Genomic DNA, 72,089 nt, shown 5'->3' with positions numbered 1-72,089 from the left:
CCGGTGTTGGACTGATTATACACACCAGAGCAATTTAATGTTCTATGAAGAAATGAGTTGACCTCACCGGATGGTCCAGTGATAGAAGCAAAATAACACCGGATCCTTTAACATAACATTGGATTTTTCAGAGGAGAAGAAGTTCAAGGCACCAGATGGTTCAGTGTTGAGGAGTTTAACACGCCGGATCATTATTTTGACTAGGTGTCTCAATGCAGGGAGATATGAACTCATTGGATAATCTGGTGTAGTGATTTGAAGATCATCAATGCAATTCAAGCAACGACTATTGATAGCTGGTAGAGCTAGCTTTTGCAAAAGGTAACACACCAGATTATCCGGTGTGTACAAGGTTGTGTACACTGGACCATCCAATGTTCATACAAAGTTTGGATGGTTGTGGCTAGATTTGGACATCTAGTCTATATAAACCCCCTTACTCGGTTTCATTTGTCTCTTTTGCAATCGAAAGGAGTTCATACACTGTGTGTGTGTCATCAAGAAGCAAGGGAAGGCACTTGAGCTGATTTCCAAGTTCTTTAATGCAAGATTAAGGACGTCATTAGTGCTTCAAGAGTAGCGAGTTTGCATTTAGTTGTTGTCTAGGCTTGATAGTGTTCAAGTGAAGCAATTAGCTTGTTACTTTTGGTGGTTGGTAACACCTAGCCGGTCTTGGTGATTGGAGGTGTTTTTGGTGAGCTCTTGGAGTTCTTGTGGGAGTCCCTAGAAGAGCTTGTACTTGGTTTGAAGCCCGCCAATCCAGAGATGGAGAAGTGACAGTCGCTAGTGAGCACTTGAGTCTTAGTGACTCAAGATGGAATGATATCCTTGTGTGGATGCTCCAACAAGAATTAGAGGAGAGTGCCAACTCTTTGATACGTCGGGAAAAATCGGTGTCCTCCTTCCCAACTCACTTACTTTTCCGCAATTTACTTCAAGCATTTACTTTTATACAAGTTTTAATTCTGTATTTACTTTTGAGTTCTTTGCTCGCATGTTTGTTTGATTTATTCTAGTTCTCACTCGAGTAGTTGTTTTTCCTTCATCTAGGTTAAGGTTGCTATTTGTTCTAGAAATCGATAGAAGTTAAATTTTGAAGTTGGTTGTTATTACCAACATTGTGAATTTACCTGTCACCACACAAGGGAGTGTCCAAGTCCTTCTAAACCTCTCCCTATTTTGCCTTCCAAATATAAGTCCACTTTCAACAATAGCCAATTTCTATTGCATAAACTTAAAAGGGGAAAAGTAATGGCTAAATTCATTGAAACTCAAGCTAAGGGCAAGCTCCCTAAGCAACTATGTATGCCAAAAGCTCTTGTGACTGACGTCAAAGGTACCAAGCTTGTTTGGATACTGTCGGTGTATCAGGAACTAGGGATCCCTGAATTCCGAGGCCAGACCAGCCATCCGCCACATGGCACCATCCCGCGAGGTCTCTCCTGTAGGATGAGGAAAGATCAAGTCACGGGAGAAGGTGCTCGGGGCCATGGTCGGTGGCCCCCGAGTACCCCAGTACCCCGATGATCCACGGAATCCAAGTACCGGGAAGAAAGTGCTCGGGGAGGTGTCCGGTCACCCCCGAGCACCCTAGTCCCCCAACGATCAGAAGAGCTAAGTTCCGGGAGAGAGTGCTTGGGGCTGCGAGCGGCGGCCCCCGAGCACTTGGTTCCCCGAGGATCCGTACAAGAGTGCTCAGGAGAGAGTGCTCGGGGCTGCACGTGGCAGCCCCTGAGCACTCGGTTCCCCGAGGGTCCATGCAAGAGTGCTCGGGAGAGAGTGCTCGGGGAGGTGAACAGTACCCCCGAGCACCCAGCACCCCGAAGACAAGGATAGGCATTCTCGGGAGAGAGTGCTCGGGGATATGAACAGTACCCCCGAGGACTCGGTACCCCGACGACCCAGAAAGGCCCCCGAGGGGCCTGCCGATGAGGTGTCAACTAGCTAGAGGTCCGATGCTGCATTTAATGAGCGTGCGTGGCCTGATACCTCCAACTGCTCCCGCCGCGCTCAGCGTCAGTTCCTGCCATGTTTTGGCAGAGAGGCATGGGGTCATTAATTGTACGGGTCCCGTCCCGTGCAATCCGGCTTGTCTCGGATAACCTCGTGAGGATCAAGGCGTTCCGTCTGCCGCACTGCTGTGGCAGGGGAACAAGACAGGGCGGGCACACCGGGTTGCTCTGCGGCTGCCCGGAGGGCCCTCTCCACGGCGCCCGTTGCCAGGGCATTTATGGTGACGGGTGACCGGGTGTGCGACACATTTTCCACCCCCGGTCACTTCGCCCAGAAGAAATGATGATGCCCTTTCCATTTATGGCGTCTCGGAACTCGAGCCCCCTCCTTTCCGTTCAGGGCATGCCGTGGCCGGCGGGTACTTAAAATAGCCGGCCACACAGAAGCAGGGTACCGCGATGAACCGGACCGACGACGAGAGACCGAGAGTAGACACGAAGAACACAGCGCAAGAAAAACACTGTGGGCAAGGTTGATCACAGTTCCAGCCGAAGAACAAGGAGCCTTAAGCTCTTAGTTGGGCCAACATTCTTGTAACCAGCAACATCCTTGAGGGACTTCCTCAGGACAGTTATAGCATCCATACATGAGTATGGTATTACGCCCCCGTGCTGCCCGAACCTGTCTAAATTCCGGTGCCTTTACTTCTTCTTGCACTAGGTCGACACCCCCCACCGGTCGTTACATTCATTCCCATTTATTTCTCCGACGAATTTATTCAGGATCATCCCCCGGCCGAATCTCTAAAAAGGGGTCTCTCGGGATCCCTGCGATAGGAGTTAATCCTCCGACAGATACCTAAACAAAAAGCTTGATCTCATGTGTGTAGGTGGACTACAAAGCCGATGACAAGCATTGGGTGCTTGATAGTGGATGTACACAACATGCAATGTAAATATGTTCACCTCACTAGAAGATGAAGTTGGCGGGTATGATAATGTTACTTTTGGTGATAATTGAAAAGCAAATGTGGTAGGTTTGGGCAAGGTGACCATTTTCAATGATCTTTCTATCTCCAATGTAATTTTAGTTGAGTCTCTTAATTTCAATTTACTTTCAGTAGCTCAACTATGTGACTTAGGATTCACATTTCTATTTAGCGATGTTCATGTTGGCATTACTAGTAAGACGCATAATGATTTAATCTTTAAAGGTTTTAGACATGGACATATATATCTTGTGAATTTTTCGTCTAAAGAAGCTAGCTTGACAGCATGCCTTTTCACCAAGACGTCCTTGGGTTGGCTTTTGCATCATAGACTTGCACACATTGGAATGAGCCAACTTAAGAAGGTATTCAAGAACGGATTGGTGGTTGGTTTGAAGTACATGATCTTCGAGAAGGATAAGTTGTGTAGCGCTTGTCAAGGGGAAAAGCAAGTTACAAACTCACATCCATACAAGGTAATGATGTGTATATCAAGACCCTTGGAGCTACTACATATGGACCTCTTCGGACCAACCACCTACAAAAGTCTTGGTGGTAATCTCTATTGCCTTGTCATTGTTGATGATTATACAAGATACATTTGGACTTTCTTTCTAGATGACAAGAGTAAGACCGTTGGGATTTTTAAGAAGTTCGCGAAGAGGGCTCAAAATGAGTTTGAATCCACATTAGTGAAGATCCGAAGCGACAACGAGACGGAGTTCAAAAATACTCAAGTTGAAGAGTATTGTGCAGAAAGAGACATCAAGTATGAGTTCTCATCAACCTACACTTCTTAACAAAATGACATTGTGGAAAGGAAGAACAAGACATTGATCACACTTGCAAAAGCTATGTTGGATGAGTATGGTACTCTAGAGAAATTTTGGAAAGAAGCAATCGACACGGCGTGCCATGCATCAAATAGAGTGTACCTCCATCGACTATTGAAAAAGATGCCATACGAGCTTCACATTGGGACGAACCCAATATATCCTACTTCCGGGTGTTTGGTTGTAAGTGTTTTATCTTTAAGAAGAAAGAATGCCTAGGGAAGGTTGAGCTGTTGTGATATTGGATTTCTTGTTGGTTATGCATCTAACTCCAAAGCATATAGAGTATTCAACAGTGCCACTGGTTTTGTTGAAGAAACATATGATGTAGAGTTCGATGAATCTAATAGCTTCCAAGGGGAAGGTATTGCTTGTGATGATGTAAGTGATGAACTCTTGAGAGAAGTGATGAAGAGGATGGCAATTACGGACATCAAGCCTGAGGAGGATGACGAAGACTTACCTTCTACTTCCACTCCACACACCTCCATGGCACCACAAGTTGATCAAGATGAAGCGAAGGATGAAAAACCTCTTCCATCACATGATGTATACATCTCTCAAGATGGAGCTCAAGCTCAAGCTCAATATGTTGGACTACCGAAAGACACACCATAAGAAGTGCAAGTGAAGCAAACACATATCTCAAAGGATCACCCAATTGACTTGATCATTGGGAGTACATCACGGGAAGTAAGAACCCGTCTCGTCAATATGCTTCATTTTGTGAACATTACTCGTTTGTTTCTTGTGTAGAACTCACTCATGTAGATGAGACTCTTAAGGGTCCAGATTGGTTGATATCAATGCAAGAAGAACTCAATAATTTCACCCGTAATGAAGTTTGGATTCTTGAAGAGAGGCATCAAGACAAGAACGTCATTAAAACCAAGTGGGTCTTCCACAACAAACAAGACAAAAATGGTGTGATGGTTCACAACAAGGCAATATTAGTCGCGCAAGGTTCCACACAAGTTGAAGGCTTAGATTTTGGCGAAACATTCGCTCCTGTAGCAAGGCTTGAAGTCATACATATCCTTCTTGCATTCGTTTTGGATCATAATATTAAGCTTTATCATATGGATGTGAAGAGTGCTTTTTTAAATGGCTTTATAAATGAATTAGTATATGCTGAACCCCCCCCCCCCCCCATTTTGAAGACACTAGATATCCTAATCATGTCTATAGGTTGCACAAGGTGCTCTACGGACTCAAACAAGCTGCTACATTTGATATGAACGCCTACGTGACTTCCTCGTTAACCAAGGATTCAAGATCGAGATGGTGGACACCACATTGTTCACAAAGATCATCGATAATTAAACTTTTCTTTTGTCAAATTTATGTTGATGATATAATCTTTGGTTCAACTAACAAAGAATATTGCAAGAAATTCAGGGACTTGATGTCAAGGGAGTTTGAGAAGTAGATGATTGGCGATCTCAACTACTGCATTGGATTTCAGATCAAGTAATTGAAGGAATGAACATTCATCCATCAAGAGAGTACACGAATGATATTCTCAAGAAATTCAAGATGGATAATTGCAAGCCAATCAAGACTTCAATGTCTACCAATGGACATCTCGACATGTATGAATCGGGTAAATCGGTTAACAAAAGCTTTACTGTTCTATTATTGGGTCACTTCTTTACCTTACTGCATCTAGGCCCGATATTATATTTAATGTATGTATGTGTGCTTGCTTTCAAGCTAATCCTAAACAATCTCATATTAGCGCCGTAAGAAGAATCTTAAGATATCTTAAACATACACCTAGCATAGCCTTGTGGTATCCCAAAGGTGCTAGTCTCTTACTCTTAGGTTCCTCAGATTCGGACTTTGCCGGATGTTGTGTGGATCGTAAGAGTACTTCAGGTGGGTGCCACTTGCTAGAGCGGTCCCTAGTTTCATGGTCATCTAAGAAGCAAAATGTTGTAGCTTGGTCCACTGCGGAAGCCAAATATATAACCGCCGGAGCATGTTGTGCTCAAATCTTATATATGAAGCAAACCTTGTTAGACTTTGGTGTTAATCTAGAGAAGGTTCTACTCCTTTTGTGACAATGAGAGTGCCGTAAAAATTTCTAATAATCTGGTTCAACACTCTCACACAAAGCACATAGATATCCGTCATCACTTCCTTAGAGACCATGTAGCCAAAAATGATGTCTCTCTTAGTAGTGTAAGGTCAGAAGATCAATTGATGGATGTCTTCACAAAACCTCTAGATGAAGCCATATTTTGTAGGTTGCGAAGTGAGCTAAATGTGATAGATGCTTCAAATGTCATGTGATGCCTTGTCATATAGATGCACCTCATGATAGGCATTTGTCTAACCTTCTCAAGATAGCGGTGAACATGAGTTTTGCTTGGGTGTGGCCCCTTTGTTTCATTCAAGGCATATAGTTGGGTTCACCATGAAGAAGCTTGAGAAGGGAAGTAATATGACAAGATAGTTTATTTTAATACTATGCACTCATATGCCATATAACTTGCACTCATGTTTAAATTTATGTACTTGTTATGCATTGCATGTGCATTGGCGGTAGAGATCATAAAGGAGGATATCACTCTTTGAGATTGTTATTTGCCTTCCATGTAAACATACACATCTATGAGTGTGATTATAAAGATGTCAGTGCTTAATGCATATTGAGTCATGTCCTAGCGAATTTAAAGCAGTCTTTTAATTCATAGACAATATGACTGAAACATTTCCTTGGAGTTTTCTCCTCCTTTCTTTGCTTCTTATTGCCTATTTCAAAATTATTATAATATAGCCATTTGGTAAATATTTGAAAAGAGTATTTGAGAGGGTGGGACTTCACTCAAACTGGTCTAAACATGTGTTTTTGTTGAGTGGTTATTTGAAGTTTGGACTCAGTAAGAGATCTTAGTTCAGCAGTGTCTCTTTCTTATCACTGAATGTCCCAGTGTTTAGTGCTTTGCTCTTAGCGGAATATTTGGCGTTTAGTGTTTGTATTGTGTAAAGTCCAACTAGAAAATAGTCCGGCGTCTGCTCAAATCTTCACCGAACTATCCGGTGTTCAAACAGAGGTACTCAAGGCAGTTTTGTTGAGATTTAGTTCGGCATCAGAATAGTGCCAACACCAGACCTTCTAGTGTTCAGAGAAAATCAAGTCAAATCAAAGTTATTCAAAAAAGATCCGACGTGTACAACTTGGCCAACACCATGATTTCCAGCATTTAGAACATGGATTTCAAGTCAAAATCAGTCCGACGTTTTGTGCTAGATTCACCGGAAACTTCCATCATTTAGAAGTGGTTTTTGGCTTGGCTCGGCTTACAGGCTCTTCAGAAGAAATCGTTCGGCGATTAGTTCAGCATTCACTCGGTACAGCACTAGAACATTCGACGTTCGCAAAAAATGTAGGACCCACATGTCATATAAGGCTTCGTCCCGGCGTTGTTTTCTATTCCTTCTCTGTCTTGATCGCGTGTCGCCTCCCGTCGCCTCCGCCACCACCTAGCTCCCGCCGGCCTACCACGTCACCTCGCCAGCTCCTCCTCCTCAGCTCGCCGTAGGCCAATTGCCGCCTCAACACCTAGAACAGCTGTCGTCGTGCCCTAGCTGCCACCATCGTCAATTCTCGCCATCGCCGGTATCCCCAAGCTCATCGCCGCCTCTCTCAGCTTCATCTCATCGTGGTGAGCACGATTCTTTGGCCAAAACTTCAAATTTCTCATGGCCTAGATTGATTTCTTCAAATTAGCTCTAAATTTCTTGAAATTAAACCAAAATTCAAGCAATATAATCATCATTTGATGTAATTAGAGCCTAATTATCCACCATGATCTTGTACTAGGGCATATTGATCTGAATTTGAAAAAATATTGCTAAAAATTCTATCTTTTTAGGTCAAAATCTTGCAAATTTGGCCCAATTTCATAGGCCTTTTTGTTCAATTTGTTCAAATTGAATTTAAATCCTTTACAATTGATCATTGACTTTTGTCACAATCTTTAATCCGTAGCATGTTCATCAAAATTCTCCACTGATTCTTGCTTAGGTTTCAAATTCGGGTCAATTTGGTTGAAAATTCTAAAATCCTAATCGTTCACTCATCTCTTTTCGTTTGTATCATCTTCTAGATGGGTCGTGAATGCCATGACAAGGACAAGGCAGTTGCCAAGCCTAAGAAAAAGAAGTCCAAAGCTCAGAAAGAGTGGGATTGTGCCTTCACAATGGTAGATGCAATAGATGCTCAGCACGGATTCCAGATCAGAGACGATAGTTCTACGCCTCGTCGGTCCACTCACACTCGTTCTGCCGTGCTTGTTCTATTGCATGGACAGGTTTGACACCTTTCGACCTGTTTGGTATCCAGAAGAGGGCTCGCCAGGAGCCTAAGATTGAGGTGGAAGATGAGCCTCAGACAAAGAAGACTCAGCAAGAGATAGAGCAGCAACCTCCAGCTCAGACAGAGATTCGGTTGCATGACTTGAGTTCCTTGAAGTCACCCAAGATCAAGAAGTTGAGGTTTGTGCCAGCGGATATGTGGTTTACCCTAGATAGAGAATAGAGGATTAGTCCTAGGTTATGGACCGTTCTTCAGGAGAGCTTCCATGCTTCTTACATGAAGAAGAAGGTCAGCCTAAGTAAGCAGAAGACATTGAGTTGGTACTACTTGCAGCAGGTAGCAGGGGGAGTGGATGTGAAGGCTCACTTTGATACCTTCCCTGGACTCTCGACCCTTCTGATAGACGTTGATAGATATGTTGAGGACTATGTCAGAGTTTTCTATGCGACAGTGTGGATAGAGCATAAGTGGAACTTCATCTAGTTCATATTTGAGGGAGAGCAGATGAGGCTCTACAAGAGTAACATTCTTGAGGCCTTGGGGGTTCAGACGAGTGAGAGGTGCTTGCACGTGGTTGTTCATCCACGCTCCCACCCCCCTCGTCATGGTCTTGTTGGAGGCGTATTCCCTACAGACGATGAGATTAGGCACTCTTTAGGTAGCCCTTCGTCCAAGGTTCACCTCGCTTGCTGGATATGCTCACACCTGAGACAAAAGCGATACACATGGCCACGAGATGCAGTTTGCTACCCAAGATTGGATATGTAGAGTCGATCACCAGCTTACAGCAGTGGCTCCTCCTCTCTATAGTCATTCACTAGTGGTTTGATATTATGGATCTAATTCTGTGTGAGATTGAGGACATGATCACCGACGGGATGACAATGGTCAGGCAACAGCCATATGCGAACTTCATTTCTCATATGCTTGCACATTCCATCAGATTCCCTCAGTACCTGCATGTTTACGAGCAGTCCCCTCATTCCTTCTAGCAGTACATCCCCTCAGCACCATCATACTAATGCAGAGGTCAGTGTGCAATGTTTCATGCTCAACAGCAGGTGCCAGCTGAGGATAGAGAGAGAGAGTTTCTGCTGAGGACTAGACCTTGGTTGATGCAGAGGTTGAGTTACCTCAGGTGTTCTATGACCTTGGGAGTAACAGTGACTCTGATGAGGATGACGAGTACCTTCCTCTGGTCGCTCGAGCACACGACGCCGAGGCCAGAGGGTCTTCTCAGGTTGCGCCTCATACTTTAGTTTGTACCTCTACACCACTTGAGACAGCACCCTCTGTGAACCCTGTTGCACCGCTTTCAAAGTTGATAGCTATTCTTCACCAAATGCAGCAGCAGGCTTTCCAGACTGAGATGCAGAGACATCATGATGAGGCTCATGCGAAGCTTCATGCAAATCTCGTGCGCCAGCAGGAGCAGCATATGGCACTTATGCAATCCTTTCAGCAGCAACAACATGCCATGCTTTCAGTGCTTCAGTCGGACAGGGAGAATAACGATCACTTGTTTGCGCTCCTGTTCCAGGTTACTAGGCTTTAGCTCCCAACTACTCCTCGAGCCCCTGCTCCAGTCTTGAGTCCTCTCCCAGGCAGCGTCAGCGGTCTTTTGAGTACTCCGGCATCAGACTTTCCTCTGTCACCAATTTTCTCTACCAGAGTCTTCTCACAACATGCCAGAACTTCTCTAAGGTCAGTGCTTACTCCGTTATCTACAGCTTTAACTACTGGACCTCTCAGCTTTGAGGACTCACCAGAGCCGACCATCCTTGTTCAGCAACAGCCAATTGTGCCTCCCATTGTCTCGCAGCCTGCTATAGATGAGATAGATCCTACACTCCAAACAGTGCAGAGCCAGATCGCTCAGGATATGGCAGCTCAGGGAGTGGCTACTTCCAGCATAGACCCTCGTCCCGACATAGTGTCATCGGAGGATCCTGATCTTTCAGCTTCTGGTCAGCCTTCAGTAGGATCACCCTCTCCTACCGTCGATGCCGCTGCCACACAGATCATCTCTTTGTCATCCCACTTCGAGTCTGGCTTTGGTTCTGAGTTTGTGGTGCTTCCTTTGGCGGCGACAGATCCCTCGTCTCCTCTAGCTCCAAATGTTTAGGTGTCATCTCTTTTTGGTGTTTCGATGCCAAATGGGGAGAGAGTCTAGTGTTAGGGGGAGTTTTGGAGTGAGTTAGCTAGTTTTAAGTATCTAGAGAGCTTGCTAGTTTCAAGGGGAGTCTAGTTTAGCTTTTGGGTCGCTAGGTTCAGCTTGTTGAATCTTATGGATTTTGATGTAATGATAGGCATTTGGTTCTTAATCGATGTATTTAGCTTGTCATTACATTGTGCTTCCTTTCGTACTTAGTTTTATTCTTATTCTACTAGTATGATAGGTTATTTTTAGTGCTAGACTTTCTCTTGCTTAATTGTTATATGTTCTCTTTTGCCCAGTTTGATAGGGTGTACTTCAATTCCTATTTTTAAATTCCTATTTGTGTTGTCATCTATCGCCAAAAGGAGGAGATTGTAGCATCTAGACGCCCTAGATAAGTGGTAAGTGTTTTTGTGATTAATAATAACAATATCATTGTGACTAACATGTATGCTTTGAAGGGCATAAAAATTTAGTTCACAATGATATGTGGGTTTATTAGTCCCTATTGTGATTCAATGGATGATCAATGGACATGTGCTTCAAGATTACAGATCTTCTAGTTCTAAGTGTCACAAAGGAGATCAAAGATACTTAGAGTAGTTTTGGTCTTCTTTTCTTAGTCTTTTGGTAATACTATAAAGAGATGCTAAGAGTTGTAGCTTGACCTAGTTAAGTCTAGATAATATGAGATGCACACTTGTGAAATTCTAGCACTAGGTAGTTCAAAGAAGCCCATGGTGAAGTTGCCGAGAAGTTAGAGCTCAAGTTTGCTTAAATTGGACGAGCTCAGGAAAAATTGTGTACACCAAATAGTCCGATGATCTAGGACATAGAATATGCCAGAGTATTTCTTGGATCGAGGCTAAAATGATCTTCAATACACAGGATGGTCCAAGGATGAACCATTCTTAACACCGGAGTATTTTAAAGTGGTGATGTTGCACTTTTTCATGAAGTCTGCGCTGGATGTTCTGGCGTGTGGAAGTGAGAACGTCAGAGCATTTTTTGCAGAACAGTTTTCAGAGAGGTGTTGGGCAGCTATACACGTTGGATGTTCCGGTGTATACTCTGGAGTATTTCTTGCAGAGAAGAAATTTCAAATATGGATTTTGAGGTTCTACACACCGGATGTTCTGGTGTGTGTCGGAAAAAACATCGGAGCTTTTAATAGATTTAACAGCTACTAACAACTGGCATTTTTGGAGTGGTTGAAATGGCTACTCGCCAGATGTTCTAGCGTTGCAGTTCAGCGCATGCCCGATCTTTCGACATTCACAAAAAAATAGGACAGTTGGGCAACAGCTAGATTTAGACCTCTAGCCTATAAATACCTCTCCACTTGGTTTCATTTGTCTCTCTTGCTACTCAGAGTTCATACGTTGTGTGTGTCATTAGGAAGCAAGAGAGAGCACTTGAGTTAATTTTCAATTCCCTAAGTTCCTAATTGAAGATTAAGGACTTCATTAGTACTTCAAGAGTAGCAAGTGTGCATCTAACCGTCGTCTAGGCTTGTTTGGGATCAAGTCCTTAGCTTGTTACTCTTGTTGGTTGCAACAACTAGTTCTTGATGATTTGAGGTGTTCGGTGAGCTTTTGGAGTTCTTGTGGGAATCCTGAGAAGAGCTTGTACTTTGTTTGATGTCCACCAATCCGGAGATATAGAAGTGGAAATCGCCAGTGAGCACTTGAGTCTTTGTGATTCAAGGGAAGCGACATCCTTATGTGGATGCTCCAACTAGGACTAGTGAAGAGTGAAAACTCTTCGATATATCGGGAAAAAAAATTGATATCCTCTTTTCTTACTCGTTTACTTTCCTGCAATTTACTTCAAACATTTACTTTCATGCAAGATTCATTTCCACAATTGTTTGAGTATTTTTGCTTGCATGTTAGTTTGTTTTTGTTCTAGCTTGTTCTAGCTTATTCGTATAGCCGCACTTCTTTCATCTAGGTTAAGATTGTTTCTTGTTCTAAAATTCGATAGAAGTAAGCTTTAAATTTATAGCTCAATAACCTCCTTCTTGGACCATTATATCCTTTCATTACTCTGAATCGTGCAGAGAAGGGACCCAGGAATGTGCTAGGCAATGTGCGAGAACCACGGAATGGGAAGAGTGTGCCGGAGAAAAGATTGTGGAGACATCGTCGTTGAAACAAGCGATCCCAGAGGTGGTTCAAACCCTTGTTTGCCGATCACCAGGAGCATCGCCAGACATAGGAGAGGGAACAACTAACTAGTGTTATACGCCGGATCTGGAGCTATGATATGATGGTGTGTGAATGCATTGCGTGAACGTGGCTGGTCGCCTAGTTTTACCGTTGAAATTGGGAATCAGTACAGTGCACCGGTACACGACCCGGATCTGTAGAGCATACAAGGGTGTTCCGACTTTCAAGCCAGAGGATAGATTCTTTTTTCCACAAGGAAATTTGAGTGAGTTTTTTTTTTACAGAAAAACTTTATATATATATGATATAGAAGAGTATGAAAAACAAACAAGGAAAATAGAAGAAAGGTTAAACAAAATTTTGTAGCCATGTTTGAGCTGCCAATGAGACCGTTGAGTTCGCTCTATGGACAACCAAGCAGATTCTTTTCCGAAAGTTCTTTCCCACTCTTCTATAATCGGCTGAATACAATTGAAAACCATGTAGTTTCGAGTGATCCAGATAGTCCATGCTCCCAAAATGACTATCTCCGTATAGCACTCCGCGTTCAGCTTGGTTTTCATGTCACAGTCTCACAGTGTGCATTCTTTCCTCTCATTTCGTTCATTTTGTTCCCTTCCCAATTCTCTTCCCCGTTCCCATTCCTTTTATTTCTTCTCATCTCCAACAGCTTCCCTTCGAGGGGAATCGCGAAGGAAACGGAGAGAGAATCCCGTCCTGAAGGGAATGACTCTGGGAATCCCGTCGTAAGGGAACCGTGAAGGGAAACCGTTGGGAGCGTTGAAGGGAACGAGAATCTCTTCACGACGGGAATCTGGGCCGTGAAGGGAAGCTATTGGGTTTGGTCTTACTCATACTCCACTATCTCTATGAGGGCATATTTTATCCGAACATTGTTGTGCAAAGGAGAATTCAAATAAGACGTTTTATAGCGTTTCTAAGTTCCTTGAAGACAGCGAGCACAGTAATATGGAGGCAGGTGGTAGTTCTTACGGTTAAGTAGGTTCCTGTGTTGAGCCGATCTTGCAAGAGCAATCAGAAGAGGATTTTATGTCTTCTTTTGCAATCAGAAGAGGATTTTATGTCTTCTTTTTACAGGCACTTATCCACAGCAATTGTTAGGTGATTGGCACTTTGACCTTGAAAGCTTGTACATTTTAATTGATGCATATTCTACATTTTAATTTGGATGAGTTTTAATAAGAGTTTGATTCATAGTTTATTTTTATTGCTATCCTCTTGCCTAATAGGCAAAGATTGACCTCTGTAGAAAAACTGATTCATTCGGATCGATATGAGGACCCAACTCCGTTGCATTGCTAGTTTCTAGAGAAACTGGACTTATGTAAGTTACAGATTGGAGGCAAAGTATTTCGCCAGATTTTTTTCTCTCTACCGAAGAGCCCAGCTTGCTTCAAAGCCAAGCGAAATACCAAAGATGGCGCTTAGTGTTGAAATTGATTTCGGCAAACAGCTAACGTATCCTAACTAATGAGACCAAGAGATAGGGAGAGTTCCGTCCCCATACGCGCCACGATCAGAGGCGCAACCAACATATGGTTGCGGTCCTGAGTCGAGCAGCGCTATATAAATAAAGGGGGTCAGTCACCTAGCGGTGCTAACGAATCCCGCGAGGTTCTAAATGCGTAACAAATCTTTCCCGATCCTAATGTGGTGCTGAATCGACTTGAAGACAGCCGTCGTCATCACCATCGCCTCCAGCTGCACCGACTCATCTACGACTACATCGTCGACACGCCGGCCAAGTCTGCATCGATATCTTCTTCAGGCCGGCATTGCATCAACTTACTGTACATCGACAACACCTATCCGATCAACTCTCGATGGTATCACCGAACACAGGTTAGACTTCATGCTTCCGTAATTACGTGTGTCTATTGTTAGGGCTAATGATTATGAGTTAAGACTCGTATTAGCTATAACAATGGTATTAGAGCCAAAATAAGTCCGAAACAGACCCAATTATGCTTAACTAAGGCTTCATTATGTTCGGTTGACACCTATTAGTGGTCAATTAGTCTTAATTTTGATCGGATTGAGCATATTGATGATCAATTATATGTTTAAGTTCATATTAGGCTCGGTTTTAATGCTCATGAGCATGTTTGACCTATCTTAGCCCTAATTAGTGACGGATTAGAACACATGTTCATGAATTAGGGTTCTTTGCCTCGGATTAATGCATGTTCATGCGTGTTTTGTGTGTTTGAGGGCTCGGAATGGGCAAATCTGGCATGAGTTTTAGCTCTATTAGGCCTCGGGTAGCATTAAGGAGGGGAATTGGGGAAACCTAAAAAACCCTAATGCAAATTTTAAAGAAAATCCCCAATCCCCAATCTGAACCCTAAATCCCAAATCAAAGCCCTAACCAAGAAGAGAGAGGGGTCTTATGTGTTTGCAAGCTTATGCCATCGTCAGATTGGCCTCCTTCTCCAGCGGATTCGCCTCCTCCTTCTCAAGTGCGTGCATATCTTCCTCGAAAGCTTGCGTCTCCGTCTTGTGTGTGTGCTCGCCGGAGCTCCGCCGCCTGAAACTCCGCGCGTGCACCATCAACACGGGCAACACCACAGAACCAACCGACAGAGGTGCACGCGACCTCGGTCGCACGCGCGCTCCAGCAGGTAGGCCCGTAGTGCCGCCCTCTTCTCTCTCTCTCTCTCTCTCTCTCTCTCTCTCTCTCTCTCTCTCTCTCTCTCTCTCTCTCGCCGGTGACGAGCCCCACCGGTACTGTTGGACCCGTGGTCACCTTTCTTCTCCCAGCCGTGTGGATTTCTCGGAGGAGACGGAGAGGAGTGAAGGATAGGGTTTGGGTTTTTGGGGAGGCCAACGGTTTTGTTTTGGGAGAAATCGCTGGTGGGCCGTTCGATCGCGATGGATGGTGCCAATGCTCTGGGGCGAGATGGGTCGCTCGCAAAAAATGGGCCAGGCGCGGTGGCTGGGTTGCGCCCTCGGTCGGGCCGACGCGTGTGTAAGGTAATGGGCCGCACACTTGTTTTTAGGTCGCAAGGCCAAGTTTTGGGCTTCTTCTTTTTCCCAGATTTTCCAATGATTTATTAACGTCTTAACTTTTATGTACTAGAATTTCTATTGAAAATAGCCCAAAATAATGATGTTTTATGCACCAAAATTATGAATTAATTCTCTAGTTGAATTGGAACCAACGGGAAGATTTTTTCGGAGAATTTTAGGATCAATTCATGTAGGTTCAAAATTACTTTTTGACCAAAGTTGACTATTATGCGCTATTTTATGTGTTTAATCAAATTCTTTTCTGTTTTCTGCCCAACGGTGATACAGATTAGAGTTTTAATTCTTTAGAATGATTTTAATCAGACCAATGTAGGGTTATTTTTTGCAAATTCTTTTCTTATGATGAATTTCTAATCTGGCCCAATTTTTCCTCTCCAGCTCTTAATACTTCCTCTGTTACCGTCACAATTGACGGCATAGAGCAACTTACGGGGAATAACTTTCCCGCTTGTAAACCTAAGGTGACCGTTGTCCTTGGAGTTTTGGACCTTGACTATGCACTCAGGGTTGACGCTCCCACTGCTCCCGTCATTGGCGTGGAGAATTATGATGAACTAAAGGAAACTTATGATGCACTTTGTGAGAAGTGGGAGCGGTCCAACCGTATGTCACTAATGATTATGAAGAACTCGATCTCAGAAGCTATAAGGGGAGCAATCCTAACCTTAGAAAAGGCTAAGACGTACTTGGCATCCATGGAGGAGCAATTCAAAGGCACCTCCAAGGTTTATACCAGTACATTGATTCAGAAGTTCTTCAACACTAAGTACAACTTTGGGTCTGACGGTATAAGAGAACACATTATGATGATGACAGACATGGCTGCCAAACTCAAGGGCATGGAAATGGAAATCTCTGATGGTTTTCTTGTCCATTTCATTATGACCTCTTTCCCTCTTGAATTTTCTCCATTTAAGATTAACTATAATACTCAGAAGGAGAAATGGACCATGAGCGACTTGATCGCGATGTGTATCCAAGAGGAAGAGAGACTGAGGGATGAAAAGAAAGATTTTGTTAATCAAGTTAGTAACCCCAGAAACAAAGGAAAATTCCAAGGAGATTACAACTCTAAGAAGAAGTTGCATTTCATCGCTAAGCATGACAAGACAGCGCAGAGGGCGCTTAAGGCACCTGCTTCTTCTGCTCTTGTCTCTCAAGAACCTAAGGATGACGGATGCCACTTCTGCCACAAGATGGACCACACTAGAAAGACTGTATTGGTTTCCTAAAGTGGCTCGCAAAGAAGGATAATGATTTAATAACATTCATTGATGAATCTCTTTATGTTGATTTTATCCTTAATTCATGGTGGATTGACTCAGGTGCCACTGTGCACGTTACCAACTCCTTACAGGGATTCCTTACCTCGAGAACTTTAGGAAAAGGGGAGCAAAGTCTTAGAGTGGTCAATGGGAAGGAAGCTAAAGTTGAAGCTGTCAGATCCCTTCCATTAGTTCTTGATAGTGGCTTCACTCTTAGACTGAATAATGTAGTTTATGTTCCTTACATGAGAAGGAATCTCATTTCAGTTTTGATGTTAGATGATGATAATGAAACAACTAATGTATCCTAACTAACGAGACCAAGAGATGTGGGGGTCCCGTCCCCATACGCGCCACAATCGGAGTCGAGAAACGCTATATAAATAAGGAGGTCAGGTGCCTAGCGATGCTAACCAATCCTTTGAGGTTCTAAACGTCCTAACAAATCCTTCCCGATCCTAACGCGGTGCTGAATCGACTTGAAGACCGCCGCCATCATCACCATCGTGCCGGCCAAGTCTGCATCGACATCTTCTTCAGGTCGACACTGCATCAACTTACTGTACATCGACAACACCTATCCGATCAACTCTTGATGGCGTCACCGAACGCAGGATAGACTTCATACTTCCGCAATTACGTGTGTTTGTTGTTAGGGCTAATGATTATGAGTTAAGACCTGTATTAGCTATAACACTTAGATGACATGTAGTGCACCATTAGTGTAAATTATGAGTAATCTTAACGTGGTATTTTCCTATACAAATCTTTTTGTTTGTCTGTCATCTTTTTTAGGTTTGTTTGATCACAAATACGAGGACTGAATATACAGGTGGTGGCAACGACTGTATGGATGACCAAATTGTAGATTAGGATTCTGTGCTAGGGACTATACGCTGCAACAAAGATGTTCCACAGGGAATTGATGGTACAATCACGACTCATAAGACATTATTCCAGGATCTTTTCCTTAATAGATGTGTATAGGAACGAGATTGTGTGCACCAAAGGATGATGTTCTTGTTCAATGGCCTACATAAGAGATCAACGAACAAGAAGAGATCAGGGTATTCCACCTAAGTGACAAGTATATTTAATTCCTAGGATTAATCTTTACCTTATTTACTTATTAACATGTAGATCATCTACCGATCTGCATGATCAACTAGCTACATGGTTACGACATATCCTCTACCCTACCTTTTAATCATTGTTATCCTTATTAATTTCAGCATTATTTACTTGTCACATTTAGCTCATGCACAAAGGTTTTGACTTCCGCTTATTTCTATTTAAGTCTCTTCTCAAGAATACTCGAATTGCTTCATTACTTAACTTAGTAATAAGACTTTTGGAGCTTCATCAACTTTTGATTACTCAATAATTTTGAGCCTACAGTCCAAGATCCATTCTCATGTCAACTACCATTTATTCATATCAATTGTTTTGAGGTTCACAGCACAGTGAAATGTAGTTTTAGTTTCCCACCCAATTCTAGGTTGAGCCTCTAAAATGCAGAGGAGCCCATTAAGGTGAATAATTAACCAATTGCTTTATCTCATTAGCTCAATTTTGGGATGTTACAACCGCTCCCTTCTTGTGTCCGACAATGGATCCATCTCCCTCAGCGCTCCCCTGGCCGAACCTCCTTGCCGGTGCGGCGGCCGCCACCCCGCTGCCTCGTCGCTGCCCACTCATGCCACTTCTTGAACCTCTCCTCAATCCCCCCTTTAATTCCCATCACTTCCTCCCCCGCCACCCCTTTTGTCTCCCTCCTATCTAGCTTGCAGGATCCATGGTGGAACCCCCGTCCGAGCTCCTTCCGCTCCTCGGCCTCATCATCATGCTACTCTTCCTCATTGGCTTCACAGCGGCCAGCCCATACATTGGCTTTTTTGGCCACCCCATTAGGCTCCTTGCCTCGCTCTTCTCTGTGCCGACCTCCCTCCTCTACCTCCTTCTGATAGCCCATAAACCTCCCCTCTTCTCCTCCTCGTCAAGCTCCACCCAGCATCCCTGCTCCTCCTCCTTCCCCTCCTCCCCTCCTCCTTCCTCGCCCATCCTGGACCTTGGCTCATTGTTCTTGATGTCCTCCTCCTATCCCCTTTCTGGTCCCTCGTCATCGTCGCTGTCATGGCAGAATCAGCCGCGGGGATTGCCCCGCTCTAGTGGAGTTGATGGCTGCACTTTGGCACGATCCTCGCCATGCCCTTGGCGCTCCAGGTCTTTGTTGATACATATGATGCTGGCATTGGTTGGGCTGGCATGGTGCCCGTGATGGTGATGTATGAGATGGTGGCCAACGTGGTGTTGTACATGCACTTCCGTGCACTGCACGGTAAGCTCGTCGGGGAGATCTACAACTAGTTGGCAGATATGTATGTCTTTGTGCCATTTGAAGACAACAAAGATTGACATGTCATCTTGGTGCTCATGGTGTGGCCACGATTGGTTATCGTGGCAGCAAGCAGCGATGAGTCCATCCAAAGAACAACTTCGAGTTTTTTATCCTGTTATGTATGTGTATGGGTATGAGTATGGCCTTTTGTACAACAAGCTTATGTGATTCACCTTGAATGCAAGATTACTATTCCGTTGCAAAGCACAGGTATTTAACTAGTTGATCCTATTAATTTCTAAGTTATTGTATTGCATTTGCAAAATTATTATGTTTTTAGCACATTCTGCACACCACCAACATATTTAACCTCTTGAAGAACCAGTAGGGTTTTGTTGCCAAATGCCACACAAGTGTTGGCTGGGATCAAGGGCCGAGAGCTTGAAATGTTTGAGTTTTAGTAGCTGAAAGTTGAAATTTCTATCTAAACCTTCAAATTCTGACTAGAAAATTCAAAACCCTGAGCAGGAAGTATTCAAATCCTCTTTGTTACAAGTGAAATTCTCTTTTTAAAACTTGAAAGACCACATTTCTGATTTGATAAATGCAAAGTCTTGAGTTGAAAGTGTTGAAGGCCCAACCATTCCAATTTGAATGTGCACATCCCAAGTTGAGGAGTGACTTTGGGCCATACACTCCTTGACGAGAAGCTGAAAAATCTTATTTAGCACGTGCGTGCGAGCTCGTTACCTCGCATTCTCGTAATCGATTCACAACCATTATCCGTTCCTTTCCTGCCTCCCAAAAATAGAAAGAGAACTCTCCCCCATTTTCTCCTATCTTCCATTCGACCCCTTGTGACAGTCACTGCTCCCAAATCTGTCTGCCTCCATTTGCTTAGCCTTTGCCTCCTGGCCTACCTCCTTGTCGGTGACATGGGAACCAAGGGTCCCCGAGTACCGAGGCCAGGACAGCAGAGTGCCACGTGACGCCATCCCTTGGGGATTATCTCCCCGAGGTCCGAGAAGTACAAGTTCCAGGAGAGGGTGCTCGGGACCATGAACAGTGGTCCCCCGAGTACCCAAGTTTCCCGATGACCCGAGAAGGCCAAGTTTCGGGAGAGGGTGCTCGGGGCCATGAACAGTGGTCCCCGAGTACCCGAGTTCCCCGATGACCCGAGAAGGCCAAGTTCCGGGAGAGGGTGCTCAGGGCCATGAACAGTGGTCTCCGAGTACCCAAGTTCCCCGATGACCCGAGAAGTCCAAGTTCCGGGAGAGGGTGCTCGGGGCCATGAATAGTGATCCCCGAATACCCGAGTTCCCCGATGACCAGAGAAGACCAAGTTCTGGGAGGTGGTGCTCGGGGCCATGAACAGTGGTCCCCGAGTACCCGAGTTCCCCGAGGACCAAGAAAAGGAATATCTGGAAGAGAGTGCTCGAGGCTATGAACAGTAGTCCCTGAGCACTCACAGTTCGCCGATGACCTAAGAAGTCCTTCATCGGTGGTCCTTACAGGGGCTCAGCGGTGAGGTGTCAATTGGTGAGAGGCCTGATGCTGCATTTAAGAGGGCATGTGGCTTGTCATTTCGAACCACTCCCCCCCCACGCCTGCTGTTAGCCCCTGCCACTCCCTGGCAGGAAGGCATGGGGACATTTAATGCGACGGGTCCCATCGTGCGTCATCCGACGCGCCTCGGGATAACGTCGCAGGGCTCGAGGCATATCGCCTGCCGCTCTGCTGTGTCAGGCTCGCTCTGATCGGGTGGGCACGCGGGGTTGCTCGGTGGCTGCCCGGTGAGCCCTTCCCGCAGCACCCGGCGAAAAGCAGGATGATGACGACAGGACCGGAAGGGGGCGCGTTTTCAACCCTCCCCGTAACATCAAGCTGCAGCCCATGATGGTTGCTTTACATTTATGGCACCTTGGAACTCGCGCCTTCCTTTCTGGGCACGCTAACCACCTCGACAGGGTATAAAAGAGGGGCGCCCCCCCCCCCCCCCCGCCCCCGGAGAAGAAAAACTCGACAACTGAGAAAGAGGAGAGACACACAAAAGAACAACTCTCGAAAGGAGCTTCAACGCGGACGGAACTCGACTAAGTCTCTCGAGCTGAAGAAGACCGAGACAAGCTAACGAAGCTCTAGACTTAGACAAACATCCTTGTAGCACAAGAGACCCTCAGAGAGGCATTCCCTAAGCATTTATAGCATACACACATGAGTAGGGTATTACGCTCCGTGCGGCCTGAACCTGTCTAAAATCCCATGAGCATTTATTTCCTCCTGCATCCGAACATCCCTTCCACCTGCATCTCATTTACTTCCATCTATTTCACGTACGAGGTAGATTCAAAATCATCCCCTGACCGAATCTCAAAGGGAGTCCCTCCGGATCCCCGCTTGTGGAGTTCATCCTCCGACACTCCTCCTCCGGCCTCTGTCCTTCCGCCCTCCGCCACCAGTGATGCTACACCATGTCGTGACTCTCCGCTGCCCAACCACATGCCACCGCCAGCCTCCAGTGTTGCGTGCCACCTCTGAGGAGGCAAGGCCGCACACCACCATTGGAGTAGATGGCCCTGCTGCCCCACGGGGTTTAGGTGAATGGCAAACCCTAATTTGTCCTACATCTTGATTAAATCCTTTCACTTGGAATTTTCGCACTTGAAAATTTTGACTTGGAACTATCCACTTAAATTATTTGACTTGGAATTCTTCACATGGAAGTTTTGAGTTGAAACTTTTCACTTGGATTTTTTTAAAAAAAATACATGTCAGGTGCACACATGCACGCACACTATACTCACAATCACACCAACACACGAGGGTGCGTTATAGCATATATCCAAACAAGATCAGATACATAACCTTACATACGCTTTGATCACTAAATAAATTCATATATGTATATACTATTTCTCTCAGTATTTAATCATAAGAAAACACGGGCATCCATACCGAGTCTAAGACTCGAACTCGGTTGACAAGTTCCACCACAAAGATTCTAACCAACTGATTTACGCTCAGTTCGCCACTTGAACATTTTCTTCATTTCAGTTTGACTTCTCGTTTCCGTTTGGTTTCTTGTTTCGATTTGACTTTTTGTTTCGGTGTTTATCTTTTCGACATCATTTCGTTTCAGGCTGATTATTGGTTGGACTTAAGCAGGGAGGGAGGGAAGTGAGGGAGACAGGAAAGATGAAAGGCTGCGTTTGGTAGGTGGAAATTTAGATTAGTTGGAATCATAACAATCCCAGGAATCTTATCCTTAGGAACGAGATAGTCATTAATATAACATTAATTAGTTTGGTTTAGTTTGTTAGATTACGAGCGAATTACTGGGAATAGATGATTATGACGTTTGGGTTGCATGCACTAGAATCTAATTAATCAAACTCGTATATGATTGACTGCAACAACTAAGCAGAAACCATTGCCGCCATGCCAGCATGAGTCGTATGCCGAGGTATGAAAGATGAAGACAATTAAGTTTCTCATCATTTCCAGGTATGAAACTAAAATAGATATCACCAATGGCAAGTTGGGATTCTCCACACTGTCCATCTACAAATTTCGAATTATAAAAAATAAGTGCAATCAGGTATACATGTACAGTTGAAAGGCAAACTTGGAATAAAGGAAAGCCTGCATGCAGTTTAATCTTGCGCATGCACAGAGAATTGATAGCAGGGAATGAGGAAAACATGCATGTAATTTCAACAACGTCAAAGCTTTCCAATCAACGCACAGGCACATATATATCAAATTGATGTGACTGATGTACTAATGGAAGCTTTTGAACCAACGCACATGCACATGTCTAACATATGTAAACATGGAAGATGAACTCACCTGGGATGGATGAAAGGAGCGATCTTGCCCAGTTATTGTGCGGGGATTAGGTGACTCAGATATGCTAGACCTATATATAGAAGGAGGAGAATAGATGAAAGCGCGGGAAAAAAATTCAGTGGAGGGGATTCGCGCGCGCGCCCAGTTTTGGAGCAAAGAACGTCGCGAGGAGATTCCGCCGCCGTATTCGAGGAAAGCAATGTGTTTCTATGGTAATCGTAATTCCACGAATCAGCAAAATCTTGTTACATCTGTAATCTCTTTTTCCTCCTTATGATTACTAGGTAGTTTAACCAAACACGGTAGTCAGTTCAGATGGACCCAGGATTACTGGGAATCCAAACAATAATCCCCGTACCAAACACGGCCAAAGGGGGCTCGATTCGTGGGAACGAAGGATTAAGTTGGGCCGTCGTTTTGCTGTCGGAAATCGAGTGCGAGCTGCTTTGCTCGCACGCGCATATTTCGGCCCAGACTTATGAGGCCCATTCCGGATCTATTGGATCTCCTGCTCCAAAAGGCTTGACCAGCCCACGTTCAGCCCGTGCCAGGCTGGACCCACTTCGTCTTCCCACCGACCCGTGCCACGTGGATCCACGGAAAAGCCGTTACCCCCCTCCTCTCAAAAAAATTGTAAAGAACCAGAAAGAGAACGAAACGCCGTTTTTGCCTCCCCCCACCCCGACTCCTCGGCGCGTCCTCCGCGTATCGCTCGCTCGCCGTCGACGCGGCGCTGCCCAGCCCCGACGCCCGTCGAAGGCCCTTCGCGGCCCACCCGCCCGCCCACGGAGGTAAGGTAACCGGCGCCTTTCTCGATCGGTCATTTGCCTCGCCCTGATCGGCAGGGTGAACCAATGCGCCTAAGGCTTCCTTTTTCCTTTCCTCTTTGGTCCGGCTAGGTTTCAGGTTTCTTGAGATTTTTTTTTTCCTTTCGGCGATGGGGATTCACCAATTTTTTCTCGATTTTTGGGGTGTGAGATTGGCTTTCGCTGTCCCTATGTCTGCGTTAGTTTGGCTCTACGCGCTTTGTGCCGTGCTTCACGGACTGTTCATCAAACCACGTCCCAGGACGGTTTCTTGCCCCAAGATCGCATTTTGGTTCTGTTTTCGCCCTCAAGGATCAGAAGTGAGTTGTCGTCCACCATGAAGATTTGTGCCTCCATTTAATTCTCCCTTCTTTTGCATATAATTTTACCTGGGGCGGAACTATTACAGTAGATTGTTATTGCTACTTATTTTTCTTGTTCTTCGTCCCATACGCATTTGCTTTCCCTTTTCCCTCATTTGCAGTCTAGGTTCCTGGCGTACATTGAAGGCTTTCTCCTCCTTTCTGTGGCGTGTTCAAAGTTTCCTTTTCTTGCAGGGTCAATACTCAAAATGTGCTGGCAAAACTTACTCAGTCTTGCAAGCTGTAGATCGGATACTCCATTTTCTCTGTTTATCTTCTTGGGGACTAGACTGATCCTTTCTTCTTGAACTTCGAGGTCTGGAATTCAGACTGGGTAGTGGCACACTGGCACATAGCACTCTTTGCTATATTTACTTATTCGTCGTGTTGTTCGATGATTGTTTATTCCCCTTTCACTATGTTCTATCATGCAGTTATTAGGAGTTATGTTTTTTTCGCTTTGCTTTGTTAGATTGGAATTGTAATCGTGTTCTTGGGCCACGGTCCTCTCGCTTCTTTGTGCGCTGCTGGTATCAGATCGGAATATACCTTCTTTCTTGTGGATGAATGACGTCATATTTGTGTTTCCAGGCATCCTAGATGCTGTGATCATCCAAACCTGTCGTACATACGCTACACATGTTATTGAGAAATCAAATCTCTTACATACTAGATGCTTTGATCAAAGCGAAAGTTAAGATTAGAATGCAGTAAATCAGATGCTAACACGTTGGTAGCAATCTACTTTCGGTAGTTTTGTCCTTTGTGTTCCCTCTTCCCCTGTTATTCTACAGTTCCTTATAATCCTAAGGAAAAAGTCCAAATTATTTTCTTGAACTATTCCTAGTGTCCAGATAACCCCCGAACTTTAGAAACGTTCAGGGGGTTATGTGATCCGGTATTTAAAGCTCAGAGGGTTAAACAAACTGTTTTGAAGTTTAGGGGGTTATTCGGATACTAGGAATAGTTCAGGGGAGTAATTTGGACTTTTTCCTAATCCTAACTTCAGTTCTCTCCAGTGAGATACAAATGCAGCTCTCTTGCTTTTCTACCAACAAAAGCAGTCCTTGCATAACCTGGATTAATGTTAGCTTCTACGTTTTTTCCATACATGTGAAGATTTAGTTTCTTGGCTTCATGTTTGGTATTCTACTTAGCTTCTCCAACAGACAAGTAAAGTTTACTATTCCGTGTAACAGTCAAGTAATCCTTGACTGTTTTTGTGGCTCTTCATTGTATATAGGTATGATAATTTTGGTAATTCAAGTGCATGGTATTTGCTTTAATATCCTTTTCTTTCTCTTGCATGTAGGCTATGAGTTGGAGAGGTTTGAAAGTCTCCATATTGTCTTTAGCAAGGAGATGAGTTAAAAGTATCACTTCTTAGTGCTTTGTCGTGATTCCTACTAGTTTTTTCCCGTACTGGATTTGCACCATAAAATTGAACTTTCAAGGAATCAAAGGTTGGTTCTTTGAGTTATAACTTCTTCAGATGAATGAATAAAAAGAATGTTTGAAATAAACTATATCTAATTTCTCTCGTCTTCATTTTTAGAGCAAGGATTGGCGCTTGGGAATACAAGCAGAAGTAACTCGAGGTTTTAATTTATAATGAACAATTATTGAAATTTCTTCATTGCTTTGCTTTATGGATTTTGGTCCTTTTTGTTTTCATTTATTCTTATCTTTTGTATTGCAGGAATTGGTTCTTTTAGCTCGTGATTAAAAACTCCACCAGACATGGTAGCATCTTTAGACAATGTGAGAGGCTTGACTTTGGCCATGTCATCTAGTGCATTCATTGGTTCAAGCTTTGTGATCAAGAAAGTTGGGCTGAAGAAGGCTGGGGATAATGGGGTGAGAGCAGGTTGTGCCTCTTCTAACAGCTATTTAGTCAGGATGAACCCTTGATCTTGCACATTGTTGTTCACATTGAGCTTTATATGAATATGACTCTTAATTCTTAATGGTTTCTTACTGTTGTATATGATGTCTTTTGGCTTTTATATAGTATTACTTGTCGGAACTTCTGATTTCTTATGCACTGATGCACTGCAGCTTCTGGAGGATTCTCATATTTGCATGAGCCATTGTGGTGGCTTGGAATGATAACTAGTAAGTGTGGTTAAGATCATGTTTTGCATGAATTTAAATCACTATCATATTCGTACATAGTAGTCGAAGTTAGTTGTATACATGTACTGCCAATTTGTCCTCCTCACAGTTTTACTTGTTTTTTATGTTCTAGTGTTGATTCTGTATATAATTGATATGCTTTGGTTTCATAATTGCCCAAGTTGTGCCATACAACTTGAGTAAGTTAAAGTTTGATTATTAGTATTTGGAAAAATAGGGGGTGCTTATATCTTCTGATGGCGAATTACTTAAAAGTACTTGTGAGCCATACGTTCTACAAGTCTGGAGCATTACAATGATTTATTAATCAATTTGCCTTAATTATTTTAATTTCAAATTGAAACGGAAAGGACACCACTTTCTGTAACACTAGTGAAGTTTAAAAGGACATTTCTGACAGTTAAACTTGCATGTGTTGCAACATGATTTAATGATGATATAGAAGCTACACTCTCTTTACTCATCTTGTTTTACTTTGCAGTGATTCTGGGTGAGGTAGCCAACTTCGCAGCATATGCATTTGCCCCTGCCATACTTGTTACTCCTCTAGGAGCTCTAAGCATCATATTTAGGTAGCAGCCTTACCTTCTTCTTAAATTTCCTTGCATCTCATAGTATACGTTCCAGTTTAATGTTTTGCTCATGCAGTGCAGTGCTTGCGCACTTCGTTCTGAAAGAGAACTTGCACATCTTCGGTGTTGTTGGTTGCATACTGTGTGTTGTTGGCTCCATTGGTATAGTTTTGCACGCTCCAAAGGAAAAAAAGATCGATTCAATGAAGGAAATATGGCATCTTGCAACGCAGCCAGGTAGCTAACTAATTACTACCTACTCCTGTCAATACAGAGCTCAGTAGTATTTCATGCTTTATTGATGCTAATGGTGAATGGTGTGTTTAATACAGCTGTTTGGTATTTCTTGACTTGACCACCGATCCTCATCCTACTTAAAACTGCTACTATGGCCATGGCAAAGTTGTGCAGCTTTTGGTCAAAATATCTGAACATCTAGGATTACATTTTTAAGAAATTTTTTTGAGCATTCAACCATGCTCCCAAAGTCCCACGTCTTTCCTGATGTGGATTTCTAACGGACTGTTGTTCACAAATTCAAGTACAAAAGAAAAACATGCTTGTCCTTCATAAATATAGAAAAAAATTACACTGACCCTTTGCCTTCTTCCTGTCTGAACTTGTTCTGTTTTTGTGGACACTCCATATTGACATGTAAACAAATTTCTGACTAACAGGCTTTATTGTTTATTCATGCGTGGCGGTTGCTTGTGTTCTTTTTTTGATATTCCGGGTTGTTGAACGCTCTGGACACAGGAAGATGCTTGTTTATATTGCAATCTGTTCATTAATGGGATCTATTACGGTACAGTAGAAGTGCATCACCTTCAGATTAAATTATTAAATGAAATCAATTATTGATATTTTAATTAACAGAATTATATGATTGGGACAGGTTATCAGCGTAAAAGCAGTTGCCATTGCCTTAAAGCTATCATTTACTGGATCAAATCAATTCATCTACATCCAGACATGGTTTTTCATAGTTGTCGTCACTATTTGTTGTTTGGTGCAGTTGAACTACTTAAACAAGGTAACCAATCATAGTATTGAGGACTTCTGGTGTAGATACATTCTTCAGAAATTGGTTTTATTTAATTGGAGCAATCCAAATATATTAACCTGTTCTTACTGATATATGCCTTATTGCATTGCACAGTACTTTTAAGAAGGTCAATATATGCACGTTTGCTTGGTTTATTTTGTTATGCATGTTTGTCCATTGGATACATATTATGCATTAACTTGTAAACCTGGTTTACTTGTCAATTTCATTTCATCAAACTGATAAAATAATCGCTATAACATGTCATTTGAGCATATCTCATGATCTAAGTCTTAGTTTCCAAACCTAATTTTCTTCCTTAAGTATTATTAACCAATTCTCTGAGCAAGCACACTTTCAAATTGGCATATATTTTTAAGCATGTCATTGGTTCAAATGAAAGTGTTGCGGGAGCTTTCTTTGCACACCTGGGAATAGTTCAACCTTTCTTGTAACTCTTGCTAGTTGGTCATCCAACTATAAGTAGAACAAGTTAATAATTCATTTTAAAGATAGAAAGAACCAAATATTTAAAATAATAATCAAGATGACATAAAAGGCAGAGGGAGATCTACTTTGAACTGTGTTCAGACAAGTCTTTATTGTGTTCTTTTTCACCCTCTTGTTAAACTTTGTAGGCTTTGGACTCGTTCAACACGGCTGTGGTTTCTCCTGTATACTACGTAATGTTCACCATTCTTACTATTCTTGCTAACATGATCATGTACAAGGTGATTCCATTGTCCACTTGCACGTAATTTTTACATGGTATATCGATCATTGTTTTTTTCATTATTATTGTCAACTCGCTGAGAGAAGTTGCATGCCAGTGTAAATATTGACTGACAATAACTAGAGAATTTTTTCTCAAATCAATGGTCAAAGTTAGAGAAATTTGACTGCACGCTTTCTAGGACATCATACATTTATGAAAAAATTGTTTAACAGCATGTCTTGTTGCACCAGGGTTAAATTTAGGATGGAGGATTATTCCGTGCAAATGCGAATCTGGCAAAAATCTGATATTTGGTTGTCATGATTTTCCATTCCAGGACTGGGACTCGCAAACTGCAACACAGATTGCGACACAGCTATGTGGGTTCGTGACCATTGTCGCCGGGACTTTTCTACTTCACAAGACTAGGGATATGGGGAATCCCCCACCACCTGACCAAATTTTCCTAGAAGAAGCTAGAGAATGTGCTCCCCATTCAACCAACTCTAGCTGAACATCTAACATGCACTAAACATGATGTTATCTATCTCAAAAAAAAAAAAATGATGTTGTCTCAGAACCTCTATAGATTCAAGTGGAGTTTTGAGCAATCTGGTGAACTTGTAGATATATCATCATTTAGGAAAGAGTGAAAATTGGGGTGCTGTGATAGATTCAATCATTGATGACATTTTTCTAGTAGTAGGACATGATGAAGTTGTACCTTTTCTGTACCACAGAAGTGTATGGAAACAGCAAAGTCTTGTCAACATATGATTCCAATGTAGATGGATAGTTAACCTTATATTGTCCCCTATTTCGAAATTCCGGTGAGCATACTGTAGACGTCCAGGATCTTGTTTCTCTACTTTTTCTTCCCTTACCCTTTGTGGTCCAAATTATTATATAGAAAAAACCTAGGATAGGTTGCTTGCAACTGCTAATACCAAATGAAAAATGTACATTCTACAAGCTCTGTTGCTTGCATGAGGCATCGTAGGCCTGCCGCTCGGCGTCTCAGACCTCCCTGTCGTCGCAGGATGTCAAGCTTCGAACATGAGCCGGCTCAGTGAGACTGTGCTTGACTGACCATTATCACCGTGAGAGATTTGGTAAACTCTTTGGATCTCTACACTGGAGGTGGACCTCGGCTAGACATAACTTAATGTGTGAAGCTTTAGCGCTCGGTAGGCTTTCATATGCGGTGACGTGACGACGGCGGCACTGGCACCATGCGTGGTGGGTGGGGTCGGCAGCGGGGCATCAAACTCGGACTGTAGCACAGTGGTGGGAGTCCTGTTGGAGACGGATAGGCGGGTGGGGCGGGGGAGCGTTGGGTTGTATTGTTCTGTAGGAAGAAAATAAATAAACGCTGTCCAATCGTGAATCAAGGGCTCAGCTTCGTCAACTGAAATAAATGTTGTTTTCAGTTGTCTGAAGAATAGAACGTCTACATGCCTAAGTGGAGGAAGAATCAAACCGTGGCGGTGGCACTGTGGAACAAAACATGGATGAAGGGCCTCCGGAGAATAGCAACGAGAGAGGAACTGGGACAACTTGTGATGATCTGGGTGAAGATACAAGAGGTATCCCTAACTGATCAATTAACAGATGACATACACTGGACCAGAACAAGCGATGGAGGTTACCAAGTCAGCCTATGAGACACCGTTCCTGGGATACCTATGCGACGGCAGAATGGAACCCAAAGATTGAACAGAAATGCAAAGCTCCACCTGTGGCTGACCCTGGCAACACACGCTGCTGACTGCGGACAAGCTCGCCATAAGGGGATCGAATGGAAGCCCACTGTGCACACTATGCGCGACGACCAACGAAACAGCAGCAACACATATGACAGTCAACTGCTCCTACTAAAAAATGTTTGGAAAAACGTTGCAGCCTGGGAACAATCGGACAACTGGAACCACCGGTTCAGACAAACAACATATGATGCGATGGTTGTCAAAACTAATTCGGAGCACAGCTCCCACCAAGAGGAATGAAGCAGTCACGGTAGCAGGGTACACTTGTTGGAATATATGAAGGAAAGAAACATGAGACTATTTGACACAGCATATGAAAGCCAAAATAAACCCAAATAACATCCCTAAAAAGAAAATTAGGTTAGAAATCACGTTGCCAGAGGTTAGGACAAGCGCTTATCCATCTCTACGATCAACACAGCCCAATCCCTAAACAATCAAGAACACAATAAACATAAGATGTAGGTGGAGCTCTCTCTTATTTATTTCTTGATGTGTTTACAGTGGGAGACTCAGACTATTATTTACTTCGTGAGCAGTATGGCTTTTTTTTATATTTAAGATGGAAAGGGGTTCCCATTAACTTGAGACCGACACACAATCTGCGACCAATAAATTACATCGGCTGGAGTAAAGTCAGGCCAAAGTAGAAACTGAGCGATAGCTCAGTGTGAGGGTCACTGGGTTCGATCCTTCCGGTCCCAGATTCCATCCTCCCGGTCCCGGGTTCGATGTCTGAGCTCGGGATTTTCTATTCGGTTGTTCCATGGGTTATTTATAACCTCCAATGAAAGCTGGACTGTAGCAAATTAAATAGGCCCATTTTTTAAAAAAAAAAAGGAGTCAGGCCAAAGTAACACACTTCCTGGCCCAGGACTGGCACCAAATTCAGCTAGGCATATGAGCTACTTTATTACATGATCGAGGGTTATGCAAAACCCAGACATCCCCAAATGTTCACTAATTGGCCATCACCTATACGCCAAATAATCCCTTTCTTCAAAAGGTCAATCCCTTTAAGCACATTTCGCCAAACATAGGACAACCGCCAATACCAATCAAGATGATAAAAATAATCCATTGATTGGTATTTTTATCATTTCTTCTTTCATCTGATTGCTTGCCGTAATATATATATAAAGAGAAAATTTCATAGGAATTTAACTCATATATAGAATACATACAGTGTTGATTTTTTTGAGTATTATGTCTTGATAGACAATATTGTATATAATGATATGCAATATAATACATCTTGTAGGATAATAGTAGGTTTATGAAATTTAGGAGAATATTAGGAGACTAATTAAGGTCTCTCAAGCATATCTTGGGAAGTAAATTCCACAAGCTTGTCATTGACACTAAGGAGATCATCCTCCTTATGCTAGACCAAATCATTATTTTCCATTTGAGGAATGGTTTGAGAATAGTTTGCTGGCAGAGTGTCTTCTGGTTGTGCATTGAAGTAAGCTTCAATCTTATCCCCTTTAATTTTCTTGCCTTTCCCAATGGATTTGAGAGACAAAATGACTAAAATTTGGGAATTCGGCATTTGTATGATGAGTCATATATCCACACCGTTGACAAACTGGAGAGTTGTCTAATTATTATCATTTCTAAAAGGATCTTTGCATTGTGCAATTTTACTCTTGTTCCGCATGTTGGAAAATCTTCATTTTCCCTTGGATTTCCTGTTGTTCCGTTTATGGTCATGAAATTTGTATCTTGAGTGCTAACGTATACTTTAGGAAGGGGCGCTACACCCACTGGGTGGTTTTGATGATGATGATATTGTTGTTGCAATATGTGGAACTATCAATGAAAAGTACATAAAGTTTTCTCGATCGTATCTACATCTAAAATTGTGTTATCACGTAATTTCAACTCGAAGCAGATTTTGTGAACTTGAGAGTTGTAATTTGTTGCGAACTGAAAGTCCATAAAGTGAAAGAGAGACCATTCATGTTGAGTTTCGGATAGGAGTGTTATTGTTGCTCATAACGCTCCTAGAATGAGTCTAAAGAGCGAATGGATCTTCCTCCATTAAAACCCACATTTGAGATCTGGATGAAGGTGATGCAATAAAAATGAAAAGTTGCATATTTCAAATACTCATAAATAGGTTCGACATTCTTTGGTGGTAGAGATATGGTGTTTATGTACTTTCGGACAGTAAAATTGATTTTGATGTCCATGGCTCATGATAAGTAATTGTTGCTATCCAATGAAAGTTATGTGAATTCTTTTTTGGAAATGTCAGTCATGTCGCGCATGAAATGATAACATATTAATTTATTAAGAGAGTGAATTAATAGCATATTTAAAATGCTAGTCAAAACATGTTAGAAATGACAAGTGATGTAGACCTTTATATAAACTAGGTTTACCAATCACACAAAATGATAAAAATACCAATCAATGGATCATTACAATGTAACTCATCTTTTCACCATATAAACTAGGTTTAGGAATAATTTTAGAAATTAGTACATCACATGAGAGGAATATTAGTACATTTTCCCAGATTTTGGGAATTTATTGAGGCCTTAAAAAATTGCTAGAATTTGAATTTATAAAAGTAACATTCTTTGGAGAATTTTAGTTTTAATTCTACATAGACTTTTTAGGTAAATTTAATAAAAATGAGTTGCACATAGATTATGAAACACATTAAAAAAGTTTTGAAATTTTTGGAGTAGTGCAACCCATCTGTTTGGACTAGAAAAGAGGAAGTTTTTTATCCTCATGGGTACTGTTCATCCGGGACACACAGCAGCTCATTTTGTCCACGGTCTGCTTCTCTGATATGTGGGCCTGTGCCTTTCCTGGGCCCATCTGGCAGCCACTACCCCCATCTCCCAGCTTCTCGTCCATACCTGAAACCCCACCTACACAAGCAACTCTTCTTCCTCCTAATTCCCCTCACCAGTGCTGTTTCTTTTCCGAAAATTTCAGTATTTAGGACTCAATTCGTGTGCTTCTCTTGGTTTGACACTAGTTCGTGTGCCTTTTATCATTTGACATCCTGGCACACTAATTATTTTATTTTGTGACATTCTAGCACTTTCCATCTCTTTAGGATTTCCACCGATCTACTGTGACCAAAGTGCCCTCGTATCATTGCTCTATAACCTGGCGTAGCTCCCTTCTGGACCAGACCACTCCCCTCATTCGTTCCTCCCAAAAACTAGGGTTCCTCATCCTGTTCCCTTGTGGCGGTGACGGATGAGCGGTGATGGATGATTGCGACTTCAAATCTAGATCAGAGGTATGACTTCATCCTGTTCCCTCCTCCCTGCTCTTGTTTTGCTTTCCCCTGCCCGCTCTTGTTTTGGTCTGGGGGAGAGAAGAGAAACGTCGAGACGATGTTGATGCTCCTTTGATGCTGACAGGTCGCACATGTTTTGGATTAATTTGGATGAATTTTTGGTAATTCAAGAAGAAGTTGTGGTTGATGTATTCACTTGACATTCCAGAGGGGTAAATTTCTTTGCCGTGAAACATTGATGATGTCGAATTCTTGTTTATCTTTTCTCTTTCCCGTATTGGTAGATGTCGGTGGGTAAACACCGCAAGCGGGGATCATGAGGGACGCCTTTTGAGATTCGGCCGGGGGGCTGATTCTGGATCTACCTCGTACGTAGATTTAATGCGAATATGTGAGATCTAGGCGGGACAGATGATCGTCGGCTAGTGAGAGTAAATGCTCAAGGGATTTTTAGACAGGTTCGGGCCGCACTGAGCGTAATACCCTACTCCTGTGTGTATGATATGCTATTAACGCTCTGGAAATGCCTTTCTCTGGATCTCTGTGTTACAAGTTTTTTTGGTCTAAATCTAGAGCTTCGGTCTTGCTTTGAGCTTGGTGAACCTCTGCTTAGCGTGGCTTCTCTTCCAAGTCCGCTCAGCTTGTTAGACCCATTCTTCTCCGGAATGCACCCCCTTTTATCCTGTTGGGGGAGGCTTGGCGTGCCCAGAAACGGGGGCACGAGTCCCTATGAGTCATAAATGGAAAGCAACCGTCATGGGGCTACAACTTGATATTCCAGGGGTTGAAAAATGCGCATTCGGCCGGTCTTGTTGCCTATTACGCCCAATTTTAGTAGATGCAGGGGGGCCCATCGGGCAGTCACCGAACTGCCTCGCATGCCCTCTCGGTCAGAGCAGATCTAACACAGCAGGGGGCAGGCGATATGCCTCGAGCCCAGCGACGATATCCCCAAGCCGTTTCCTTTATGGGCCCCGCAGGGTGACGTGCGATGGGACCCGTCGCATTAAATGTCCCCACGCCTTCCTGCCAGGAGGTGGTAGGGACTGACGTACTCAGTACGACAGGCGTGGGGGGGAGTGGTTGGAAGTGACAGGCCACGCTCTCTCTTAAATGCAGCATCGAGCCTTCCACCGATTGACACCTCACCGTTGAGCCCTTGTGGGGTCCACCGGCAAGGGGCTTCTCAGGTCCTCGGGGAACTCTGGGTACTCGGGGACCACTGTTCATAGCCCCGAACGTCCTCTCCCGGAACTGGCTCTTCTCGGGTCCTCGGGGAACTCCGGGTACTTAGGGACCACTATTCATGGCCCCGAGCACCCTCTCCCGGAACTGACTCTTCTCGGGTCCTTGAGGAACTATGGGTACTCGGGGACCACTGTTTATGGCCCCGAGCACTCCTCCCGGAACTGCCTCTTCTCGGGTCGTCGGGGAACTCTGGGTACTCGGGGACCACTGTTCATGGTCCCGAGCACCCCTCTCGGAACTGGCTCTTCTCGGTCCTCGAGGAGAACGATCCCCTAGAGAAGGCACCACGTGGCATTCTGCTATCCTGGCCTCGGGACTCGGGGACCCCTGGTTCCCATGTCACCGACAGTAGGATTGCCCTCAATGTATGTGAGGAACCGTCCAAATAGTATTATAATTAATCATCAGAAGGATCATCATTCATAATCACAACCTCAACGATTAATCAGAATAACATTCTGATAGTACTGGCACGTGTTTTGTGCCCAAGATCAGAACACATGCATTTCCAACATAAGCAATAGTAACCAAGTTTAATAAAGAGCGAATAATTAAATCATATTACAAGTCCTTAACCATTTACAAGTTTAACAAATTACAGCAAAAGAGATCTAGGAGGATAATAAAACTGATCAACTTCTAGCCAAAAGAGAAACTACGCAACAAAACAAAAAGCTAAAGATAGCAAAAGATGGGTGAAGCCATATGCCCTTAGACTTCACCCCAAAAGTGTGATCTCCGAGTAGTTGCCTACTTAATCCCACTGCTTGCATCGGCGAATGTGATGTAGCCAAACACCGCCTCTTCCTCACCGGTAAAACATGTAAAGCAGCTGAGTATGAAGGTACTCGTAAGACTTAATCTATATAGGGTACATATAAATAACCTGACTCCAAGAATTATGCATTAGGCTATTAGCAAGAAAAAAGGCCATAAGGTTTATTAAAACATATGCGCTCGTAACCTAGACACATATGTGTGTGCAACTAAACTCAACCAACGATAATACAATTATACCCTGCAATAACCAAATGTGCATAAATGTAACTGTAACCATCATGAACATATATGTAACACGAACCATCTCCACCATGACCAACATATCCAACCACAATCTACAACTCATGTCTCTACGATGGTGCGTATGGACAGAAGACATGCTCATGACCGAGAGCGCGGCAGTTCAAACTATTTTTACACCCTGCATAGGGATACTCCTTTACCCACGTGACACGAGGACCATTCGGCTTGTGCCACCTACTAAAGTGCACACAAGAGGTACTCATGACAATCTTTTCCAATAAGCCCCAACCATTTGGATTGTGCATCGCTCGACGCGGGGATATCTAGAACTACTTTCGGAGCAAACTAGATACCCCTACAAGCCTGCCCACTCACACCGTCGATGTTTAGGCCCAAATGATCACAGCTACAAAGGCATACGGCTCGTCTTACCATGAGATCAGCATATGGTGAGTACGGTAAGTGCTAAAGTCAACGGCGACCAACAGTCGGTGCTTAAATGGTGCAAAGGGGTCTACGGTGTCCAAGTTCCTCTCCCGAACTGCCCCAAGGACTCCTCCTGAGCAGAAAACACCTCTAACACTACCCATATCTCGCCTCATACTCATCACTCATCCAACCATATCAACATCATAAAAGTATTTGTAAACCATAAGTGAGCCCTATGCTCGCGAACAACGGCATCACCGTTGCTTGACTTCTACCGAGGATCTATGCATTGCTAAGCATGTCGAACAACTCTTAAGTTAGACATCAACAACATTATCAAGGAAACAAGGATGAGGATAATCAACAACTCAAGGTAGAGGATATGCAATTCAACATAGGTTCTACCCGAATAAGCCCGACACTTGACTTAATACATTCAAACATACATAAAGCATATTTTATCAATTTAGACACCCTTCAATTGAACAAAGGGTGCAATATGCTTAGATGCTTATCTTGCTGCTCTGTTGGTTGCTTGATACTACCTGCATAGAACTCACAGAAGTGCGGTAGACTAGCGTCATCTTCGCTTTCTTGAACTATCGGATCGACGCTCTCTAAAAGAAACATGGGTGCAATGCATAATTAAACAAACAATGCAAAAAGGATGCAATATGCATACTCAAGTAATAGTAGAGTGCTACGACTCAAAAACATCTGCAAAGGATAGCTAAAGTATTAGGGTTTTGAAGTTTGAAACCTCGGGTAAGCTAACCTAGCCTCACCTTAACCTTCACAGGCTGGCGGTCAGACCAACCTTAGGGTGACAGTCAGACCGCCGGCGTGCAGAAGGTTTTGGGATCTAGTGGCCAGACAATAGGCGAGCTGGCGATCAGATCGCCCACCAACAATCAGACCGATCCAAACCGCGGTAAGACTCCCAAATACTGATATTTTGAGCTGACCTACTGGCGGTCAGACCGCTAAACCCTACCGGCAGCACCTTTGCGAGGCCGCCGACGAGAATTCCGGCGACACCTATGACAATGGAGGGCACCTATGTACTCCACTAGACCAAGGAGACATTTTACGTGGTTGTTCGGACACCATGCATGGTCCGAACACGTAAAACCCTAAAAAGTAGATCTAGATAGTTTAAAATAGGTTTCCCAGCAAAAATCGAAACGGCAGTCGAATTGAACTAGGAAATGATGGAAAGATGGTATGGGAAGGTTCACCTTGGCGTAGGGGAACTTTGTAGTAGATCAGTTTCCTCCAGGAATGCCCCGATTTCCAGATTTGGCTTCCAGAGTGGCGATGAATCTCACGAAGGGAGAAAAACGGTGAAGAACCACTTTTCGGTGAGGGGAAAGGGGGAAAGAGCTTGGTAAAGCCCTATAGGAAGCTTAGGGAAATTCCCACCTCTGATTACTGACCTTGGAAGGTGATGAACGGTGAAATCTCACTCTCTCTATGGTTTTGAGGTGTAAGAGAGGGAGAGAGTGAAATGAGAGAGATGAGGGAGAGAGAGGGGGCGGTTAAGGCCTTAAGAGGCGCCTCTGGTGTGTTTTGGTAGTCAGACCGCGTAGGGCTCCAGTTAGACCATGGGAACATATGTGGCAAGCCCACATGGCTGGACACCTGGCGGTCAGACCGTGGGTATCCCCGGTCAGACCGCGAGGAAGGTTTTGTGCTAAAATTGTCTAAGTGTCCCCTCTCACCATATTTCTTCGCTTCCAACGTACCTAGGGTTTCTCTAAGTGCCTCAAAACCATCTTTAAGGTATTTTGAGACATGTTGATAACAGGCAAACACGCGGATTTGCATGCGATGATGATTAAGCTCGTCTAATTGCATGATTAAAATTTTGGGACATGACAATATAGCCTTTAGATTATGTGTTCGATTTGGTGAGTATATCGCTAGACTATACGATGGCACTGTTGTTACAGTTTCACGCAAAGATGTGAATTGGTATGTGGATTATCGTAGTTATAGTATTGAAAAGTTGTGTGATGATATATCTCAAACGATAAGATGGGGTAGCTGCTAAGAGATCGAGGTTTATGGGACTGAGAGGTACAATGGGGATAAAATCAAGTACGGTAATAGCATGGATCTACTGCGTTCATTCTCTAAAAGGTGGAGGGCAAGTTATATGTTTCTGCATGTTCCGGTGGCTGACAAGGCTGGATATCAGGGCAGTACATCAAGTGTTACGCAAATGAGTGATATTGTGGTTGCTAGGGTAATTGTAGAAGGAGCATCATGTAGCTAGCATGGTACTACTGCCAATGTTTTTGAGTCAGTTGTTGTTATGCCAGCTGTTGAAGGGCCTCTTGTCCAAGTTGAGGACACACCAAATATTAACTGGTCTAAGCTTAATATTGTCAATATTCCAAATGGTCTAGGCATGGAGGAAGATCAAATGCATGTTCTTCTTAGTCTTCGGGTAGAGGATAAGAGAGCAGAGAAAGCTAGGGCTACAGCTAAAGCAAATATTGTTCCTAGTCATATTACATTTGATGATGAGCTTGCAAGTGCTACAATCCCAGTGAATGATGGCATTCATGGGGAGCCTATAGTGCATTGACAGGAAGGATCCACCAATGAGTGTTAACAACATGTACCCTAGTATGGATGAATTGAGGATGGCTGTCAGGCAGCATGCCATAAAGGGAGGATTTTTGAGCTAGGTACTGATAAATCATGTAAGAGCATCTTCATGGGTTATTGTACAAGTGAGGGATCCCCATGGGCTATTGTTGTAAGACTGAACCTAGATAATAAAATTATCAGTGTACTAACTACTAACTTTATGTACTTTTTATTTTTTGGTAATTTAGATTACTAATTCCTTTGTGCCATGTTATTTTGCAGGTTACACTGAAATTTTTTTGTCACAAGTGTGGATCAACTAGAAGGGTGAAAACTAAAGTGGCTTCATAGAAGTGGATTGCAGAAAAGGTTGGACCTTCACTAAGGAGGCATCCTGATCTTGGTGCTATGGCTTTGAAAGAAGAGTTGGAGGGGAAGTACAATATCACTCTTAATTATTCTACAATATGGGCTGGTAGACAACATACAGTTGACAATATATTTGGATCATGGGAAGAAAGCTTCCACGAGTTGTACAAATTCAAAGCAGAGGTTGAGAAGAAGTGAAACAAGTTGGGGACAAAGTGTACTTCAATATATTTTGTGCATTCAAGCCATGTATTGATGGGTTTTTGAATGACTGTAGACCTTATTTAAGTATTGATTCCACTGCCTTTAATGGGAGATGGAATGGCCATCTTGCCTTAGCTACAACATTAGATGGACACAACTGGATGTTTCCAGTTGCCTTTGGGTTTTTTGATGCAGAGACAACTGATAATTGGATATGGTTTATGGAGTAGCTACATAAGACAGTTGATGATCTTCCTCATTTAGCCATTTCATCTGATGCATGCAAGGGTTTAGAAATAGTTGCTAAAAAGGTGTACCCTTGTGCAGAGCATAGAGTCTTTCAAACACTTGATGCAAAATTGAAGTGTTTTAGCACTACATGAATAAGATACATGAGGCGGATCCTATGCTATTTCTTGTGGAAACATTGGTTATTTAAGTGGCACAAACTCTTGTAGATGAGGTGAATGTTTTCTGATCAAGTGAAATGTGATTACATTAACAATAATATAGCAGAATCATCGAATGCATGGATCAAAAATATAAAGGAACTCCCAATAACTGAGCTTGCAGATGTACTGAGAACAAGAATAGTGCAGCTTTTTGATAGGAGAAGAAGGATTGTTGAGAGGTTGCAAAGTGTAATGCTTCTAGTTGTGGTTGAGCAAATGAATGCACAAACTAGAGGTTTGGGCAACTTGAAGGTTATGGGCGGAGCAAAGGACACAGTTGAAGTGACAGAGACTAATCCTGATCACCAAGTAGTTAGACATGTTATGAACCTGAAAAACCACGAGTGCACTTGTAGGAAGTGGCAAGTTAGTGGCAATCCCTGTACACATGCGTTGGGATTCATTTCTACTTACAGAAACCACAAAATTGAAGATTATCTTGATCCTTGCTACTATGTGACCAAGTTTAGGATAGCTTATGCAGGAGTCATTGCTCCCCTTATTGACAAGTCTCAGTGGACACAAGTTGATGTTGGTTTCATGTTGATGCCACCACTCCAAAGGACGTCTGTAGCTTGATAGAAAAAGAATAGAATACCATCTTGTCTTGAGAAAGGAAAGACAGAAGGGAAGGGAAAGTGGAAGGTGCTATATAAGGGGTGTGGTGAACTTGGTCATAGATAGTCATCATACAAATGTAAACTCAATGGTGCCAAAAAAAAAACTAAATCAAGTCTTATTTGCAGTAACAAACTGTCATTCCTATCATCTTATCCTATATGTATTTGTTATTGAAGGAAGAGGCGCAACAGAAAGAAGGTAGACAAGTCGAGCAAAGAAGCAGAGGCAAAAGGTGACAAAATAGGATGTCATCAATCAAAGCCCTGGCCTAGTCACAAGAAGGCAATTGGCAATTACATTGGCTGCTAGGGATGCAACAGTTTCTAGGCTAGCAAAGTCTCTAGCCAAGACCACAACAAGAAAGAAGCTTACTCCAAGGAAGGGGGAAAAGGCCGTGGAGGAGGCCTAAGCATATCTACCTACTAAGAATGCAGTGCTACAAAGATAGATGATTGTAGTATTGTTTTGCTAGGAAACTATGAACCTGTGTGCTTGTAATATTATTTTGCCAGGAAACAATGAACATGTATGCATGAAATATTATTTTGCCACCAAACAATATGATCAATATCTAGAACCTGTATGCCAGGGAACTATTAACGTGTATGTCAATAAGTTTGTGAACAAGTATTGCACTTGCCAGTGAACTATCATCCCAAAGTGATCATTTTCATTCCAATTGGTATGCAAAAGCATTCCTGGATACATGCACAAGTTGGTACTATCTACATGTCCACCAGCTTTGATGATTACTTACATACTAAAATAAATCCCTACTGAGCTACTTACAAGGTCGATAAAGATGGCCATCAGCATAAGAACAACATTCAGGCAACCCAGAAACAACAGTGCTTTCACCCATGCAGGCAGCTGACCAATCTTGCTATCATCTCCATTCTTCTCCTTCATTGTTGCCTTCTTCATTGCCACAATCTCTTGCTTAACAACCTCCAGTTCTTGCTTCCAGTCTGTTGTAGCCTCCTGAACATCAGGAATTGCAACACCAACTAAATTTGAGTCCATACCAATGATTCCTTCATCCATAAGATGTTCTTCATACTAGTTCTGCCACTTCTAAAAAGGGAAGCCACCCCCTACATACTGAATTTCTCCTGACATCAACAATCTAACAACTCAAAATCGACAAAGAAAATACAATTTACTAGCAAAATACGTACGCTATGCCGGTGACGAGTGCACTTGAAGAACTTCTTGCCATAGTTGGCATCAGTCCAAGCCGTCAACTTGAGCACCTTCCCCACACCACTCTATGGGCATTGGATCAATGGCAGATCAATCAGTGCTTGGCACCACGTCACCAACCTCAATCCCCTGGACTGGACTCCAGACCACGACGAAGACCGCAACATGGTCACGTGGTGCAGTGGAGACAATAGGGGGAAACTACACCAGAGAGAGAAGGGGCGGCGTGACGCGGTGCGACGGAGAGAAAAGGGGCGGCGCAGCAGAGAGAGATCTAGCGGAGATGGCTCGGTTGTACCCAATCCATGCCTATAGCGCATCATGTACAGAGCCAAAGGGCATTTCGGTCATTCCATATAACTATTATCCTTGCAAAATATCAAAAAGAGATGGAAAATACCAGAATGTCATGAAATAAAATAATTGGTTGATCACCATGTTAAAAGATGAAAGGCACACAAACTAGTGTCAAACTTGGAGATGCACACAAATTGAGTCCTAAATACTAAAATTTCCCGTTCTTTTCAGTTTGAGCAGAAAATACCCCAGCCATCTCCCCCGCCACCCCCCCCCCCCAAAAAAAATCCCATCCAAAAAATCCAAAATCAATCCCTGCATGTTACACCATTGTCTTCCCAATCACCCCAGCTCCTATTCCATCCAAATATTATTCGCATGCACAGTGGATTGAGCGAGATCGAGAAGGGAGAAGGAGCAGCGGGCTGCATTGGTTCAGCAGGAAGGGGAGGATCCAGAGCACCCAGTGCAGCAACAGGATACTGTTTGGGTGCAGCCATCGAACATTGGAGTCTGTCATCCACCCAGAGTCTAGCCATCCTTGCTGTTGAGGAGAGCAGGGCGTTGCCGCCGCCGTTCGTCATCGGGTTGTGACTCAAGTGGTATGCTGTTGATCTGAACCACAAGGTGAGTTTTAGTGAGTTCTTAGGAATCCTATTCGTGTACTAGATTGGTAGACAACTTCACCCTACCACACCCATGGTTACCTATAGACATGTCGCTGCCTCGGCCGCTGCCGGCGATGCTCCGGTGGCTGTTCCATTGAGCCGCCACTGCTAGCATGCTCTACTAGGTCCTGTGAATCCGTTTTGGTGGTTGCCGATGAGCTCCACCACACTCCTTGCCACTGGCGAGAGCTCGAGGAGCTGATGCATTCTGCCTCTGGGTTCTTCCGAGCATGTAACAGTAGGGGAGTATAGCAGACTAATGGGTGCACGGTTGCACAAATCAGGAGGTTTGGGCACCTAGTTTACAAGCTCACTGACCTTAATTTATATGTGATACTAGGATCACCTAATATGCCACTGATAGGTTAAACCCAGTTGTAAAATGATCGGTGCAAACTTAGATCATTAGAAGGACCAATTATGTGCTAATGTGATACTCATTCATTCAGTTTAAGCATCTTCTAGGAAATTCTTTTATGGGGAGAATTCAACAAAATTAGTAAATAATACTGTTCTCACACAATATATGTTCTCAGTAATGTATCAAGAGAATTTCCAGTAGGGGGAAATTTAGAAATAGTTGGACAATCCAAACTGAATATTGTTCTATGGAATTATGCCAATAACTTGAAAAATTCATAGGAAGATAAATATAGGTCCAATTGATATGAATCCAATTTTTGTTAGATTTCTTATGTTCTGCTTTCCCTAGGAAATTTGTGTGTTGTCATGGAAACTTTGCCCCTAACACTAGTTAATAATTAACTTGTGCGAATTCTAAAATAGTCCAAACACCAGGCATGCTTTTGGACAGATCCTCACTAAGATGTTAATAACGTGAGGAGATGAATTTCCAAATTGCATAATTCTTGTGTCATTGTATTAATAACTCAGTGTACTACATCTCCACAAAAGTTCATGCATATTGGAGCATGTCTCATGGCATGACATCTTTTTGATTTGAGTGCATTTTTCCTCTTGATAGACACCGATGTTCCGGAGAGCAACATGTTTAAAACCGAGGAGTTGATCGAAGAGATAATACCTAAGCACCAATACAAACATCTATGCATACTTCTCCTATATCTTGGTGAATTGTTATTGGCCGATTTTACTAGATATTGATATGTGTGGTATATGCTTGTTTAGGGAGTTGTTGTTGAGAATCGGCTATAACCTATGTTGATATATTGTTGATTGATATATTGTTGATCTCCATCCTTGTAACATGGGTATAACCATATTAATGTCTAACTTAAAATTTATCCGGAATGCTCAGTGTAGCGAAAATGGCCCTATTAGGCTATTATTGTGATTTTGGTGATTAATGACAACATAGTCAATAGGACTAACATGTTTGTCAAGAATATATGTTAGTTGGTCTCATGGATACAATACATGAAGAAGTCACTGCAGTCGGGACAAAGTTTGGTTGAATTGGAGAAGTCCCAGGAGATTTGTTCTCATCGGATGATCCGGTGTTAAGAAAATTGTACTCACCGTAGCATTATGTCTAGAGACAGATAGCCTCACCAGATGATCCGGTGATAAGGAATATGCATGCCAGAGCAATTCTATCAAAAGGGGTCAGAGTGGATTGCACTCGCCGGAAGGTCCGACAATCAAAAAAGGATGTACACCGGACTATTTCTTGCAGAGAAGAATCCAAGTACAAAAGATTGAAGATCAACTCACCGAATAGTCCAGTGATGAAGTGATGCACACCGGATGCTTCCCCGTAGCATTTAACAGAGTGTGTGGAAAACCCAGAAAAGAAGAAGTTCTACACACCGCAAGGTCTAGTGATGAAGATAGTGCACACCGGAGTATTTTGTGCAGAGAAGAAGTTTAGTGCGGTCTAGCTCAGGAAAACTCTCCAGATAGTCTGGTGATGGATTGATGGTTACATCGGACAATCTGGTGTTCAGAAGAAATGTGAGTGGAGTTACGGCTAGTTTTCTCAGATGTACACACCAAATAGTTTGGTGCTTGTACTACTATTGTCACCGGACCATTCGGTGTTCACAGAATATGTGAGTCGTTGAGAAAACGGCTAGTCCGCGAGGTTGAGGCTATAAATACCCCTCTACTCATTCATTTGAAGTTGCTGGAGTCCAGAGAAACTTTTGTACATCTAAGAAGACATCCAAACCATCCAAGAGCATAAAGTGTTCATCCAAGGCAACTAAGCACACCATTAGTGAGTGATTAGTGCTTATAGGCATAGAGAGAAGAGTTGTTAGGTGCTATAACCTAGAGTGCGGATCAAAGCGTGATCCAAACGTGTACTAAGAGGTACACCGGCACCTTGGAGTCTTGGTGACTCGCCGGTAACTTGTTGACCCTCCGACTTGGTGTGGAGTGGCGGCAAGAGGAATGTGCAGGGATGTGGAGGCCCTTGTCTTTGTGACTAAAGCTCCGAAGTGAAGATGACGTACAAGTGACCGAAAGAGAGGTTAGTGGTGAGATCTCGCCTTGGTGGCTTGGTGGCTTATCGTGCTTGAGGTCTTGTCTTGGTGACTTGGTATCTCAAGAGCCATGACCGGAAGAGACTTGGCGACCGGGAACATATCCTTTGTGGAGCTTCAACATGGACTATGGGTGGCTTGTGTGCCACCGAAACCACGGGATAAAAATTCCTCGTGCCGAGTTTGTCTCTCTACCTCATTTATGTTTCCGCATTTACTTACTTGTAATTTACCATGCAATTCTCTTAAGCGGTAGAATAGACACACTAGATAAGTCTAGAGCATATTTAGATAGAAATTGAGATAAGCTTATCTTGTGAAAGTTTTGGAGCCAATAGTTTTAAGTGTCCTAATTCACCCCTCCCCCCCTTATGACGTCCTCGATTCCCTTCACTTAGCAATGCATAGGTCACCGGTAGAAGTCGAGTGGCGGATTATCCATAGTTCGCGAGCTATATGGCTTAATTAACATTTACAAAAATAATAATACTGGGATGATGAGTTGTGAGAATGAGATGAGATGTGGACGGTGTTAGAGGAAGGTCAGGAGAGGGAGCCAGGTGCCATAGATCATTTGCATTGTTTAAGCACCGTTTGTTGGCACAGTTGACTTAAGCACTTTTCCGTACTACCATACATCTGAATAGTAAAAGGATAAGCTAAGTATCGTAAGTCACCACGTTTATTTGACTCATGTGCTCGTGATGTGAGCAAGAGGGCTTGTAAGAGGCATCTGAGGTTGCTCCGGGAGTAGACTTAGGTGGCCTCCGCATTCTCGGGTGTGGGAACAAATGTTCGGGGTGGGTAAGTGAAGGGTTGTCACATGAATTATCGCTTGCAACCGACGTGTTATATGGAAGGTGGTCTCGTGTTATGTGGGTAAAGACATACTCCCCTGCAATGTGTAAAATCAATTCAAATTATCACGCTCTCGATTACGAGCAAGCTTAATGTTCATTAGACATCATCATAGAGTCCCGTTTGGTTGTGGTATGTTGTTCCGTGGGATGTCGGGAGATGATTCTTGTATGTATTATGTTGAGAAGAGTTTCTTTACTTGTTAGCTATGTTTATGTACATGCTGTCATATGAGGATAATGTATGTTGTTGTCTTATGTTAGTTGCTCACATCATGTGTCATTTAAATTAGTTTTCGCATAAATCAAGTTAACTTATGGCCTATCCTTGCTACATTCATCTAAATACATTATCCTTCGAGTAAGAAATATATATACCCTATTGAGTAAGTCTTGCCAGTACATTTGTACTCACTATGCTATTGTTGAGTTTTTGCAGTTGAATGTAAGCTTGTGTACGACTACTTAATGCTTGTCTACTTCAGTGATGGCAAGGATAGTGCTGCTCTACTCAACCTAACTTTGGGGTGTCTTAGAGCAAATGACACCACCATCTTTGTTGTTTTGCCTATTATTCCACTGAGCATAGACGATTAAATGTTAGATGATGAACTTGGCATGTAAGTAATTCTCTAGCATGTTTGACATCTAGTTAAGAACTTGAACCTGTTAGTTTAGCTCTCAACCTTTAATTTTTAGCTTCTAGCACTCTAACTTGTGGACTTGTAATATCATTTAAGACATGTAATTTAATTTAAATACTTATTTTTTATTATGTCTTGAGATGATATGCTTGTTGTAAAGATATGTGTTGTGATCTTAGGCTAATTGAGCACATATCGGGACTACCGGGATCGTATTTGCTTAAATCGTTAGCGGCCGTGCTGGACATCTTAGATGTGGGTTAGCACGTGACATGACGAATAGCGGACATGTACTAGCTCTCATCTTATTGGATGGTCAGGTCTTTCGATTAATTTGAATGTGATTTGGAGGCGTTCACACAATACCTATGCACACAACGACTCTGGGAAGAATTAATTGCCAACATTGTTTTGCAAGCATCGCAAGATTTGAACACGTGGAGGTCACGAAACCTCAGTCCTCTATCTTTCTTTGGTTGCATCAGTTTCTCCTATGGCAGCCAGTGTATCTTATCTTTGTCTAGCTGACTCCACGAGTATGACATATCATTGAACTCACTTGGTTGCAAAAAGCTTTTTATGAGGTCGAAACACACCATTGCATAGGTAGGAATCGCTTGAGCCACCGCCTTCACAAGTATTTCTTTCACAGCTTTGGATAACAATTTCTCCCCCCATCCTTGAATAGTATTGAGAGGCCTTTGATTTTGAGTGACTAATATATACATGCATGCCCAAGTACTTCTCATTCACCGATTCATAATTCAACTGCAAAATTTTATGTGATGTTTCGGTGGTGTTTTTTTATTTCAGATCTTTGTTTGTTGCTGTATTTTTTTTCGGAATCAGACGGTGGGAAGGCATTCCGCTGTCTGGATCTAACGTCAACAACGCGTAACGAGCAGTGTCCGTATCTGCGTTGATTGAATCTAATGGCTCATATTTGAAGCTGATCTTGGCCACTCAAGAGGTCCACAGCACGTGCATGCCCTGGCATCACATGGCGAGACCAGATTGGCAACCGGCTAAAGCCCAAAGCCCCAAGTATGTAGGCTTTTCTAACGGATGATAGGAGTATATAATTATAAAATTTCAAAATAGACATATATTTGTAAATTTTAGATTTAAAAATATAAAAAACACTAGGGGTAGGCTTTGAGCGACCATCAACAACATTTCGCCCACTAGGGAAGCATGGCCCATCAAACGCCCTTCAAGCCCAGCTTGGACAAACACCAAACGTCGTCGTCTCCTCTTGTCCGCAGCCATCGCTTTGGCACACTGCCCTGGTCACCACCGCCCGGACGCCGCACCATCCACTGCTCTCCATGCCACTACGGCTGCTGCTCCCTCCCCCCCCCCCCCCCCTCTACCACTTCCGCTCCAGGCTCCTCGCCGGCATCTTCTCTGACGCAGTAGAGTCCCCATCCAAAAAATCAAATGTTCCAAGCATATAAATTGATTGTTCCAACAATGAAAATCATATGTTCCATTGAAAACCGATTGTTCAGGGAGCCAGAGGCGGTGCACGGCAGCCTGGAACGGGAGGAGCAGCAGCCACCGGCATTGGAGTGCATTGAACGAGCCAGCTTACGTTCGCCGGCGTCCCTGCCGAGGCATTCTTGGTCAGGAGTGCCGATAGTATCTACCACAGCACAGCGCACGCCGGAGGAGCGCCGGCGACGGTCGTGGGAGGACTTAAAGTGGTACGGCCATCCATCCAGCCGAGATCCACCTATAGTGGAGGCAAACCAACCTCAACGTCGTGCACACCAAACTTGGCAACAGGTACACAAGCAATTCGGTTGGCAATCAACAACTCACAATCAAATTTGCTAGCATGGTGGGAATGTGACACATACAATGGCACTGCAGCAACTTAAATCTATTTGTGTATTCAGACTTGACGAGCCTCTTCTAAATGCTTTGAGCAGTTCTTAGATCCATATGAACATCATATCTGATTTGGGCATACACCCTAATGTGGACATAAGATTATTACAGACAGAATGACAAATAATGTCCACATGGCAAACATTATTTTCATCAAAACTTAATCGGCGACATACAACAGAGCTAGAATAATTGTGATCCCTTCATTCTTACTTGACAAACTCCTTGGATCTCTACACAAGATGTGCGACGGCGTATGAATTCCTTCCGTGGCGGTCTCTAGTTCTAGTTGCCAGACTACATGGGTTTCAGTTGAAGTATGGCAAAGACGTAGATCCATTCTACGGTGGTGCAAAATTGCAATGCCGAATATACTCATCGTCATAGTCAACATACTTTGTCCAAAGGTGCCTGAACCGGTTCATACCGATATCCAGCCAGGGCTTCATGTTGCCGTTGAAATGCACAACGGCGGCATTTCTAATCTCCTCCATGCTGATGCTTGGGTTGTACCCAAGTCCAAGAACATGCCAAGATTTGTCCAGAGGCTTTGTGGTGGAGTAGAATGTGATTAAGCCTGGGGGCAGCGTTCCAAGCTTCCATAATGTCCGGTTCTCATTCTGGAGATGATACAACCAGTAAGGAAGTCATATAATGAAAAAATTCAATAGAAGGAAAAAAAGAGGAGTATTGGAAGAAAGTTCCTCCAGTCACAGCTAACTACGATGTCTACAAGGATTGACTAAAAAAGCTACACATTTCAAGGGACATGGGAATGCTAACTTCAGTAATTTATCTTGCTGTCGTACCATTAGGCAATAACGACTGAACTTAATTATTTGACAAGCCATATGCTAATTAAAACAAGATTGACATAACAGCTTAACAAATTTTAAATAATCCTTACTACACATAGAAACATCAGCTATTGTCATCGATCATAAACAGAGTTACTCTTATATGATATAGCAATAGCAGAGCTACGCAGACTGTCTTATCACACAGAACAGCTTGGGAGCACATCATTTACCAACTAAGAATACAAATTATAAAATTTCAAACAACAAGAGAAACTATATCTGAACGGTTACCTGATTCTGCCAGTAATGGTACTGCTCAGTACTCTTCTCCCTCCTCCAAGAATTAAGATCAAAGAAATTCATGCCGTATGCCCATCCACAGGCATTAGGATTAAACCTCGCTTTGATAAGGGGGTGTGAGAAGTTCATATATTGTGCATACCGATGAAAAGATCCAAAGCATGTTTCTACTGCTCCATTCACCTTCCCATCCATGTCAATCTTCCACAGTCCTGTAAGATCCCTCTGTACCACAACATCATCATCCAAGAAAAGAATCCGGTGCAGCTTTGGGTACATCTCCGGCAAATAGAATCGCAAGTGATTAAGCATGGACAGATACTTTGGATTCCTAAACTTCATATTGCTAGCATCTTTGGTGGCATTCTCAAGCTTGTTCTCAAAATAGAATTTCTGGAGGTTTGCTGACTCCAGTTGCCGGAGCACAGGAACATACGAGGAGTTCAGAAATTTGTAATCCTCAAATGCTTTGACCTCATAGTGTGCACCTTTTAAGTCCATTCGTCGTATTATCACCTGCAGAGGCATAGCATACAAGTTTCAACTCACTTTTCACAGAAAGTACTAATGGACCAATGACCATTGAACCAAATTTGTTTCGATAACAAAATGACAACTGTTAAAAGAAGCACCATGTCAATATCCAAAAGAATAGACAAATTGGAGCCACTATAGTAATTCCAAGTTCTTATTGCCTTGATTAGCACAATACTACCTCCGTTCTTTTTTACTTGTAGTTTAGAACATCGACATGGTCTCCAACAAACATGTTTGACCATTACTTTTCACAAATACTTCTAAGTAAAAATTTGATGACTTGAAAGTATTTTTCATGACAAATGCAATAGTAACATTTTGTGTCTACTAGTGGTCAAAGTTTCTAAAGTTTAATTGCACACATCTTAGGACAACATCTATTTAAGAACGGAGCTAGTAGTATTCCATTGGAGTGATCTAACATGCTATGTCTAAAAACTCAGAAGGGCCAAAAACCACTACTCAACCAACCAGTTGGTACTTTCAACTGTTCTGATCTGCCCAGACAAAAAAATCTACCAAAAAACTGTCGTTTCACAAGATTTTGCGAGCTAGGACTTCCTTGGCTATATATGTTGACTACTGCAATGTGGCAATAGTTTTCTTGTGACTGCAACTCACACCATTCTTTGGAAAATTTCGTAGCACTGTGTATATTTGCTAGTAACTGACAAAAACTGATTAATACAGAATTACGGGCATGCCAGATTTCTTCCAAATGCACACGACACCATCACATGTAGAGAAATCAATCTTATATCCACATGAATGATCATTCTACAATATCATCCAGTTACTAGACAACGGTTTGGGAACAAAAAATTCATCTTTGACATGTTATTACACAATCATTATCCTCGTTGTTTACATAAGACGGATTTATATACACAATAATTACCCTCTTGTTGTTTCCATAAGAGGGATTTGTATACACAAAAAGATACTGATGTAGCAGCATATATGCAAGTCGGAGAAACAGAATTGAGCAAACCTGCATGGCGCCAAGGTTCATCCGGTCGGTGACAACATGGAAGACGTGCTTGGATGGGTCGTGCGAGTTGGCGACGGCGGAGCGCACGACGCAAGATGCCGCGAGCACATTGTCGGAGAAGATGGCGTAGTGGAAGAGCGCGGGGTCCTCGAGCGCCGGCTGCGGCGGCACCGGGTCCGCGTACTTCTCGGGCGCCGCGATCCGCTCGGCGGTGAGGCGGACGGCGAGGCAGTGGAGCGGCTTGGGGATGGATTTGGCGGCGATGAGGGAGGCGAAGGCACCGCGCTTCTTGGCGCGCGCGAGAAGCTCGTTCTGCGCGAAGATGGCGTCCTTGAGGCGCTGGATCTTGAGCTGCGGGTCGAAGAGCGGCTTGGACTCGGAGATGGCGGCTCGCGCGGCGCGGATCAGGTCCTTGGCCTGGAGGTCGAGCCGGCGCGCCTCGTCAGCGGCAGGGGAGGAGCCCGCGGAGGCGGAGGCGAGCTCTGAGGTGGAGACGGCGGCAAGGGCGAGGGAGCGGAGCGTGGCGGTTAGGTTGCGGTGGAGGGAGGAGAGGAGGCGGAGGTGCCGCGCGCGGTCGAGGTGGAGGCGGCGCGAGGCCGCGGCGAGCGCGGCGGCGGATGCGGCCGCGTCCGAGGCCTGCTTCCGGATCTGCTCCGCGCGGAGGCGGTCCCCGTTCACGGCCGCGGACCCGCCCCCGCCGCCGCCGGAGGCCGCGGGTGCCGCGGCGGCGAGGAGGAGGAGAACGAGGACAGCGATGGGACGGGCGCAAGGCCTAGGATTCCAGGCCGCGGCAGCCATGGGTTCAGAGCTAGCACGCCTCGTGAGGTCCTCGCATTGGTGAGAGAGAGAGGGAGAGAGCAGTGTGTACTGTGCAGTGGTGGGCTTGGGGAAGAAGAGGAGTGGAGACGGGGGTATTAAATTAACCGGGAGTGGGATTGGTGTTTGGGAAAGCAGCAGACGGATTAATCAATGCCTTAACGGCGACGGCTGGGTCCAGTCGTGTCGCCGACACCTTCGGTTCCTTCTCACTGACACGTGGGGCATGGATTGCTGGGCCAACGTGTCAGTCTAGGAGGTTAGTGTGCGTCGGTAGTGTCCGGTCGCGCGGACTCGTGGCCGCGTACCAGACTGACGTGGACCGGCACTCGACTGCTGGGCCCACATGTTGTTTGTTTCGGCGGGGAGCCACTGGGTCCGATTGGAATGTCGATTTACTGAGGCACGTGGTGGGGGGAAGCCAAGGCAGTGCGAGGTGGCCGGAATTCTGGTACTGGAGCTGGACCGGCCGATGATGGGTCGCATCGCAGCGCTGGATTTCGGAGAACGGATCTTCTGTGCCGAGCAGCACTGGTGCAGGCCCCATTGCCCGTACACCTCGGGTGATTGGTGGCGATCTTGTCTGTATGGACTGTATATAAAAAAAAATTAAGTGGAGTTGAGTTATATTTATTGAAAATAAAAGTGTTTGATTGGTTGTATTTATCTGTATAGGCTGAGCTGAGTTTCTATTTGTTGATCGAATTTAAGGTCGTATGAGCGAATACAAAAGTTGATATTGTAATTGCTTACTCGTATAAAGATGATTTTATGACACTGTAAGTGTATCTGTCTGTATGAGAAGACGCAGGATTATGCATCCATCGAGCCAAACTGCAGAGTAAAGCTCAAATCGAGTTTTACTCCCGGATCAAGATAAAGTCGTATATTTGCATCTACTAGATCAGGTTGTAATAGTGAATATAAGCAACCAAACAGATTTCTTTTCAACATTATATTTATCCACTAGGCCAGATTAAGATAAATTCGGATAACAACATACCCCTAACAACTCGAAAGAGATGAGTTGGTGAAAGTGCATCTAGATCCTTATGTGAGTTTTGGATAATTGATGATAAGCGATTAAGGGACTAATGATGTTTAATGAGTTTATAAACATATATTAGTCTCATGAAGTGTTAAATGACGTTAAAGTCCCTCAACAAGGAAAAGAAAAGCGGCTTGTGGAACTCAATAGATTTAAAATTATCTTTTATTTTTTTGAATTTGAGTACTATCAAGAGGAATGTATTTAGATAGACTTGAAGATGTCTCAGAGCTCAAAGTATCTTTTAATCTATTTATGAGAGATACAAAACACCCCACGAACATCGGGAAACTCCAGTGTAATGATGAAACTTGGAAGTTTCGGGCTATTCCGAAAGTTTCGGATAGGCGAAACTTCCGAACTCTCTCTGGATAGGGTCTCGAATGAGTTTTTTTGGATCCAGAAGTTTTGTATAATTCAAGAACCTCCGAATGTTGGAGCTCTAGAAGCTCCGGATTATGCCCGAATTCAGGAACGAGCCTTGTTCCGGCTACCTAACTGGCCAGAAGGTGTCGAACCTAACCCTATGGTAGAACAAGTGTGGGTGGATCGACACGGCGTAGAACTATCGCCTCTGATCTGAAACCCTCTTTGGGTGATTGGCGCATTTGCGGCTGCTATCACTTTATCCCATTCTTTATGTTCATTTGTCTTCTTCTTCTTCAGTTGCTCAACTGCTTTTCCCTTATCGTGGAGCTCACGACCCATCTGATAGATAGAATGATAATAACAAGATGAGTGAGTGCTTCGGGTTTAAGGAAAAGATATGAATTTGACCCAAATTCAAACCCTAAGCATGAATTGGACGTGAAATAGAAACGAACATGCTACGGATTCATGAATGCAACACTAGAATTGATCAATTGCACAGGATTGAAACAGATTTGAATGAATTTATCAAATTTATCACTAATTTGATCAAACTTGGATGAATTTCATGAAAGTGCTCAATAGAACAAACTAGGACTTGCAAAATTGAAGGATAGGCTGAATATGTGCTCACCATGAAGAATTTGAGAGAGAAGCCAGTGGTGATGGAGAAGAACGACGTCTTAGGTGGCGACAACGCTAAGCGAAGGGTGACGGCACTAAGACAGAGCTCTGGTGAGATACGGCGGCGAGCAACGCTAGAGTGGAGCGATGGTAAGGTGGCTGAGGCGGCGTAAGGGTTGGGCGCACAGCTGCCCTGGAACTTGACAGCGGTGGAATGACGACTCGACGAGGCGACGAGAGCTCAGGCAGCTACGCGACAGAGATCGAATTGGAAAGAGAAAGCCAAGCCTGAGAAAATATATGATAGGTGAGTATCGTGAAAAATACAAACACCGGAAGGTCCAGTGATGCACAGACTTGAGCACCGGATAGATTCATCGGACAAAATTCCAGGAGACTTGCCAAAACTGAGCTGAAACTGTTTCAAACACCGGATAATCTACTGACCACTGCACTAAACGCCGGACCTTTTCTGAGAGAAAATTCAACTTTTGCATGCTGGAAAGTCCGATGATAGAAATTTTGCACACATCAGACTATTTTCTAGAATTTTTTAGAGATTGCCACATACCATAACACCGGAAGGTCCAGTGAAGAACACTTAGCACACGACGGACCTTTTTCCAGTGATTTGCAGAACTGAGAGAGGCACTGCCGAATGGTCCGTTGACAACAGAGAAAGGAACATCAAACCATCCGATGAGAAGAAAAACTCTCTTCTGAACTAAAAGCTCTCACTGAGTCTAAACTTCAAATAAACACTCAACAAAAATACATGTTTGGACTAGCTTGAGTGAAGACCTTACCTTCTCAAACACTCATTTGCAAATATTTGCCTAACAAGACTATACCATATATAATTTTCACAATAGGCAATAAGAACCAAAAAGAAAGAAGGGAGAAAATTCTGAGGAAATGTACGAGTCATATTGCCTATGAACTTAAAAATTAAAGCTTTAAATTCTATAGGGCATGGCTCAATAGGCACTAAGCACAAACATCTATTTAATTACACTCATAGAGGTGTATGTTCTCATTAAGAGTGAACAACAATCTCAAAAAGTAATATTCTCCTTTGTGATCTCTCTACTACTAATGCACATGCAATGCAAAATAAGTGCATGAAAGTAAATATGAGTGCAAACTATATGACAAGTGAATGCATAACATAAAATAAATCTATCTTATCATATTATTTTCCTTCTCAAGATTCTTGAACCTAACAACATGCCTTAAGTGAAACTGGGAGGCCGCCAACTCAAGCAAAACTCATGTTTACTATCTTGAGAAGGTTAGACAAGCACCTATCATGAAATACATCTATATGATAAGGCATCACATGATGTTTAAAGCATCTATCACGTTCAACTCATTTCACAATCTACAAAATGTAGCTTCATCTAGAGGTTTTGTGAAGATATCCGCCAATTGATCTTCTGACCTTACACTGCTAAGGGAAATAAAATTTTTAGCTACATGATCTCTAAGGAAGTGATGACAGATATCAATGTGCTTTGTGCAAGAGTGTTGAACGAGATTCTTTGCAACTTTTATGACACTCTCTTTGTCACAAAGGAGTGGAACCTTCTCTAGACAAACACTAAAGTCTAACAAGGTTCGCTTCATATAAAAGATTTGAGCATAACATGCTCCGATGGCTACATATTCGACTTCCGCGGTTGACAAGGTTACAAAGTTTTGCTTCTTAGAATACTGTGAGACTAGAGACTGCCCTAGCAAGTGGCACCCACCCGATGTACTCTCACGATTCACACGGTATTCGACAAAGTTCAAATCCGAGTTACCCAAGAGTAAGAAACTAGCGCTTTTGGGGTACACAAGCCTATGCTAGGTGTATACTTTAGGTATCTAAGGATTTTCTTAACTGCGCTAAGATGCGACTCCTTAGGATTAGCTTGAAAACAAGCACACATGCATACACTAAATATAATATCAGGTCTAGATGCGGTAAGGTAAAGAAATGACCCAATCATAGAACGATAAAGCTTTTGGTCAACTGGTTTACCCATTTTATCCATATTGAGAGTCCATTTGTAGGCATGGGGGCCTTGATTGGCTTGCTATCATCCATCTTGAACTTCTTATGGATGTCCATCGTGTACTTCTCTTGGTTGATGAATATCCATTTCTTCAATTACTTGATTTGAAATCGCAGGAAGTAGTTGAGCTCGCCAATCATTGATATCTCAAACTTCTTAGACATCATGTCACCAAATTCTTTGCAAAACTCTTTGTTAGTTGAACCAAATATTATAACATCAACATAAATTTAACATAAGAAAAGCTCATTGTCGATGATTTTTGTGAACAATATTGTATCCACCCTCTCAATCTTGATTCCTTGGTTGATAAGGAAGTTACGTAGGCATTCATACCAAGCTCTTAGTACTTTCTTGAGTCCATAAAACGCATTGTGCAACCTATAAATATGATTAGGATATATAGGATCTTCGAAACCGGGGGTTGTTCAACATAAACGAGTTCATTAATGAAGTAATTTAAAAATGCACTCTTCACATCCATTTGATAAAGTTTAATGTTATGATGTGAAGCAAATGCAAGAAGGATACGGATGGCTTCAAGCCTTGCCACATGAGCAAATGTTTTGCCAAAATCCAAACCTTCAACTTGTGTAAATCCTTGTGTGACATGTCTTGACTTGTTGCATACTACCACACCATGTTCATCTTGCTTATTGAGGAATACCCACTTGGTTCCAATCATATTCTTGTCTTGAGGCATCTCTTCTAGAATCCATACTTCATTGTGGGTGAAGTTTTTGGGTTCTTCTAACATTGCAATCACCCAATTCGGATCCTCAAGAGCCTCATCTACATGTGTGGGCTCCAAACAAGAGACAAACGAGTAATATTCATAAAATGAAGTATATTGACGAGAGTGTGTTCTTACTCCCCTAGATGGACTTTCAATGATCAAGTTAATTGGGTGATCCTTGGAAATATGTGTTTGCTTCACTTGTGGTTCTTGAGGTGTATCTTGAGGTAGTCCAATATCTTGAGCTTAAGCTTGAGCTTCCTCTTGAGAGATATGGACTTCTTGTGATGAAAGTGGTTGATCATCCTTCTCATCATCTTGATCAACTTGAGACATCATGGAGGTGTGGAGTGGAAGTACAAGGTACATCTTCATCCTCCTCATTTGGCTTGATGTCCCCAAATGCCATCTTCTTCATCACATCTCTCAAGAGTTCATCACCTACATCATCACAAGAGACACCTTCTCCTTATGAGCCATTAGATTAATTAAACTCCACATCACAAGTTTCCTCAACAAGACCGGTAGCATTGTTGAATACTCAATATGCTTTGAAGTTTGATGCATAACCAACAAGAAAACCAATATCACAACGACGCTCAAACTTCCATCAGCGTTATCTTTTTTGAAGAGAACACTTACATCCGAACACCCTGAAGTATGAGATATTAAGTTTCCTCCCAATGAGAAGCTCGTATGACGTCTTCTTCAATATTCAATAGAGGTACATTAGGTTGGATGTATGATATGTCGTATTGATTGCTTCCACCCAAAACTTCTCCGACGTACCATACTCATCTAACTTAGCTCTTGTTAGAGTGATCAATGTCTTGTTATTCCTCTCCACCATGCCATTTTGTTGAGAAGTATAGGTTGATGAGAACTCATGCTTGATGCTTCCATCATCACAATATTCTTCTACTTGTGTTCTTGAACTCCGTCCCCTTGTTACTCTGGATCTTCACAAGTGTGGCCTCAACTTCATTTTAAGCCCTCTTCGTGAACTTCTTAAAGATCCCAACGATCTTGCTCTTGTCATCTAAAAAGAAAGTCCAAGTGTATCTTTTATAATTATCAATAATGACAAAGCAATAGATATTACCATCAAGACTTTTGTAGGTAGTTGGTCCAAAGAGGTCATTATGTAGAAGCTCTAGGGGTCTTGATGTAGACATCATGGATTTGTAATGATGAGAGTTAGTAACTTGTTTCCCTGCTTGAAAAGTACTTGTCCTTCACAAATACAATGTCCTTCAAACCAACCATCATTTCATTCTTGAACATCTTCTTGAGTTGATTCATTTTAATCTATGCAAGTCGACGATGACAAAGCCAATCCATTAAAGTCTTGATGAAGAAGCATGTTGTCAAGCTATCCTACTTCATCTTCTAGTGAGGTGGACATCTTTATATTGCCGGTCTTATGTTGTGCTTATACTCCCCCTTAGTCAACTAGACCACATATGAATTGAGACTAGCAATCTCATCTTTGAGCTCTTGCTCCATTGCATGATTAGTCTTAAAAGATAATAAATTATCATATAAAGAGGAGTATCACAAGAAGTATATGCATTAACCTTAACAATATCAATAATAGTCAATTCATTAATGCTAGGATCAATGACATCGTAAGCTAACTCAAGTTCTTGATATTTGCATTTCAAGTCTATATGCTAATATTTTAGCTTCTTATTTATCTCTTCAAGAGACTCACTCGATGCAACTACTCCATCACATTTTTTAAGTATATTATTGTATTTAGCAAGTAACTCATTATGATTGGAACTAAACTTAGCATTAACATTTTCAAGAGGCTTGATTTTAGTTTTTTTGCTTCTTTATGATAGTAGTATAGTCATTCATAAGCTTAGGTAGATTATTAGGGAAAAAGACCATCATTGTCATTATTATTATCATCATCCTTACTACTCACCTTGTTGTTACTTTTTACCATAAGGCACATAATTGGTGGAGGAAGTGGTAGATCATTGGTGATGGCGAGACCTGTGAAGTTGTTGTCTTCATCTTCGCTTGAATCATTACTTGAGCTCTCGCCAGAGACCCATTCACCAACCATGTAAGCCTTGCGGCCTTGACCCTTCTTGAAGAGCTTCTTCTTCTTCCCATTATCTAGACTCTTCTTCTTGTACTTGTCCTCATCATCACTTGTATCATTTGACTTGCTCTTATTCTTATTTCTCTTGTCGGGATGAGGGCAATCATATGCCATATGACCATAGTCACCACAACTGTAGCACTTCTTCTTGTCTCCGCTACCGAAGTTGTCAAATTTCTTTGAGCAAAATTTGTTCTTCTTGTAATCATAGTTATATTCCTTCTTGCCTAACTTAGATATCATCCTTGTGGTTCTTCTCATGAGGAGGGCAAGCTCAGTGTCAGAGTCATTGTCATCACCATCATCTTCATCACTTTCACTTGATGATGGAAGGTTCATCATCATCTTCTTCTTGTCAACCATCTTGGCCTTGAGAGCAAGATTCTTCTTGGATGAAGACTCTTCACCTTGATCTCCAAACAAAAACATCTTATGAAAACAAATCTTTCCAACGACATCGGTGATGGTCATGTCATTGATATCTCTTTCATGAAGAAGAGAGATAACGATGTTGTATTGCGGCTTAGGAAGTATCATCAAGATCCTACGAGTAATGTCTCCTTGAGAAAATTGAGTAAGTTCAGGAGAATTGATTTCCTCAACAAGCATATTCATGCGAGAATACATATCATTGCATAATATATTGAGAAACATCTTAAATTAATTAAGATTGTTAATTAGCATATGATATATTTCTTCCTAGATTTTCCTTTAACCCTCATGAATTTCACATAGACCGGTCCAAATGTCATAAGCTAACTCCTTGCTTCTTACTCTAGAGAAAACATCTTCAATAATTCCGTCAAAAATAGCATGTTTAGCCTTATCATTCCATCTAACTTATTGTTCAGTAAAAGGTCGATCAAACCCAATGGAGGTGGCTAGCCAAACTTCGGGGGAAATAGCATCAAGATAGCTCGCAATGCGAACTTTCCAATAGGCGAAGCTTTTTTCCTCGAACTTTGGCACACTACCATTATTCTCGGGGACCATTGCTCTAGGATTTTAAGCTAATCAAGAGAATGAGGCTTTGATACCAATTGAAAGGATCGAATGGCCCAAGAGAGGGTGTCAATTTGGCTCTAATTAAAATTACTTCTACCGAACTCTAGAACAAGTAAGCAACTTTAGCCTAGATGAATAATAATATAACTACACAATCAAGCCAGATGAAAGCAAGTAAACAAGCAAGCTATAACACAAAGTAACTTGCAGAATTGAAAGCTTGCAAGAATGTAAATGCTCAAAGTAAATGCGGGAAAGCAAAGAGATGGACAAGAATATGCCAAATTTTTTCTTGAGGTATCAAGGAGTTGGCACTCCCCCTTAGTCCTTGTTGGAGCATCCACTAAGGATATCACTTCCCCTTGAGCCACCAAGACTCAAGTGCTCTCTCATGATTGCCATTTCTCTATCTCTGGATTAGTGGGCATCAAACCCCCACAAGAACTCCAAGAGCTCACCAAGACATGTCCAATCACCAAGACCAGCTAGGTGTTGCCAACCACTAAAAGTAACGAGCCAATAGCTTCACTTGATCCCAATCAAACTTAGACTACAACTAGATGCACACTTGCTACTCTCTATGCACTAATGAAGTCCTTAATCTTTAATTAAGTACTTTGCAAATCACTCTAATGCACTCTCTTGCTTCTTGATTACCCACATAGTGTTTCTGCTCTTGTGGGATGGCAATAGATAGAAATGAGATGAAGTGAGGGGGTATTTATAGGCTAGAGTTCTAAATTTAGCCGTTGTCAACCCACCCATGATTTCTATGAATACTAGATGATCTGGTGTACACCTTCTCACACACACCGGACCATCAGGTGTGTACCTTTTCCAACGGCTGGCCACTGCCAGCTATCATTAGTCGTTATAGCTTAAAAATGCTACAACATTTTCTGTTCACGCATTAGACCATCCGGTGAGTAACATCTCCAATGAGTTGAAAGAAAAACTTTTGAAAAATGCTCTGGTGATGCATACCCAGTGATCATCGGACCATCTGGTGTATTCAACTCCATTTTCTGAGAATTTGCACAAGTTCTGTATAATACTCTGGTGTGCACTCGATGCTAACACCGGACCATTCAGTGTAGACATCAACTTTCTCTCTTAGCCAAAAAAAACACTCTGGTGTATATTCTCTGTTGAACATCGGACCATCTGGTGGAACAAATTTTCTCTAAGCTCATCCAATTCAAACTTTCTTGAGCTCTAACTTCTTCATATCTCATCCATGGGCTTCTTTGAGCTACCTAGTGCTAGAATTTCACAAGTGTGCAGCCAAACAAGTCAAGACTCAACTAGGTCAAACTACTACTCTTAGCCCTCCTTTATAGTCCGGTCAATAGACTAAGAAAAGAGACATATACTACTGTAAGTGTCTTTCATCTCCTTGTGACATTTAGAACTAGAAGATCCTTAATCTTGATGCTCATATCCTTTGATTGTCCATAGAATACATTTTAGGGACCAAGAATACCCAATCATTACTGTGAACTAAAAGTTTTAATACTTTTCAAATCAAGCTTTTTAGTCACAATAATATGATTATCATTAATCATCGAAATACTTACCACTTACCTAGGAGCCTAGATACTATACTATTGAACCCCAACTGTACTATGGAACCTCCTCCAAAGGGATGTCCGCTATCTACTGGGCATATGAAGCAAGTGCTTGTCAACGGTGTCACCGTGGGGACTCATGAACATCACCCTCCAGAAAAGGAAGAGTAAGCAAGCCTCTAGATGCCTACGAAATTTCCAGTCTTCTAAGACTGCAGTCAAGCGTGACATGTGGAACTACTCGACCCAAGCCTTAGCTGGGCCATGTTTGCCAGCAAAGCCCAACTGTTGGCCCTCTAGATGGTCTGGGTCCTACTGAAGGACCCCCTCGAAACCGGTCCAGCAACTCTATCATCCAGCCTGCCTCAGTCATGACTGGTCCGATGGTAGCCCCCGAGATGGGCAAACCAAGGAGCATCAACACATCATGCAACATCGGGGCCACATTTCCTGGTAGGTGAAATGTGTGAGTCTCGGACCTCCAGCGGTCAAACCACGCGTTGAGCAATGCGGAGTACAGTGGAACCGGGGACAACCATCTCGAGTTTGCGCCACTAGTCTAGTGAACAATAGTAACTCAATAGCCCACAACCTGTGTTGTAAGAAATATAGTGAGTATGCTGACATCAATAACTGTAATATGAGACACATACTAGTTGATTTACTTGGGTATCCAACATGAATCTATGGTCCAAAAGTGGTCCGGTGTTCGGAGTCGAAGAATGGGAAATTGTCACACTAAGTTTTAACGAACAAAACTAGATGTGTCTTATGTGTGCTTAGGATGTTCAATATACATAAGAATGTTACAGGTGAAGTAACAAAAGCAACACTTTAAATAAATAAATGTTTAACTCTTACAACAATTGACATATATTGTCTTCTATGAAGATATCTACAGCGGAACAGAAGCACTAGTGCCCAACAACAGCGCAGACAACCGACCGGGAGACACACGCCTAGAACGTCATAACCTTATCTTGATAGCCTTCAACATCTTCACTCATTGAGCAGCACCACATATATCGCATGACATAGGCAAAATAGCAAGTGTGAGCACATAATGGGCTCAACAAGTGTACATGAGAATAATGATATGCAGGCTTAATATCAGTGACAGGCTAACACAAGGTATATTTGTGTAAATGTGATTAAAGAAAAGATATTTGAACTCAAAAGCATTAAGCAATTATTAAGTGAAAGTAACCTGATTAAATGAACCATAAATCAACACCCAAGGTTGACTATCCTGCAAACCATAACCACCTAATACCACCAAACCATAACCAAAACCATCTAATCATATGACGATCCAAGTATCTCATGACCGTGAGCACGACTAAATTTTACACTATGCACAGGTTGTATAACTTTCTCACAAGTCATGATTTCATCACATGCAAGCAGGTGACTAAAGTCTCCATGTTGTAATGCCGGCCAAGCACTATACACATTGCCTATTGTGTGTTGCCAGGAGATCACTACGAAGCCTTTACAAAGAATCTCCCCAGTATGTGCCACCATCACTCCATGTTTCACCGCTAGGGTTTACAAAATAGACGCATCCATCCTACCCAGAAGCCCCCTATTGTGCCTTGTTGTTCCTAAGGTATGCAGCCTTCAGTATACAGCACCTCTAACCAGCCCACATAAGAATCAGAAAACTCTAATTAATCAGCTAAGCCTACCCACATCGGTCTCGTGTTTGTACAGAACTTCTTGGGTTGTCACTCCACAAACCGATCCTTACATAGGTTACTTGAGCAAAGACTAACCTACCAACATAACCATGATCATCACCCACACTCTTTGCTCAAGGCATAAGGTTCCATGTTGCTATACCAAAATCATCATCATATTTGCCATCATTGTTACATGTGATCATTAGTCAAGTATATGATACTACCCAACATTCCTTACATCATGGCTAAGCAATTCTACCCATGAAAGGCATCTAACCAAAAACCACTTAGGCTTCAAGGAATGATAAGAGAAAAACTAAGGTAAACCCTAACATAGGTGACTACCCATCAAGTTGACATTGCATGCAATTTTATAAAATAAAAAAGTTTAAAATATAGGAACAATATGATCAAGAAGTACATTTGCCTTTTACCCAATGCTGCTTAGTGTTATCGAAATCTTAGTCTTAAAGTCCCTCGAACATGTCCAAAGTGTTAGTGACTAATCACGAATTCTATCGACAAACAAAACAACATCGAATAAACTACAAATTGCAAACACAAGAGAAACAGAACAATGGACTGGAATATTTGATTGGGTTGGATACGGAGAACAGAATTGATTGGACTTGAAATGATAGAAAAGATTAGTTGAAGCATCAACATGTATGACATACAAATTAATATATTATTTTTAATATCACAAACCTATGTTTGTACTGCAATGACATATAGATTTGATCTGACCTATATGTTCTTATGACAACCATAAATTCACTAATCAAAATAATATTTTAATGTTGTAGGGATCTAGATGTTAATATGAAGTAACTACTATAAAGATGTGACATTGATATCTAAAACCGGCATGGTTGAATGGATCATAGTTTTAGGAAAATTTGAGCACCTGAATCACTCAAATAGGAGCTAAAACGAAAAAGATATGAGACTTTGAAGTTGCAGGGGCTTTTCTGCAAATTCACCTATTTACCTGGATTTAATGGTATTATTTTTGTACTGGAAATTAAGAATTATGACATAAGAGAGGAATTATGATATCATCAGAGAGGAAAATAAAATAAAAAGAAAAGGCTTGCTGATTGGACGTGATGACGGGGCAGACTTTGTTGGCGTGGCAAACACGTTAGCAAATTTGTTGATGTGGCAGATAAGGTGGCGGGCTGACATGGCACATGTGCTGACGTGGCAAGTGGATTGGATCTGGACCGTTGATTTTGAATCTGGTGGCTGAGGTTGGTGGACCAGGTATGTTTGGTTGTGGACCGAGAAGGAAGCGGGGTTCATGAACTCATGGTGGACCGGAGCGGCGGCGGAGGGCTCGGGACGGCGGTGGACTCGCCGTAGTAGAGCAAAAACCACTTCGTCGATGTCGGTCCTCGATGGCAAGCAATAGATAAGAGAGAGGATAGCATGACAAACTCACTAAGGTGCTCGCGGGACATCGGAGGTGGCCGAAAGGTGGTCGACGACATTGACTAGCGGTGGCGTAGCTCGAGCGTTGACGAGGAAGGCTCTCTGGCACATGATCGACGATAGTGAGGCTCAGGGAAGGTTCACCGACCTCGCATGATGCTTCTAAGCGACTCAACGAATGCAATGCAACACAAGCGTGATGGGTATACGAGCTTCGATTTTCGGTAATGGCGGTGGATGGAGGGAGGCTCGGGTTTGTGGTGACTCGATTAACTTCTGCACGGGGAGGTGGCTTGGAGGCAAAAACAAGGTAGGGGCATGCTTGGGTGCTATATATAGGCAGCGGGCTCCAAGACTCCATGACACGCACACCGAGGAAGGCGGTGGTGACCGGGTTTATCCTGAGCGGATCTCTACATTTAAATGCTCGATGTCTTGGGGATAAGGCAGTGGTTGGTTGCGTGTGCCATGCGGATTTGGATCGGCGATCTTCTAGAGGGCATCGTCTTGGATTTGGACGGATTGACGTGGCAGCCGACTTTATTTTGAACGGTGCACAGTGACTTCGGCTGGAGGTGAGGGACAACGCTGACATGCAGGCCCTGCTGGTAGCGGCTGAGAGAGGGGCGACGGGATGCTGTGGCATGATGACGACCCAGAGGGCAAGCGCGTGCGTCTTGGGCTGGCTCACGGCCTAGGTGAGAAAGGTGACGGGCGGATGGGCTGGGACGCGGCCTAGAGCGGGAAGAGGGTGGAGGGAGAGAGAGGGGTCGGCTTGGGCGGGTTGTTGAGCCAAGCCCGAGAGGAAAGAGAGAGAGCCCAGGAGGGGGAATGACTGGGCCAGGATAAGATTTAGGTTTAGGAATTTTCTTTGTGTTTGGAATTTCCAAAAAATGAGGGCAAATAAAATCCAAATAAAATACCAAATGAAGCTTAAAAATTCTAGAAAATTTTGACCAGCTTTTGAAAACATTTAGAAACCAAATAAAAATATTTTAAACTCATGAAAACATATTGATACTTTGAAAATTAAAATTTAACTCAAATGAAATCAAATAAAATCCAAATGAGCCCAAATAAAATCCAGAGAAATTCATAACTCAAAATAAAACCTAAATGCCTATTTTCAGCATGAATGCATAAAAGCATTTATAACCTAACTCAATTTTGAATTTGAATTTAGAAAATAGGATTTTTCTTGTTCTAATTATTTAATCTACATTCTAATCTTGGATTTTTTTTAAACTTGAGAAATCCGAAAATTAGTGTGTGATAGAAACATGCCACCGTCCGTGAGACATGATCGATGCCTAGCATCGATAAGTGGATCGAGCAACTCGAGGTGCGCCATACCTGCAATGAAGGGTTTAGACAAAGTAATATGAGATATTTGGAAATGCAACAATAGAAGCTGATTGTGAAAATCATATATAGACGGACAAATAACATAACTGTCAGATACATACAAACATACATAGACCAACAAATTTAAATATTGTCTAACACATAACAACGTACATAGTCCAACACGTAATATTATAATCTGATAATTAAAACTTGCTACATGGTCCAGCACATATTATACAGTCTGACACATACAAACATACATATTCAAATACATGATATTATAGTCTGACACATAAAAACGTGATGCATAGTCCAAAACATATTATTAAAGTTTGACATAAAAACATACACTATCCATATTGGATAGATACCGATCAAGAGCTCGGTCCTACTTCTTTGTTCTTGTCTCGCTTGTGCATTGGAACATGACGCAAGGTCTCTCCACCTTCTTGCACTATGTACAACTTGCAATCCATCGTTGAATGCTCTTTGCCGCACAACAGACATTTCTTCTTTTGACCTCTTGCCTCAAATTCATCCATGGCGTTTTTTATTCGCCTAGTCTTATGTCATCCCTTGCTTTCGACCTTGCTGTCCGGGTTCTGGGTCTAGAGTTCTGCAAGCTCTGGTGGCTTAATAAAGTCAGAGACTCCCCACCAACCACGCAATTCACCTTGCCATGTTGCTGCAACATTCTCCTTATGTAGTAAGGAGAAACAAAGTGGATGAGCTCTATCCCTCCTTTTGCACAAGCTACCAACACATGTGAGAATGACAAATGTTTGAGGAAAGGATTATTGCAAGTGCACTCGCACCGTGTATCTGCCGGCTTGAGCACACATTCCATTGTGATCTCCGACCAGCCAGTTTCAAGCCCTCCCTTGTCACACAGAAGCATCTCAAATACATACTCTATGTTGCCCGAGTACTATACCCAGTGCATCCCTCCGTTTGCGCTCTTCCTAGCCATGTATTTGGTGACCTGGTTCGTGTAAAGGGTCTGAGGGTTCACCACATGTAGCGATCCAATGGTGCAAATTTTGTCAGAGATACATCTGTGTTTGTACCAGCCCAAATTCTAAAACCAAAAGAATAAAATTTCTTTTATAATGATGAAAAAAAAGATTTTGCAACACAAAATAAACCCTAAGTGTATATATGCATATAAGTATACATACATGTACATGGGTGTATGTGTATATGTATAGGCATATATATATGAAGGGCTATTGTCCTTAGAATATATAAGTATATAAATATATATTTATCAATAAATGTTTGCGCTTTATTGATTGCTTGATTGTTTGTATTAGCTATATATATATATATGTGTGTGTGTGTGTGTGTGTGTGTGTGTGTGTGCGTGTGTGCGTGTGTGCGTGTGTGTGTGTGAGTGTGTGTGTGTGTGTGTGTGTGTGTGTGTGTCAGAGTATGTGCAATATATATAAATATATACAAGTATATACAATAGAGTACCTAGAGAAAAGAAGAAAAGAAATGGAAAAAGAATAAGAAAAATAAAAGGAGTTCAGGCATAAACCCAGCTGACGGTCCAACCCTCTCCCTCTCCCTCTCCCCTCTCTCTCTCTCTCTCTCTCTCTCTCTCTCTCTCTCTCTCTCTCTCTCTCTCTTTTCCAACCCGACCATCTCTCCTTCCCTCTCCCTCGCACACTCTCTTCCTATGCCGAGACGTCGAGTGAGCCAACCCATGTCCCCACACTTGTGTGAGCCCAGCCAGCCGCCTTCGTCTACCTCGTGTCTCCCCCTCTCTTCTATTTACCGAGTCTCACGACAACGAGAGAGACAATATAGACAACACCGAATCCGAGCTGGAATCCACATGGTGACAAACCAAAAGAGACCACCTGCCCACCAAGAAGGAAGAGCCCGAGATGGAAAGGAGCCCGAGTAAATTCTGAGTTGGACCATGAGCTCAAGACATTGGCTGGATCAATTTGAGCAAATTGAGCTAGGAAACGGAAAGGAAAGCTTCTAGAAAGGAGATGGATCGAAACCTAGATACTTTGTGACGTTTTTGCCCAATCTATATCCAATCGTGCCCCGCTCAAACTCGATAAGCGACACATAGCACCGCCGGACTCCATTCAAACCTAATCCGACTCAATCTCTAATCCCATTCCCTCCTGGCTATATATATCGTTCCCTACAGCCTCCCTATGACATCTCAAGCAAAACCCCTCACTTTTCTCCTTCGATTCTCCACCAAAGACCCCAATCCGCATAGCACTGAGAGCCTCCACCACCATCGTGTAGGATCAAGGATACCGACAAGAAGGGGGTGAATATGCGGTTTCAAAAAATAACTAAAGAACAAATGATACTAGCTTGCTGATATATAAAAGCTTCAACTACTCAAGAATACAATTATATCAAGGTTTGCAAAACTAGGGTGGCATGTAATAATTTATATTCTTGGTAGATAAATTGTATGAAAGTAAATTGAGCACAAGAGATACCACAAGAAAGAGACAATGAATTTTATACCGTGGTATCAATGATTTGCTGATCACCCCTAATCCACGTTGTGATAAATTTAATTTTCTAACTGCTCCTCTATCAAGTATGCAATTCTCACCATGAGAAGAGGCTCACCACGAGCAACTTGATCTTGAGTCAGATTAGTGTAATGAACTACTCAATAATTCAATTTCACTGGACTAGCACTTTACATCTCTGGTAAGGCATGCACAAAACCTCTCACAACCACCACTGGGGCTCTATCACAATCTCCTTTGAAAGGCTCAAAATCAGAATGGACAAGCTAGAGCCTTTCCTTAAATCAGCAAGGGGACTATTTATAGGCTACAAGTCGAAATATAGTCGTTACCCAAAGTCTGACACTTCTACACCCCTGGCGATCAGACCGCCGCTGGCCCAACGGCTACTTTAGAGCAATGATTGCTATGATTTTGAACCACTTTCGAATAGGCGATCAGACCGCGGATGGTCACGGTCAGACCGCGAGCCCTGAACAGAGACTCTAAACTCTATGTTCCCATGGTGGTCAGACTGGCATGTTCACGATCGGACTACGAGTCAGAACAGAGACTTCAACCTCTCTGTTCTCTATGGCGGTCAGACTGGCATGATCACAATCAGACCACGAGACTATATAATTTGGTACCTTTCCCTTGCGCAGGTGGCAGTCAGGTCGTCGACCCCTGACGGCCAGACCACCAGGCACACAGAACACTCAAAAGGGCAGGTTTTTCTGGTTTCTCTCAAAATGAATTCCTCATTCTATATAAAATGCAAGTTTGAGCAATATGACACTTTTACCTCAAGTAAATAAGCAACAGACCCTCTTAATAGTACGACATTTATCCTTCAATTCGGTCATTTTTCTTCTCTAATCAACTTTGATCGGCAAAAAGAAAATTTCCTACATTTATACCTTTGCCTCGATCTAGCCATTATCATATCTTCCACACAAGTCTTTTCTAGCTCCGCAAAAATTCTGGGACTAACATTTCTCATATCTCAAATAAACATATTAGTCTACATGTAAATATTGTCATCAATTACCAAAACTCAAATTAGAGGCCTTTATGCTTCACATTGCTCATCGCCAGCCTCACCAAGACCTCGCCGATGATGAAACGTCCCTGAGGTGAGTTCGTCATACCTCCCAGATGCTTTTTTGTCACTCGCTGAAGTTTTTGGACTACAAGAGCTCAACTCTAGTGAAGCCCTAGCCGCGCGCTGTCGTGGAGAGGTCGCCGCTGCCATTTGTTCTGTTGGCGATGAGGCCATTCGCATCTCAGTCGTTAGATCTAATGCGTGTGGCATAGATTAGATTTTCCTGTACCCATTCGGCCAAACCAAGTCATCATTACATAATCCTAGTCATCAAGTCCACGTGGCCACCACATAGGCGCATATGTCTAACGTGTTGTGCCAAGTCAGCAGTAGGTGTTGAGTCAACAAGCCTAGTCAGCAATTGAACTATTTTTAATTATTCTCTTGTTTTGCTAACGCCATAAATAATATATGTGATAGTTTTCTAGTAAAAAATAATACTAAAAAAGAGGAATAATTAGAAAAATAATTTTTATAATGTTTAATAGGTTTATTTAATTATGTTTAATAATTTTGTAATTCAAATAAATGCTAAATTTTTTTAGAAAATCCTAGAAATTCATAGATGACCCTGGAAAAATTCTACAAAATTCTTAGCGACATAATTTCATGTGTAGGTAATCTTTTGGTCCTAATTTAATCTTTCAAAAGCTATAACTTGTTAACTGTAGCTCTTTTTTGACCCATTCTTCCGCTGGATTGTTTGGAAAATTGTGATCTTATGTGTGATGATGTTTGTTATGTGTTATTTGGTTCTTTTTGGATCTTAGTTTTTATGTGTTGCCTTTTTGCTTATGTTGTGAGTAGACGCTAATGTTCTGAAGGAACTAGAAGGATTGCTAGATCAAGACTTTGAAGACCCAACTGAGTACAGTGAAGGCAAGTTGTGCTCCTGAACATATTTATACTAGTTTTTAAAATATTTTGTTTTATAAATATGCATGCTAATAATTTTGTCAAGAATCCTAAGAGTTAGACTTTACCCTAGTTTCTCTTATCATCCTTATAGCCATGGTATAGTTTTGGGTTATGGAAGGGTAGATGATGCTTAGCCTTACTTTGGGATGGTGATCATGGTAATTGCTCTATGAAAGTTGATAATGGTCCTATGCAACAATGATAAAAGATGAAGGTATAATTTTTGTAGCAACATGGTATAGGGATTTGAGCAATGGTTTTTTGAGATTGGTACATGTTGTATAGTTGGGATGTGGTAGTGTTGCTCAAATCTAAGAACTGATTCATGCAGTGATCTTTCTATGTAAACAATACAAGCACAATCCTAGAATGGGACGGACTTAGCCAATTAATTCGCATGCTCTCAGCATTGTGTAGACCATCTAGTTGTGTAGAAAGGAAAGGTGTACTTCCAGGTTGTTCCATTGGAGCAAAAGGGGACTTCCACTGTTGAGGTGTATTCACGCAGCGGTGAAACCTTATCGGGTTTGCACATACTGAGAGGGGCATTGTAAAGGCTTTGAAATGGTTAACTTGGCGCACACCTCGGAAGTGTGTAGGGTATTGATGGGTACCGACAAGAGAGTATGATCATGCCTTGTGGGTAAAGTGTACAATTTTCTCGAGAGAACCAAATCCAAGTTGTTGAAGATCATGATTTGGGCTGGCATAGTAGTTATTACCTTTGCAATTGCGGTTCGAATCTATCCGATCTTGCTCGATCCTCCACCGAAGCTGAATATCGGGCCATACAAATAGTACGCCCCTCTACTAAAGTGGGTTGGAAGGCCTATATGCCTAATCGCATAAGGGGCATGATGACTTGACCTCAAAACCTCTACAGAATGTAAAACTAGTTAATCAATCGTACTCATAGTCGAGAGTGGCAAGGAAAATCTCACATGATTAGAACTTGATATTTTGGTTGTTTGCTCAACCATGGTGGTCAAAATTATGATTGAGGTATTGTTCAACCTTAGTGGTGGGAACTTTAGTTGAGGTGTTAGAATGTTTGTTCAATCTTGTGGAGGTTGGCTATTTATAGTTTTTTAATTACCAATTACTGGTTTTCAAATGTTTTTATTTAAATGCTGTTTATGCAAAAAAAGCCATATTGCCATATTGTTGTCAAGACTTCCTATGCATTATTATTTCTTCACAACTTGCTAAGTACGACATGTGCTTAGTCTTGCGATCACCAAACACTCGGTTGGAGAAGGAATCGAAGAGTTTACTGATGGATCATTCTAAAATGCATTCTATGTCGGTCGTGCCCGTGGAGATGTCGTGAAGGATTATAGCATATGTAGCTACGTTATAGAGTTTTATTTGGATCTTGGTCCTTGAAGGCCACTTTTGTAAGATGATTTATCGATTAAGGTATGGATATTGTAATTATTATCATCAATGAAGTCGTTATATGTTGGGATTAATTTTTGGGCTTAGCACATAGATGAGACTAGTTAGTTCATTTAACCGATCTATACAGTGTCCCGCATGTTATTCCCTTCAAAATTGCTACTAA

The 72,089-nt window shown here is 42.6% G+C and overlaps 3 protein-coding genes and 1 pseudogene across 11 annotated transcripts; 2 read left to right on the top strand and 2 right to left on the bottom strand.

Moving 5' to 3' along the window:
* Positions 1 to 18,352: 18,352 nt before the first annotated feature.
* On the top strand, positions 18,353 to 18,912 carry LOC133923071 (uncharacterized; annotated as a pseudogene).
* A 4,678-nt stretch (positions 18,913 to 23,590) lies between these two features.
* LOC133922119 (probable magnesium transporter NIPA2) lies at positions 23,591 to 29,391 on the top strand. 9 transcript variants are annotated; one of them, XM_062367304.1, is made up of 12 exons: positions 23,750 to 24,056; positions 24,294 to 24,414; positions 25,411 to 25,561; positions 25,654 to 25,696; positions 25,798 to 25,965; positions 26,157 to 26,213; positions 26,716 to 26,806; positions 26,883 to 27,043; positions 27,484 to 27,611; positions 27,702 to 27,839; positions 28,490 to 28,582; positions 28,904 to 29,391. In XM_062367304.1, exons 5-12 carry the CDS (start codon positions 25,839 to 25,841, stop codon positions 29,078 to 29,080), a joined length of 972 nt encoding a protein of 323 aa, XP_062223288.1. In that variant the 5' UTR covers positions 23,750 to 24,056; positions 24,294 to 24,414; positions 25,411 to 25,561; positions 25,654 to 25,696; positions 25,798 to 25,838; the 3' UTR covers positions 29,081 to 29,391. The 9 variants fall into 9 exon arrangements, with proteins under 9 accessions (XP_062223286.1, XP_062223290.1, XP_062223288.1 ...); XM_062367301.1 differs by having other exon boundaries at positions 24,294 to 24,432; XM_062367299.1 differs by having other exon boundaries at positions 24,221 to 24,432.
* Positions 29,392 to 48,545: 19,154 nt separating this feature from the next.
* On the bottom strand, positions 48,546 to 52,122 carry LOC133922118 (galacturonosyltransferase 8-like). The gene is made up of 3 exons (XM_062367296.1): positions 51,203 to 52,122; positions 49,666 to 50,190; positions 48,546 to 49,194 (listed from the first exon to the last, which is right to left on the bottom strand). Exons 1-3 carry the CDS (start codon positions 51,998 to 52,000, stop codon positions 48,916 to 48,918), a joined length of 1,602 nt encoding a protein of 533 aa, XP_062223280.1. The 5' UTR covers positions 52,001 to 52,122; the 3' UTR covers positions 48,546 to 48,915.
* Positions 52,123 to 58,734: 6,612 nt separating this feature from the next.
* LOC133923070 (uncharacterized) lies at positions 58,735 to 59,214 on the bottom strand. The gene has a single exon (XM_062368524.1). The coding sequence runs from the start codon at positions 59,212 to 59,214 to the stop codon at positions 58,735 to 58,737; it is 480 nt and encodes a 159-aa protein (XP_062224508.1).
* Positions 59,215 to 72,089: the final 12,875 nt, after the last annotated feature.

Source organism: Phragmites australis, chromosome 6, assembly GCF_958298935.1.
Source record: "Phragmites australis chromosome 6, lpPhrAust1.1, whole genome shotgun sequence".
NCBI classification, from domain to species: Eukaryota; Viridiplantae; Streptophyta; class Magnoliopsida; order Poales; family Poaceae; genus Phragmites; species Phragmites australis.
This window is presented reverse-complemented; position numbering and strand designations above follow the sequence as displayed.

Excerpts from the sequence above, each read along its gene's own strand:
- LOC133922119 (XM_062367302.1), top strand. The coding sequence starts at position 25,839 with ATGGTAGCATCTTTAGACAATGTGAGAGGCTTGACTTTGGCCATGTCA. Across the intron at positions 27,612-27,701 it reads CATTAATGGGATCTATTACG|GTTATCAGCGTAAAAGCAGT; the intron begins GTACAGTAGAAG and ends TGATTGGGACAG. Across the intron at positions 27,840-28,489 it reads AGTTGAACTACTTAAACAAG|GCTTTGGACTCGTTCAACAC; the intron begins GTAACCAATCAT and ends TAAACTTTGTAG.
- LOC133922118 (XM_062367296.1), bottom strand. The coding sequence starts at position 52,000 with ATGGCTGCCGCGGCCTGGAATCCTAGGCCTTGCGCCCGTCCCATCGCT. Across the intron at positions 50,191-51,202 it reads TGAACCTTGGCGCCATGCAG|GTGATAATACGACGAATGGA; the intron begins GTTTGCTCAATT and ends ATGCCTCTGCAG. Across the intron at positions 49,195-49,665 it reads ACCATTACTGGCAGAATCAG|AATGAGAACCGGACATTATG; the intron begins GTAACCGTTCAG and ends TATCATCTCCAG.
- LOC133923070 (XM_062368524.1), bottom strand. The coding sequence starts at position 59,214 with ATGATATCTAAGTTAGGCAAGAAGGAATATAACTATGATTACAAGAAG.